At 35.7% G+C, this 72,089-nt stretch overlaps 3 protein-coding genes and 1 non-coding gene across 5 annotated transcripts; 2 read left to right on the forward strand and 2 right to left on the reverse strand.

Annotated features, from left to right (window-relative positions):
* Positions 1–2,894: 2,894 nt before the first annotated feature.
* LOC136812895 (potassium/sodium hyperpolarization-activated cyclic nucleotide-gated channel 1-like) lies at positions 2,895–15,780 on the reverse strand. The gene is made up of 9 exons (XM_067069420.1): positions 15,338–15,780; positions 10,753–10,989; positions 9,088–9,301; positions 8,729–8,878; positions 7,457–7,675; positions 6,764–6,913; positions 5,149–5,389; positions 4,647–4,819; positions 2,895–3,361 (listed from the first exon to the last, which is right to left on the reverse strand). The coding sequence occupies exons 1-9, from the start codon at positions 15,778–15,780 to the stop codon at positions 3,035–3,037; spliced, it is 2,154 nt and encodes a 717-aa protein (XP_066925521.1). The 3' UTR covers positions 2,895–3,034.
* Positions 15,781–16,134: 354 nt separating this feature from the next.
* Positions 16,135–30,303, forward strand: LOC136813065 (potassium/sodium hyperpolarization-activated cyclic nucleotide-gated channel 2-like). The gene is made up of 10 exons (XM_067069587.1): positions 16,135–17,613; positions 22,940–23,155; positions 24,201–24,405; positions 24,590–24,739; positions 25,249–25,467; positions 26,311–26,460; positions 28,012–28,103; positions 28,558–28,706; positions 29,203–29,378; positions 29,759–30,303. Exons 1-10 carry the CDS (start codon positions 16,274–16,276, stop codon positions 30,182–30,184), a joined length of 3,123 nt encoding a protein of 1,040 aa, XP_066925688.1. The 5' UTR covers positions 16,135–16,273; the 3' UTR covers positions 30,185–30,303.
* On the forward strand, positions 27,348–27,429 carry Trnas-uga (transfer RNA serine (anticodon UGA)). Its single transcript has one exon. It is a non-coding gene; the product is annotated as a tRNA-Ser (tRNA).
* A 3,495-nt stretch (positions 30,304–33,798) lies between the features above and the next one.
* On the reverse strand, positions 33,799–51,741 carry LOC136813066 (tyrosine-protein kinase CSK-like). 2 transcript variants are annotated; one of them, XM_067069588.1, is made up of 15 exons: positions 51,674–51,741; positions 50,763–50,822; positions 44,339–44,389; positions 43,527–43,630; positions 42,852–42,974; positions 41,972–42,080; positions 40,984–41,155; positions 40,427–40,529; positions 39,554–39,641; positions 38,999–39,072; positions 38,628–38,678; positions 36,968–37,031; positions 36,471–36,569; positions 35,901–35,987; positions 33,799–34,935 (listed from the first exon to the last, which is right to left on the reverse strand). In XM_067069588.1, the coding sequence occupies exons 1-15, from the start codon at positions 51,701–51,703 to the stop codon at positions 34,765–34,767; spliced, it is 1,386 nt and encodes a 461-aa protein (XP_066925689.1). In that variant the 5' UTR covers positions 51,704–51,741; the 3' UTR covers positions 33,799–34,764. The 2 variants fall into 2 exon arrangements, with proteins under 2 accessions (XP_066925689.1, XP_066925690.1); XM_067069589.1 differs by lacking the exons at positions 50,763–50,822; positions 51,674–51,741 and adding an exon at positions 45,168–45,253.
* Between the last annotated feature and the right edge of the window lie 20,348 nt (positions 51,742–72,089).

Consider the following 72,089-nt stretch of genomic DNA (forward strand, 5'->3'; position numbering starts at 1 on the left):
AATTTGGGCCCAGTATGAAAAATTGACCAGGAGTTAGTTTTGGGGACCGACCATTTCTTAAACTAGGATAGTTAAGGATTCCAAAAATATATAGTTTATCCTGTAGAATCTTGGGTTAAGCAAAAGTTCTTATTTAAGGAGATATAGGATTTGGCTCCCGGACTAATGCACGAGACAATTAATTCATGCAACACAGTTGAAAATCAATTCTTGTAATTCTTGATATGTGTAAGTCAAGATTTTTATCTCCTAACGAAAATCGTTACCAACTACTTTAGGCGTACAAACTTTCGCGAGCAGAAAAATTCGCGAGGACGAAAAATCGCGAAATTCACGACATTTACTTTCGCGAATTTAACGGAAAAATATTTTTCGCGAGCATAAACTTTCGCGAATCAAGACGTAAAATTGAGAATTTTCACATGAAAAAATGGCTTAGAGACACTTTGACTTATTAGTCTTTTAGCAGGCTAAAAAGTGCCATAATAGTTTCATTTTATTCAAAGTTTGAAGTTTTATAGATTTTCTATTTTGTCAAGAATTTTTCGCGAACATAAACTTTCGCGAATGGGCCTTCCTAGAATTTTTAAAGACATTTACTTTCGCGAAAAGGGCCAAAATTCGCGAAAATCGCGAAAGTTTCTGCTAGCGAAAGTTTCTACGCCTAAAGTAAATATGGCGAAAATAATAACGCAAAAGAGAGCCAAAAAAGATCTAATTTACCCTGTAATCCCGCATTAGTTCTCGTAAAAAATTAGAACGAAAACATAAGTAGTATTATTAGTTTTAGAAAAATTACAAATTTTACGGAATTTTTTGATGATATTCCCAAAAATTACTTCTCGCCAAAATTTATCACATAAATATTGAAAAAGAAAATTATATTTATTTTATACGGTTACTTTATTATATAAACTTTTAGTGAATTCCTTTTTTTTCTGTACAGTAGCTAGGAAAATAAAATGTACAGTCATGAAATGTATTTAGGTAATTTGAATAATTAGCAAAGTATTTTCTATATGATATTTTCTATAAAGATATGTAGATATAAATTTCTTAAAATGGACAAAAATTTTGTTTGCTTTTATTTTGATGATCCTGATTTGAGACGAGAAGAAGATTTTAAGCTCTTATTTGATTTGGTTGGTCGTTAACCAGTAATAAATCAATTTTGTTACTTTTTGGACCTACCCCGGTGGGGTAGAGGTCCTATAAATTAACCGATGTCGGTTCGTCCGTTCGTCTGTTCGTCCGTCTGTTACCAGCTTTTCTCAGGATTGGCTCATTAGTTTTTTCTAATTTTTGGCACAATGATGCAAAATGGCAATGCCCAAAATGTGACGAAGCCCGATTTTTGAAAAAAAAAATTTTCCGGCCGAAAATGCCGGAAATATGCCGGAAAAACTGTTTTTTTTAGGTTTTCTCGAGATTTTATCATTATTTTTTTTCTGATTTTTTGCTCAAAGATGCGTATTAACAATGCCCAAAACATGACTGAGTCCAATTTTTGAGAGAAATTTTTTGCCGGAAAACGCCGTTTTTCTGGATTTTCATTGGACTTTTTCCTTATAATTGATTGTTTTTTCATTAAAAAACATTATTAATAGCAATTCCCGCCATTAAGTATGTTTTAATTTTCAATAAAATTGATTTTTGAAGCCGGAACTATTTAAAAATCGCCGGAACAACCTAAATTCGCCGGAAAGACCGTATTTCTTGAATTTCTCGAGCTGTACTTTATATTTTTTTATGAAATTTTGCACACTGATGCAAAATGACAATACCTAAAATGTGACGGAGCCCGATTTTCGAAAAACATTTTTCCCGGCCGAAAATGCCGGAAATATGCCGGAAAAACCGTTTTTTGGCATTTTATCGAGATTTCATCATTAGTTTTTTCTGATTTTTTGCACAAAGATGCGTAATAGCAATGCCCAAAACATGGCCGAGTTCGATTTTTGAGTAAAATTCTTTTCTGGCCGAAAATGCCAAAAATATACCGGAGATCGCCGTTTTTGCAGATTTTCATTGGACTTTTTCCTGATATTTCTTTTTTTTTCACGCAAAATCATTATTGATATCAATGCCAACCATCAAGTATTGTTCAATTGTCAATAAAACTGATTTTTGATGCCCGGACTTTCTAAAAATCGCCGGAACAGACGAATATCGCCGGAAAAACGGTTTTTCTTGAATTTCTCGAGCTGTACTTTATATTTTTTCATGAAATTTTGCACACTGATGCAAAATGGCAATACCTAAAATGTGACGGAGCCTGATTTTTGAAGAAAAAGATTTCGGCCAAAAATGCCGATAATATGCCGTCAAAACCGGTTTGTTGTCATTTTGTCGAGATTTCATTAATCGTTTTTCTCGATTTTTGCTCAAAGATGTGTATCAGCAATGCCCTAAGTGTGGCCGTTCGGATTTTTGAGAATCATGTTTTTCCGGCTGAAAATACCGGAAGTATGCCGGAAATCGCCGTTTTTGCAGATTTGAATTGGACTTTTTCCATATATTTCTTTGTTTTTTTCACTTAAAAAGTTATTGATAACAATGCCACCATCAAGCATGATTCAATTGTCAATAAAACTTTTGCAATTTTGCAACCGGAACTTCGCTAACCGCTATATTTTCTTAATGATTGTTTTTCTCCTTATTGCTATCTAAGTTTCATCATCAGGTAGGTCCATTCAGCATGTTGCTTGTTCTAAATAAGGCGTCATTTTTATTACTTCAAATGACAAATTATTAAAGTATCTTATAAAAACCCCATCTCATCTGGCTGATTTACGACCAAGATAAAAGTTTGAACGATGACGATTTTACGACTGTATGCCTGGAACTAAACTATTGAAGCGTTCCATTTTGTAACCCTATGATATCTTGAAAAGTTTAGAAAAAAATTATCGAAAGTTTTGTGTTTCAAGTCAAATTTATGAAAAATATTTAAAAATAAATTTATTAAAGATAAAAAGGTATAAATTTAGAAAATGAAATAAACATTAACAACACTAGAAACCTATTCGTCCAATTACACAACAACGTGCGGATCCTTCTTGCTCGATTCCGTATTACTTAATTCTCCGGTTTCCTGCTTATCCGGAGTATCTTTGTTTACGGCAATATTCCCATTTGATCCGGATACATTAATCGTCGGTACGGCCGGGAAGTTATGTGGCGCCGGAGAGACTTGGTTATTTTTTGGGTTAGCAATGTTTGTTGTTGATTTTGAGATAATGTCTGTTGCTTCGTTAATAATGGTAGACATGTTACGTGTTGTGCATGATGAAGCAGACTCGAACCGAGGCTTCTTTTTTAAATCGACAGTCGCTGAATGTGTGTTGGTACACTCGGGTAGCTGCGATGAAAAGAGAGAAACAATTATGGTATTCAGGTGAAAATAAAAAAATGTGGTGTTTCCGGAAACCGGCCGGGTGAAAAAAAAAAAATTTCTGACCCGACCGCAAACTTTGGGCTCATTTATATGGTTCATCAATCGCTAATAAAGTTTTGTTCGTTAGTAGTTGATACATTAATATTCAGGGTTTACTTCATACTGTTTGTACATAAAAGTTATTTTTAAAGTTCTATTTCAATGATCTTAAAAGTTATCAAAAATAGCAGGCCGGCCGCATGAGAGCTTTTTTCCTTCAAACCACATTCCTGAAACACTAAATTCTTTTAATTTTCGCCTCATTATGCAATATTTTCCATGGAATCAGCCCGGTTTTTGCTAGAAGTGGCAAATTTAAAACCCTTTTTTCTCTAGCATAGATTTGCCACTTCTGGCAAAAACCGGGATGCTTATTTAGAAACATTACGTCATGAATTGATTAGAGTGTATATCGTTCAGTTTTTTAAGCATTGGCTAAATCTTAGGCGGCCGCCTGAGTTGGGATAGGCGACCGCCTATTCTAATTCAGGCGGCCGCCTAACTTGTTAAATCTTAGGCGGCCGCCTGAGTTGGCCGCCTACCTTCTGTTGCACATGTTAATAAAGTAAACAAAAATACCAAAATGGTGTATCAAGTTGCAGAGGAATTTCAAAACCAAGTAAAAGGAAAATGGCTACCATGTTTGTTGTTTGTTTTGAAATTTGAAATGATAAAACTGGCGGCCGCCTGAATTGAGATGATAAAAGTACAGACCAGAATAGATCAGCAAGATTGACTAATTAGACGGCCGCCTAAGTTAAGATAGGCGGCCACCCGAGTTAATCCATCGCTAAGTTAGGCGGCCGCCCGAAAAGATAGGCGGCCGCCTAACTTAAACCTCCGCCGGAAGATAGGCGCAGGGATGCCCATATCAGCCACGGTAATTGGCTCTTGAGGGTCTAATTGTGTAAGAAGTTTACCATAAAAAAAAATTAAAAGGAGCAAATAAACTTTATTTATATATATACAGTTGACTATCACTAATTCGAACTGGAACGGGGAATGATATTTGTTCGAAATACAGAGAGGTTCGAACTGTAGAAGGTATTTCAAGAGGGTTTCTCCTTGACGGGGACTGTGAATTAGTTCGAATTATATAAAGATACGAATAATAGAAGTTCGACTAAGCCAGAGTCTACTGTACCAGGGAATTTATAATCAATAGATAATACTGGCTTAAGAAGGTAACATAAAGCAAACTGAGAAATACCTTTTCGCGCAATCGCAATAATCGATTGAGTGCCACTTTTTCCATAACGGCTCGCATTTCAGGAAACTCCTCAAGTGTCTTGTTCAAATTATCGGCCGTTAAAATGAACAGATCGCAAACGGTAACGGCTGTAATGGTTGCTACGCGACGGGCACTTGTTAGCATTGTAATTTCTAAAATGGAAAATGTCACGAATATGATAGTTTTCAACAAACGCGATGTTAAGCATGAAGACGATGAAATGTAGTTGTTTTTAAGAGCCAGTAAAATTTTGTTTAGGTTCTTTTGTTCTTAATTGGTTTGGTATTTTGAGCCTCAAATTGTATTCTTATTAACTTCAAGTAGTAGAATCCAGGTATTTTAGATTCTTTCTCACTGATTTGACCCTTTATTTTTTCAAGATTTAGCAATTCCAGATTTAGAATTATTCTTAAATTATTCTTATTTTTTGGTATTTTGAGACTAAATTGTTCTCGTAAAAAAAGATAATTAGACTTTTTACCTCCGAAGTAATCTCCTTCTACCAACGTGGTGACGTATTGTCCGCTCGCGATGACGTCAACGCTTCCGTTACGTATGAAGAACATTTCGTCACCGAAAGTTCCTTCCTTAATAATGATGTCACCCGCCAAGTAAACATCAAACGTCAGACTATTTGTAACTTGAGTTATAAAATCAGGACCACCTTCCCGTAAGAATGGAACGCATTCGATCAGATCTCGACAATTATGGTTAACAATATCCTGTAGAGATAAAATTTAATATAATTATTATATAACTGTAGGTTAAAAACAGCCATTGCATAATACCTCGGCTTGGCCTCGTTGAATATTACATCACCTCGGGTTAAGGCTCGGAAAAATATTACGGAAAAATCTCTGAACTCGTAAAATATTGTATCGTATTGCACTCGAAGTCATATGATAACAAGTACATAACCAACTTTTACCTATTGAATATTTGCTTATGATTATATACCGCGCGTGAGTTTCACTACAGTGCAGTCTCAATAATTCGAATGACTCCTTAACTCTAGTTTTTTAGTCTCTTCAGTTAACAATCCCTTATAAACCTTACACCATAATTCGAAGATTCGAGTTATGGAGACTCGACTGTATTCTGATAAGATTAATTCCGGCGAAAATTGGCTGTACTTTTAAAGCCTTTTTTCAAGTCTGATTTCGGGCTCAGTTGCAAAATTAAATACATGCAAAGTATTTCAAAATGCTGGCTGGCGAAAATAAATAAACCCGATTAAAAAGTATAACAGAGTTTTCATGGTTCTGAGTGTAGGTTGAAATGATAGTAGTGAAATGATCCCAAACACCACACACGTATCCTTGTATGCATTGTGAAAGATTTGGACTATTGAAACATATTTAATCCAAAAAGTAGCCACCCACACTGAAGAGCTAAAAATGTTCGGATTTTCAAGGTTTGCATTCTATGAACGGGTTTAAAATTTCGTAAACTTTCCAACATTTTACAGATGTACGAGGGAGGGGACATAAAAATAGGTTTTTATAAGACTTTTCATGTTTAGTCATTCAGGGTCGGATACAGGAGGTAGGCTATCTTATTTATGGAGAGTAATTAGTTTCCATATAAGGTAATACGATAATAAAGTGCACTCTCCTCCATTGGTTATAGCCTCCCTATGTATCCGAGCCTGTCATTACCGCCATATGGTATCAAATCTTCCGTTTGTGCAAGGGATCGCCTCTGCAAATTAAAATGCTTTTTTGCATAATTAAAGAAACCAAAACGTCAACCCTATTTAATATCAAGATCTCAATCGGTGAGTGCCATTTCTTACATGGAATTACAAACGAGAATGAAAAAAATATCTATTTCTCAGTGGGGCTGAAATTTTAGTCAAATTTTCCAGTAGGTAGGGGGTCCCATTGGGTCTACTACACAGGAATTCCTTTACAGTCAAAAGTTTGGATGACACACAGGAAGAAATTGAAAACTTTGCAATAATTTGCAATGAAAAGTTGAAAAGTTTTAATAGATTTTTTACTGTGAATTCAGTACTCAAAAATTCCAGGGATATTTTATTTTCAATTTCTTCCAGTTAAAAATTCTCCCTATGAAAGATAAAGTTTATTACTTACGTCACGAAGAGGCTTGGAGACTTCGCTTAAGATTTCCAATTCGTTAAAAAGTCTCTTCTGACTGTATTTATGTTCATAATAATCTGTAATCTTTTCGCGCACGTTTTGCGGCAAATCACGGTATCGCATATATTCTTCAATTTGTTGAAACTATTGAGAAAGTAAGAAGAAAAATAATAACTTAAAGTTAAACTTAAGTGAAAACTGGATTCTTAGAGCTCACGGCTTGGATTTGACAGCAATTATTTACAACGAGGAATGCAAACATTAAAGTACCATTTTCATTTGAATTCTTTGCCACGGAAAGTCATGTGACATCTTTTTCAACCAATAAGATTTAATAATTTTGAGGGTAAAACAAACACTATGGTTTAACTCACTAAAAGATTATGTTTACTGAAAACACATAATTAATCTTTAGTAAGTGTTCTGTTGTACCCCAGTTCTGACGTCATGCCGTGGCAAAGAATAATATTGTTAACGAATTTTTAAGTGAAAACCTTTTTCTTTCCACCATCAAAAACAAACATCGGCAAAAAAACTAGACGGTAAAAAATTGTCACCAAGCGATCTTCCGTCGCTTTTTACTGATGATAATTTAGCAATAATTGAATAGTCATCAACTCGTGATTTATCTGTGTAAATGTCTTGAGAATTTCGAAAGTCTCGAAAGTTAAATAGAGAGGGAGTTACCTTTTCAGAATACAATCTTCGAGCTGAATCGCGTTGTTGAATATAAGCCATAGAATGGGCGATAAAAAGGGCGTAAAAGGTTGCTCCTGTCACCATACTGAATATTGTAATACATGCTTCGGATAAAAGGCGTGGTATAAAACGCCCATACCCAATACAAAGCATATGGGATAACGCCTTAAATAGCGCCCATCCGTATTGCTCAGTCCAATGTGCTTCCTAAAGATAGAGAAATAACTTGCATACATATAATTGGTAATACAAGAGCTTTTTTTGGTCGCCGAACAACGCGCACGCCTCGATTATTGCATTAATTGAATAAATTAAGCCTTCAAGGCTTGTCGTTTTGAACGGCGTGAGCTTTTTTGAATGTTGAAAAAATGGCAGTTTGGAAACCTTTTTGAAGGCATCTGAAAAATTCTGAATTTGTTTACTTTCGCGCCTCTGCATTGTTTCAATACTCATAGAAACGTTATATGGACCATAGCGGTCGCGAGTCAATCTCCGACCGGGGTCATACCAAAGACCCTGTACTGTGTAAGGCGAGACCAATTTAATTTGTTGTTCAACGGGCCCGACCGACCCTATTTTTGCTAAAGTAAAAAAAATATATATTGAATTTCCACTACAATATATTTTACACACTAGTTTTTTGTAAGAATCAAATTTGAATAAAGCTGAAAATTAATTCAAGAAATTGAAAAATTTAGAAAATCAAGCATTCCATACACTAAGATTTTATCATGATCTTCATAGAAGATAAAAAAAGTGAATTTTTGAACCAGATATATTTTGGAAAACATTTTCGGTACTTTACCAACCCTGATAAATGAAAAATTTATTCTTATTTTACCGACCGACCGACCCATATTTTGCTAACGAACAACAAATTAAATTGGTCTCGCCCGAATACAAAAATAATACCTCTCTGCTTGATGCTCAATAATTAAGAGAAGGATCAAAAGTAAGTGGAGTAATTCAGGGAGAAAAAGTGGCGTATCTGTTAGGGGAAAGTAGAGCCTTCGGATCAAGGGGCAAATCACTGAAATAAATCTCGTACACAATTTTGTAAATCAAAAATAAATCAAAAATAAATCAGAAATAAATCATAAATCAAAAATAAATCAAAAATAAATCATAAATCTCGTACACGATTTTTCGAGTGATTTGCCCCTCGCCTCCGAATGCTGTTGCAGACTTTCTTATTTATATGGACCCTATAGACGTTATAAGTACGTCAAAACGTATTACATTAAAATGGTCACCACCTACCTGTAAATTGTTCAATGCTACCCATGAATCAACTGGAAAATCTTGAAGCATGGGTACTAAGAAACCAAGGCAACCATTCCAGTGGGCAACCATTAACATCATACATACTAGCTTGATATAACGAATTACTGATGCTGTCAAATTGTAAAACTATAATAAAATGTTTTGAACAAGTTAAGAACATTTTAAGGCTTTGCGGGGTCACCCAATTTTGTAGAAAAAATGGCCAAAAATACTTACAGAATGGTGAAAATAGGCTTAAAATTCAAAAAGTTAAGAATATCCGAGGGCTCCTAAAATTTTGGATATTTTTATAAAAAAACGAATAGAGGACTGAGTACAAGTCAATGCATACTTACATCCTCATATTTTGAGACGTATCTCATTACTCTTGACAATCTCAATAATTTCAACAAACTCAAAAGTTTGACTAAGCGCAAAAATTTGAATCCACGAAATGCACTTTTAACGCCTAGACCATAACTATCCGTATTTCCTCCAGAGATCAAGAGAATGATATTGTCGAAGGGAAACGAACTAATTAAATCAATCAAAAACCACGATTTAAAATAGCTGAAACGAAAAGAAAACATGGTATTATTACAGTAACCCTCACTTGTTAAAGCTCAAACGGGGAAACGAATTACAGAGAGAGATATCCCAATTATATAAAGAGAGCTTGGATCAGTTCGAATAATAGAAGTTCAAATTACTGAGAGTCCAATGTAATTATCAGAGTAACGTTTTTCCCTTGAAATAGAATAGTCTTTTTCAGGTTGGCAGGTTTTTGCCCAAATTTGCCCGAAAATTTTTTTCCCGAAAATCTAGCTTCATCATTTTTTGGGTACTGTCTAAAAAAACAAATGGGCCCAGATGGACCAATCCCTGGTAAAAGACGAACGAACGAACGAACGAACGAACGAACGAACGAACGAACGAACGAACGAACGAACGAACGAACGAACGAACGAACGAACGAACGAACGAACGAACGAACGAACGAACGAACGAACGAACGAACGAACGAACGAACGAACGAACGAACGAACGAACGAACGATGAGGAAATCAGAGTACTAGAAAAAAAATACAAAGCTCTGAGAGGGAGTTAGACGAGGCTAAGAGACCATTCTCCATTAATATTTTTTTTCTCGAAAATGGCTAAAAGGTTTTAATAGAGAGGATCTTAGGGATAACAAAATCTGTCAATAAAATCGAAATAGAAAAATAATGGGAGCTAAATATCAAAAGGAGCTGAAAAAAGACAAGGAAATTTTTAAATGACATTGGTAAAGCAATGGTGGTCATCGAAGGAAGACAGAGTTGGAGTTTATTTATTTGAAAGTAAAAAGGTATAGGATCGAATAAGATTACAGGGAACACGACAAGATTTTGCGTCACTTATCGACCTACAATGTTGGCCGTAATTTTTGGGACAAAGTAAATTTTTCAGGAAAATTTTCCAAGCTGCAAGTAGTTGTTGACCGTGTGTTAACTCTAAGGTAGGAAATTAGAGTTTTAATTGAATTTAGCTTAGGGACTTAGGATTTGAAGATCCTAAAAGCTTGTGATTTGTCCGACTAGACTGTGAATATAGCCTGGAAGCCATTATACCCCTCCCGAATCGAGAAATCCAATTAAATAAAGTTGAAAGCCTGAAAATATCATACTTGCCTGTTTCTGCTAAACGCTAAAATACACGTTTTTTTTTTTAAGAAACTAGTTTTACCAAGCAGCCTCAATGTTTCTTAAGAAATCGGCCTTTTGAGCCTTAAATGTTTCTTACATGTTTCTAAATTTTTTGACATAATCAGCCTATTTTTCATGCAAAGATTAGAAGGTTCTAAAAAAACCGAGTTAAAAAATATTATTTTCTCATTCTCAGCCTCAGCATGTTTCTTAGATGTTTCTTAGTTTTTTGGCATTTTGAGCCTCATGTTTCTTAAAAGTGTGTTTCTTAAAAGAAAAAACGTGTACCCAAAAATATAAAAATGTTACTAAAGTGAAAATGAAAAAAAAACTTACTTTTTAGCAATTTTTTTCGGTTGCAATACAAAACTAATAAAATGTCCTGGTTCATCTTTTCTATAGCCTGTCCGAAAATTGAATACAATATCCAGCATGAAAACAATGTCCGAAAAAGTATGTACCACGATCCAAGTAACGAATGAGGTGTTACTTTCTGAGAAAAAAGCAACGTTGAGAGGTAGGACAAGCATGTTGAATAACAATACAAGCATGATGATCAAGTCCCAGTAATATCTGCAAAAAAAAAGTTAGAGAAATAAAGTTAGAAATAAATTTATTAAGTTACACGTTTTTCTTTATAAGAATGGTGTAAATCCATTTCATCATGGATATTCTTAACTTTCTTGGGAAAATCATCCTAAAATATTCTTACAGCATTCTTAGGTTAGGATCCTAATTTAGACTAGATTTAACATTTAGTACATATGTCTCAAGCATAAAATGGCACTTTTGTGAAAGGAGTGAGCCTTACTTGGGGATAATTGACAATCTATAATTGAAAATGCTTTTAAAAGGGCATTCTTAGCTTCATTAGCAAAATTCCATGATGGTGATATTCTTAACATATTCTTAACTTTTTGGCCATTTTCATCATGGACATTCTTATAAAGTGTATATTCTTATAAAGAAAAAAGCGTGTACACATACACACATAATGTTATATAGTACAGTGCAGTCAGTACGCATATAGTATGTATACACAAATGTTTTTGATTTAGAGAAAGGACATATTGATCATTACAAAAATAAAGCAAGTTATTTTTCCTTCAAAAATACAAAATCACTAAAACATAGAATTTTCCTTAAAAAATACATGGATGCTACCAGCACGTGTAAATACACACTCCATATCAAAAAGGCAAGATTATCAATTGAACTATATGAAATTTTCCTATGAAAATTTCCTGTTAGAAATTATGTGTAAACACAATTTCCTTTAAAACTACATTATCGGAAAACGATCAAAGTGCATTATCCTTAAAAACTTTTTTGTAATTTTAAAAATTGTGACATCACATTAAATTGATTTCTCTTTTTAAAAGTGTTTCTTTTCTTCAAATTTTTCAATTTCAGTTGATATGTAGCCATTAGTATCTTCACATCCCATCTTATCAAAAATATCTTGCAATCTTGAAATATCTTGAAAAAGAAAAAAAAGCTTCACGAAAAAAAAGTTCAACAAATCAAGAAAAGAGAAGATGAAAGGAAAAAGGTGCTGTATCATTTTTGACTGGAAGGACTATTTTTTTCGATGGAAAGAAAGCCGATGAACCAGCCAAGGATTACCTCAAAAGGGAACTGATTTTTTTGGGACTTATTTTCGCGTTTTTGGGTGTCTACCGCGAAAATTAGTTCGGCAAAATGCAATTTCTACTATAAATTCTCGAAAACTCCTCTAGGAAAATGTAAGCATCTCGACAAAAAGTAAGTGTCAACCGCGTACATTAGTTCCGTAAAAAATGCAAATTTCATACCCTCGCACTGCGAAAATTAGTTCCCTTAATGTAGGCTTTTTCAGAAAAAACTGTAGGAACTGTAGGAGGTGGAAGATAAATTTTCAAGCAGTATTGAAAAAAAAATTGTTCCCCATGTCCATGGGGTAATTTTGCATTGCTCAGAGGTAAAAATTACTGTCCAGGGAGCTAATTTTGTTGCTTGTCCAGGGGGGGGGGGTGAAAAATCTTGATGCCAGGGCGTAAAGCATTGAAAAAATAATATCCCCCGCCCAATGGACGATTGAATTGATTGGTTCGATGAAAGAAAGTTTGCGACCATTAGCTTTGGCAAACCAAAGGTTTTCTCTTTTTAATAGGACGCAATTCTTTCAAGTGGAAAAAGGCATAAGGTATAGCTATATACAGTATTCCGTGAAATTCTGCAAAATCTCATTAAAGAAAAACTATTTTCAAGATTTTGATTCAAAAATTGTGCAATATTGTTGTAACAATGTGTTCGATAATCTTATTGGAAATCAAAAGGAAAGAAATTTCGGGAAAAATATTTATGTTTTCAAAAATCCAAAAAAATATTCTAAAGGATAATCTTGTCAGGTAACAAAAGAATAACTGGAACATCGAACCAAAATATTCAAAAATAAAATTCACCAGTTTATAAGAGCTCAACAGGGATTTAAATTTTTATCAATATTTTTTCCCGACTTTTTTCCAGATTAACGGGACACATGAATAGGAAATGTATGTTGAAGAAAAGCCTTTTAAGGTAAAAATAGAAAATAAGCAGTATGGAGTTAGGTATGAAAGACTGTATCGCTTCCCCACGCAAAATATTTTTACCATTTTAAGGTTTAAAGTATCAAGATATATATGATATTTTTAGTGGACTATGCAGTAAAATTTCTCGAGTCTCAGAAATTTTTACGAGTTTTGATGTAATTTCTTGATAACTCATGTTGAAAAGGTAAAACTATTTTTTGATCAATATAATGGCTCAACTTTGAAGACTGAAAATCTAAAAGTATTTTGGGTATTTTTAGGAAAATTGTTACGTGGGCAACGTAGAATAGAAAAGCGCAAGCTTGCTGGCTGTAGTTACGTCTTATGCTAAGCTTGGATTTCAAAGATCGAATCAAAATAAGCAATGATTGCAAAATATATCTGGTCTTAAAGTGGCCTTGATGTGATATTTCAGTAACGAACGCGTTGATGTAGGAAATTTGGGATTGGAAAGAGAAATGTGGGATTGTATAATAGAAAAACCATCAAACGAAATCCTTTGGATTATGGTAAAGATGAAAAACATTGAGAAATTGATAATGTAGATCGTTAAGGCGATTTAGGGAATCGATAAAATTAAGAGAGGTAGAGATTACTGCATTTTAAAGTGTATCCGAAACATTTCAAGGCTCTTTAAAAGTTCATTTTACCAAATCTTCATCTTAAAGTTAACAATCGAGGATGTAGAGAAAAAGAAGTGATTTTTGTTAAGTTAAAGTACTTTTTTTATCTTTGGTAAGAAAGAAGAGAAAATGAGAAAAAGTATCAAGAAGTAAGTAAGAAAGAAGTCTTCGAATATGTGTGATTTTGGCAATTTAAATTTCAAATTCTGTTGTTTAGGTAGGATTTGGTAGCTAGAGTTGTAAAGATGTTAGGTTAACCTAGTCCAGGATGTCCATGCTAAAATTCCCCCTTCTTCCGAGAACATTTTAAATATTTTCAGAAGTTTTGAATTTTGGTGGAAAGTAAATAAGATATGTGCGTTGTAATAAAACTTGTACGAATTCTTTGCAAAAAAGAACTAAAAGGAGAAAATGGAGAAAAAATGAATCAAATTGTTGACTTTTACGAGAAAAAAACTTTGCTGAATCTTTGATTTAAATTCTTACTTGGCAGAAACTTTCGCTAAAAGAAGCCTGAATTGCGAAACTTACCCATGAAACTTCCTACCATTAAACAAAATTACTTCCCATGGGGAAACAAGTGATACTTTTATGGACCTACCTGGTTATGCCTTTAACAAATATAATTGATATCTACGTGAGCATCACCGTTAAACAATCATTCAGAACACAAATAGTGACGATCTACTAAAATTAGTCGTTTGTTTCTTATAAAAAAACGTTTAGAAACCAAAATTTCATGCTCTTGAAATAATCTTTCATATTCAAGACTTCGTGAGCAAAAAAAACATCTATCTCATTAAAAAATTGAGTAGTTTGGCTAAGAACATTGATGTATGCTTATTAATAGTGATTCTTATAAATAAAGATGCGTTTTTTGAGCTGAAAAATTATTTTTTTACAAAAAAATCTGCTTGAGCCATCTTTTACCTACTTTCACGTAAAAAATCTGAAAAAAACAATGATCCAATGTTTCACAAAGTCCAAAAAACCCTTTTTTTAGCCGTTTTTTGGCCCAAATTTGCCCAAAAACATTTTTTTTCGAAAATCGGGCTCCGTCACATTTGAGGGTTTAAAGTTATGCATCTTTTTGCAAAAAATCATAAAGAATGAAAGAGCCAATCTCGAGAAAAGCTAATACCTAAGAAATTGATAATGTGCTTATAAAAAAATATCGAATTTGGCTAGTTTGTCTAAACACACATACTCTCTAAAAGTAAGCCCTCATGAGCAAAAAAAACATCTATCTCATAAAAAAATTGAGTAATTTGACTACGAACATTGATGTACGCTTATTAATAGTGATTTTTATAGATAAACATGCGTTTTTTGAGCCATCTTTTACCTATGATGGTACCCTACTTTCATACAAAAATCAGAAAAAATTAATGATCCAATTTTTCACAAAGTCTAAAAAACCCGTTTTTTAGCCGTTTTTTGGACCAAATTTGCCCAAAAATTTTTTTTTTCGAAAATCGGGCTCCGTCACATTTTGGCCACCAACATTTTGCACCTTTGTACCAAAAATCAGAAGATTCCTATGATTCAATTCTGAGAAAAGTTAGTAACAGACGAACGAACGGACGGACGGACGGACGAACTAACACAGGTTAATTTATAGGACCTCCACCGGGGTAGGTCCAAAAAGCTTCGTAGGATGTAGAAGAGGGAAGAGGGTTACTTTTGTAGGGTTAAAATCAAAGTAAAATATGTGCAAGGTCTTACCTTAAGCTACTGTATGGATGGATAACCCAACCAGCCGCTTTTGATCGTTGCTGTTCGATCTGTACGGCGCGTTTGCCACCAAAGATTTTCACATTGGCCGATGTATTGGCGGGCGCTATCCATGATCTAACACGTCGTTGGATAGTGTTGCGTCGAGTTAAGTTACTTTGTAAGACATTGATACTCAGTCTTCGATGCTGGTTAAGATCGCGGGTTCCCAGGAATACTTTATTGATGTATTGGGACGGCGTTTGAGTGAAATTAGCAATGCTCAGTAATCCAGATGCGATGCTGTTATGAGCGGTTAGAATTGCCGGCGCCGAGTTACTTGCATCGGCTGAAATGGCGAATGATTTGTTTTTGGTGAATCGGGTGTTGATGGGGTTTAACGTAGTTGGCGGTTCGCTGGCGTCGTTTACATTGTAGCGGTTAGCGTTAGACATAATAAACAATCTTTAGAGGAATCATCCCTCTATCGTTCCAAAATGACGACCATTTAGGGCCAGTTTTTTTTCCCACCAAATAGAGTTGTGTGTTGTGTTGAGAGTTTTTTAATTTTTTTTCTGATGAGCCGTTTAAATTTTTCTTTTTTTTCATGATCGGTTTTTTTAATATTTGACGTCATGTTGTTTTTATGCATTTTGCTGTTGTTTTGACGACTTGACGTCAATTAATTCTCTTTGATCTTATTATTTCATTCGATGACAAAAAAAAAGATTAAAGTTTAGAGAAAGTCCCGTGTCATTTCATAGGCGTGACTATATATATGAACTTTTTTCTCTTCATATTATAGCGAAAAATCAAAGAATTTCCATCAATTTTTTAAAATCGACGAGACGATTTTTATTGAAAGAAGGAACTTTATTATCACGTCGAAACTGAAGAGCTTTGGTTTCTAGTTCCTTAAGTAAATTTTTGGGGATTCTAAAAACAATCATGCCCGAGGAACAAGATTTTACTCAAGTTTCATCCTACACGAATTGGATGAAAAAGATGTCCGATAAAATAAAGAAGAATAACGAATTGAAAAATACGCAAATGACAGCAACAATAAATAATGATATCAAGAAAAACGAAAACAGTAGTAAGATGAACAATGAAAAAAGAAGTAAAAGTGAGAGAAAGGGGAAAGAAGAGATTTATGAGAAGTCTTGGGCGGTATGCCAATGTCATATTGAGCGAGAAGAAGACTTTGCGGACGAAAAGAGAAGAAATATTACATCTTCTTTACAGGAAGATCGACAACAACGAACCAGAGGACATATAAATTCAACAACTTCAGTAGAAGAAACAGAGAGTATAGCAGACGATTTTTCTTCTTCTCCTTCGACTTCTTTATGTTGTAACATCTGCCTCAATTCTCCATCAAATTTAACTACAAAGACGACATCAACTTCAACTTCTTCTTCAAAAAAGCATAGAAAAAGAAAAGGAAGGAATGCTCACCGAGTTTTACTGAATAATCATCCATCTCAAAAGCAAGTGTACAGTAGTTATAACTCTGGTCAACAAAAAATCAACAAAAGGTCCTCGGCACCGGGAGATACAAGATTTAATGGTGGATCTAGGACCCATGAACGTATTATTGAGAATTCATTTGATAATGATGTTTTTGAAGATTGCTTTGTAGAAAATAAATTCGCTGTTAAGAAATCATTCAGTTACGATAACGCTATATTGAAAAATTCATTTGCTCGGGAAAAAGAAAATCTACGGAAAACATTAAGCGGCGAGAAACCGATACGTGACGGCGACGGGCCGTTTGTTATTGATAATTTCACAAACCTCAACCACCTACAAAAACGACAAGAAAAGAGAGATTTTATAGTTTATAAAAATGGGGCACAAAATGATAATCGAAACTCTTCAGTTCCTATAGACAGACGACCGCAATCAGAGTATGGAAGGCGTAAACATGTTACGTATGACGTAAAAACGCTATATCGCGTAAATAGTGACGCACCACCGCGAAGCTGGACGTTGGATATTAGTCGTAGCAGTGATTCAGACGATAATATGTTATTTCCGAAATTAAGAAAAAATTTCAAATTTGGGACTAAACCAAATAGTATGGCGGCGTCGGATGGATGTACGACGCAAGGGAGCCGGAAGGGCTCACAACGCCGTACAACATCCGCAGAATTCATACAGGAGTTCTTGGGGCCAGCTGATACGCCAGTGAACGCAAGACTTTTTGGCGGCAAGAAAGGGGTTCAGTATGAAATTGAAAGAGCAAAATCGTATGGTTATGTTATCCACCCTTGCAGTAAACTAAGGTAGGTGTAGTACACGTTTTTTATAAGAACAAACTATATAAGAACATAAGGCTTCGATGGCAAAAATACTAAGAACAAGTTAAGAACATTTTAAGGCTTCGCGGACTCTAAAACACCCGATTTCTTAGGAAATGGACAAGAATTACTAAAAAAACGGTGAAAATTAGAACATGTTAAAAACATTTTGAAGCTTAAAACATCCAAAGGCTTCAAAAATTTTGAATGTTCTTATAAAAAAACGTGTACAGCTTTTTCATACCCACTATTATTAGCTCCTTGTTAATTATTCATTGATATGAATGTAATGCGCTAAAAGTCCCGTCGCTTAGAGAAGAACCTAGCGAATCGTTTCGATCTGGCAGTGATATGATGGGGTTGAAAGACAGTTCTAACACACATGTTTATAGTTTATATCGTTTGATACCACTCCGAAAACATGTATTGTGCAGTGTGTCTCAAAACTTTAAATAAAAATTGTGTCCGCCTTTTTTGGGACACATTGTAAACGCCAGGTTCTTTTCCCTATTTTTCAATTTCACATTTTTCAAAGAATACGCTTATTCTGGAAAGTATAAAAAAAGCCGAAATCAAATCTGATAATGGTGGGTATCGGCTTGAGCTTTCTTTTCTCACTAAATTCTTCTTATAAAAAAAGGTGGACGAGCCAATTAAATTTTTACCAAGCATAAGCTTCCTATCCGAAGTGATTGTGATTTTGAGTATTCTTTTAGCCAATTCTGAAAATGAATCTTGGCGAGTACCGGCTTTCCAATTTGAGACCAAGTTATATAGTAAAGAAAGAAACACACTGGTTTAAGCTAGGGTTTTATTTTTCACTAGCCACAACTTTCCTTATGGTACAAAACTCTGGTTTAGTTACCTTTTGTTTCAAGGGATAAACAAAAAGTAAGAATAAATCAATAAAAAGTTGAGAACTAATTTTCAAAAAAGGGTAAAAAAATATTCAAAATCGAAACCTATTACAGCACGGATAGGAATAGCTTATGCTCAGTGTAAATCTAATCTGTTCTTTTTATAAGAACAATTATATTAGAAAAGGAGGACCTTCTAAGTCATTAAAATCATAAGAGATACTATTGAACATAAGGCTGCGATGACTGGAATGTTAAGAACATTTTCAGGCTTTTTCTTAAAAAAATAGCAAAAATACTCAAAAATGGTGAAAACAACATTTTAAAGCTTAAAACTCAAAAAGTCATGAAGCTCCGAAGGCTTCAAACTTTTTATGTTCTTATAAAAAACGCGTATAACCTAATCATAGTTAGGAACAAATTAAAAACTTCCAGATAACCAAAACCTTAATGATTCTTAATAAAAAAGCGTGCATTTGTAAAAAAACCGTATGGGGGGAGTAAAAAACCTTAAAAGTCAAGACAAAACACAGTCAGTAGAGGATGTCAAGAAAACGAAAAAAAAATATTTTTATTGACAAATTATACATGACACAAAAATTAGTATTTCAATAAAGAGAAAAAAAGGTTCTTGGATTTTATTTTAAAATAAAAAAAGCAAGAACCCCTTTTCTTACTTTCTTAAATATAGGGTGTGAATTTCTTGTGCCAAAATAGACTTTTCTTGGAAAGAAAGAGGCAAGAGACAACTCTGTAATTTTAAATACCCCAGAATTTAGTTCTTGAATTCTCATTTGGGAATATTTTTAGAATTATTTAGCCTGCACATCACAAAATATACGAATAATTGAGGCTAAGAAAGAGTTTACCTGTAAAATATACAGGCAAATTTCAATTTCTATAGAATGTTAAGTGGAGAAGGGGAAAGGACATGAAAAATGAATAGAATATTTTTTAGTAAAATTTTAGGCATAAAACTGCCTGAAATGAAAAATATAAAACTGAGCCTTGTCTGAAATTCACAATGTGTTTTTTGAATGGAATACTACCTCAAATCAAAATTTGAAAATTAAAAAAGTTTCATTTTTCGTTCGTAAAAAACTTCCCTTAAAAACTGAATATAATAGCGAACGCCATAGCTGCCATAAGTGCAATTTTTATGCGCTCTTTTTTCATTATGATGCGCTCTTTTCATTCGCTCTTTTCTTTCGGTTCGCTCTTTTACTCGCTCTTTCGGTTCGCTCATACGCTCTTTTCCTTCGCTCGTTCGCTCTTTTCATTCGCTCATTTGCTCTTTTCGTTCGCTTATGTGCTCTTTTGATTTTCCAATGTTTCCCCGATTTATTTTCTGAAAAATCGGGTAATTGTGTGAAACTCAAGGAAAATTTGCGTGAATGCGTGAATTTCGACAAAAAATTGCGTGATTGCGTGAATTGAGGGTAAGTTGGGGGGCCTCGTGAATTAATAAATAAATACATGGATCATTAGCTAATCATAGATCACTATAAACGACCCGCAGGAGCTAATATCAAAACGGATATTTCAATCTACTCACTTCTTTTCCTTTTAAGATTATTTAGTAGAGAAAACCTTTCTTGTGGTTTTTCAAGAAAAACGTCAAAAAAATGTCAATTTCTTCATGAAAATGTCTCCAGATTAAATTTCTCTGCTTTCGATCTTTTGGATATTTTTAGAAGAGTTCTACATATTTATTGCGAAATTTTAGGAAAAATTATTAGAAAATTTCATAACTTTTTCCCATCACGTTTCATAGGGGAGATTTTTTTAACTCATTTTAAATACATTAAAAAATGAGGGACCTTTCGACACCAACGAAATAATGTTGAAAAATATCAATGTTTTAACGCTCAGCTCAACTACATTCGATTCGCCATCTTGTAAATACCTATTTTTCACCCTGTTGAAATCAAACAAATATAGGAACAAATATATTCGAAATAAAATCTCTTGAAGGGAAAAACTTAATCGGGAAAAGGTTACGAGATTTTTGGAAAATCTTTCTGGTCGACTGCAAGGCCCGGGGGGCGCACTGGGTTTGCGGACTGACGGTATGTGCGGGCCAAAAATAGGCTTTTAAAATTGCACCCTTACAGTGCAGGAAAATAAGTGAAAATCGTACCCTTAGAGTGCATTTTCCCCCAAATTTTCGATCCCTTTCGTGCAAAAAATGGTCAAAATTCTAGCATTTTTGGTCAAAATATCTAGATTTTTCAAGAATTTTCTGAAATTTCTACCCTTACAGTGCATCTCTAGTTTTTCCGACCCTTACAGTGCATTTATAAACATATTGGAAAAGGTACCCTTAGGACCCGCACATACCCGTCGGTCCTTTTGCCCAGCTGCCCCCCGGGCTGCAAGGGTATGATGACAGAGATTTTAAAGTAACTTAAGCCTGTCAGGCGGTCAAGGCTAGACTGTATAGTGTATTGTCTACGCATTTGTACGCAGCAGAAAAATCTATTTTGCCGGTATAGACGGTAAAAAAAGCGGATAGATTCATGAAATACGAAAGAAATGCTTAGGCAACATTCGTTATGGGATGGGAAGTAAAGGCTGTAACCAATTATATAATTAAGCAATGAGGGACGTGTCCCTTTTGGACCAAATTTGAAGATTTTTCGTCCCCTTTAGGATATGACTTTTTCGTAAATTTTAGTAACTCCATCGGTCGCCAAGTTTATAATTTCCCAGTTTAAATGAAAGCTTTTTTTAGTGAATTAAGAAATTATTCAAAAGTAACCAGACGAAAAACTGTTATTTCATCGCCCTTAATCATAAATTATGATTGAAGTGATCCCCGTAAATATATTTGTCTCCAAAAACGATCAAAATTCTTGACCAAAAAAGGATTAGAATCGTTTTTTATGATTTCTGTTTAGTAAAAAAACCTGTTTTCCAGATAATTCCCTTGAAAAGCGAAAAAATAAAATTTTAAAATCCGACAAAGTCTGACAGAGGGTTTCTTATGCTTTATAAGCATTCTCTTTTTACAAGAAACTGTAAATTCTAACAAATACAATGGAGTCTTGAACTCTAACCTCTATAACTTAAAAATTTGAAATTAACTCGAATTTCCATATTTCGAACAAATTTGTGTACCCTGTGCATGTCCGGGTTATCGAGTTTCCACTATATTAAGGGCTCTGACCATAGTGAATTTTTCATAATTGCCGTGTTTAAAATGTGTTTTCTGACTGATGTAACCAACAAAACTATGGCATGTTATACATTTTCTGTTAGACAAACTATTCCAAATCTGAAAATCCAAAAATTGCATTGAAAAAGTTTGATGAAGAAGAAAATGAAGACTTTTGCGAGGAAGAGTATTTCAACTTTGAAGAGCTTAGTTTCGGCGAAGAAAAAACATTTTGAAAAAACTTTCGCAGTAGATGGTGTATCTTTTACCGAACAATAAAAATTTTTGCGGAAAATTTTTGTAAATGCTTCTTTGTCGCGAAATCTTCAAAATAGTGGTTTTTCATCAATTTTTCATCTGGATTTTGCTTTCAAAAACAGTCATAACTTTTGACACATCTTTTTAGAAAGATTTTCCGCAAAATTTAGAATAGTTCAATTCTTTGCGGACAGTTTGAAAAAAGTTCGAAACAAAAAGGTTAATTACCCATTAAAACTTAGCACTTTTTATAAAAGAAGGTGATGCAACATATTATTAACGTCTTTTTAAAGTTCATAACGTCATTTTTGCAATTAAATTCTTGATTACTCTTAAGGGATTTGATTAAAAAGCAATTTATAAAGGCAATTCTTTGTTAAAAGTGTTAAAGAATCTAAAACATAACTTTTATGTCCTGATACTAAAATCAATTTTCTGACTATGGTCAGAGCCCTTAACAGATCAATCAAATTAGTTGTACAAGTCTGAAGCGGATTTTCGCTGTAGTAGTCAAATACACGTTTTTTATAAGAAGAAGCTTTATAAGAACATAAAGGTTTGTTGGCCAAAATATTCAGAGCAAGTTAAGAACATTTTAAGGCTTTGCAGCCCGGGGGGGCACTGGGTTTGCGGACTGGCGGTATGTGCGGGCCAAAAATTGGCTTTTAAAATTGCACCCTTACAGTGCAGCAAAAATCAGTGAAAATCATACCCTTAGAGTGCATTTTCCCCCAAATTTTCGATCCCTTTCGTGCAAAAAATGGTCAAAATTCTAGCATTTTTGGTCAAAATATCTAGATTTTTCAAGAAATTTCTACCCTTACAGTGCATCTCTAGTTTTTCCGACCCTTACAGTGCATTTTAAACATATTGGAAAAGGTACCCTTAGGACCCGCACATACCCGTCGGTCCTTTTGCCCAGCTGCCCCCCCCCCGGGCTTTGCAGACACTAAAACACCTATTTTCTTAGGAAAATTGACAAAAATGTAGCCTGTTGAACAGGAAAAGTTTTTATTAGAAAGTTTTTTTTTAATTTCAGGCAGTACTGGGACCTACTTATAATGACAATGTTAGTTCTTAACATGATGGTACTCCCCTTGGATATCGCTTTCTTTGATGATAACTCATTGATCAGTTTTCACGTTATTTCGGACACTCTATGTATGGTTGATATCATATTGAATTTTCGGACAGGGTATCATTTGAGAAAAGAAAAACATGAATTTGAGTTAGGCCATAAGAAGATTGCAATACAGTAAGTTTTTTTTTTCAATTCTTATTTCTGTCAAAAATATCAAATTTTGAAATTCTTACTTAACCGTGAAACATGAGATTCAATATAGAGGCGAAACTTTAACCTTTCTCAGGCAAGAGAAATTGAAGCCACTTATTTCCCTTCCAAAACGCGCATAGAACGCGCCGTAATCATGGCAACAGATTGTATATAGTGGTTCCTTTGTTTTGGAGGACTACATTTTTTAAAATCTAACGATAGATTTTAGTTTCAATCCGGCGTTTGTGTAAGAACTACGCACCGCCTAGATGGGAAATAAGTGCTTTCATTTCCCATCCAGGAGTCTCGCCTCTAGCCCTTCGGGCTTGAAACTCAATGCGTGAAACACTTGAGAAATCGAAATATATTCTACAGCTATGTCATATGTTATACTAGAAAGGCCTTTTACATTATAGAAATTAAAAAAAGAGTGCGAAAAACCTTCCAGAGGTTTTCATTGAAAAATTGAGCTTATAAAAAGGCACAAATAGGGCAGAAAGTCGAATAATCGAGCGTCCTTTACGAAAGCTTTCTTGATTTTTTCGTAATACGGAATCTGTGTTTGTTATTTAGCATCCTTCACTGACACTGTCACTAAGTAACTAGAGTGTGCAATTAATTCTCTCAAGTGCAAACTATCTACAATCGGTGACAAAATACTTGGCACAAAAAGGAAATCCACCGGGGTGTTTTGAAACCACAATCGATTTGCAAGTGCTCTAAAGTAGGTTGGAAGGGTAGATTTTTAACGCTAGACTTAAGACGACCTTAGGATCTGAGGATCCAAAAGTTCAAAAATGGTCCAGTAGGGATTGAAATGTAGCCTAGAAACCAATAAATCCCTCCCAGATCGAAATAATCGTTGAAATCAAGTTGAAGGCCTGAAATTGACATTCTCGCTCGAACTTCAATTTTCGAAATATGGTAAATTAGCCAAAAGTGCCGATATGTTATGGCACCGATTGTAGTATTTTTACATGATATCTGTTGAGAGAAGTCACCAAATAGATTTCCTTTCTTTCTTTAGTTACTTAAAGACTTGGTTTACACTTGATTTAATAAGTTCATTGCCACTGCACTACATTTTATTAGCAGTATCAGGGCAGAATGTTACTCTTGGATTGAAAGGCGCCTCAAGAGCATTAAAGTTCTTGAAAGTCGCCAAACTACTCAACCTACTAAAATTGTTACGTTTATCGCGCATCATACGTGGCATTGCACAATACGAAGAGGTTTGTATTCGTTCAAATATCATACTTTTCATACAAAACTCTTATAATTTTGATTGGCTGATAGTGATAATTTCATTTTACGGCTTCACTATTAGAGACTCCCCTCTAGGCCCTTTTAAAATCTAGCTTTAAACTCAATGCCTTCTACTTTTAGACTGTATTCACCTTCTTTTTTGATTCACAGGTTTATTGTGTGACCACAGGCTTTATTCGTTATATCAAGCTTGTGTGTATGATGTTAATGGTTGCCCACTGGAATGGTTGCTTGCATTTCTTAGTACCCATGCTTCAAGATTTCCCAGAAAAATGCTGGGTCCAAGAATGTAAAATCGTGGTGAGTAAGTATTTTCGTGGCGATTGGGATGTTTATTTGTCCACCCTTGTCTCACAAACCCGGTGGAATTTTTTCCTACAGCGGGGATAAAAATTTCTGTCAAAATCCAAACGGTGATGGATCTGTTGCTCCAGGCTTCTTACATTAAATTGCGGATGTAGATGAAATCAAAATCAATTTACCAGTGGGGTGGGGCTGTAGGGTAGTGTATTTTTTTTCACCGGGAACGAAATTTTGATCGAATTTTCCAGTGGGTTGAGTAACCCACCGGGTCTGTAACACAGGGGTGTATTTTTCGTTGTAAATTTTTTGATTATTGATATTTTGACGTGCGAAAAGCATGGATTTTTAGCATCCGTGAAAGCTTTGTAAAATGCTTAACATGGTCAGGTATAATGTCATATTTTGGTCAAGTTCGATAGTTACTAATAACATACAGGTCGATAGTGAGAATTTTTAGGTCATAAAAATCCCCTGTCTCAATTTAAGTTTAGATTTTTATTCCTTAGAACGAACCATGGTACGTTCAATACGGTTGGGCGTTATTCAAGACATTATCACATATGCTTTGTATTGGGTACGGGCGTTATATTCCCGCCCTTCTAGATGAGGCGTTAATAACAATTTTCAGTATGGTGACAGGGGCAACATTCTACGCCCTTTTTATTGCTCATTCAATGGCGTTTATTATTCAAAGAGATTCTTCCAAATCTACTTACCAGGAAAAGGTATTTCTTTAAGCCATGACCAGCTGATAACTTCAGATAAAATAAGCCGAAAACAAGTTTTTGAGATTTAAACATTTTGTCTTTCTTTGAGTATCAAGGAGCCAAGATGTCGTTTTTCGGACTTGCTTTCGTCTTATGTATTGATTTAAATTGATAACTTTAATGGGATAGATTTTTGCGGGGATTAATTTTCGCGGTTGAGCTCATCCGCGAAATTTTAAGATTTCGGGGAGACTTGATTTCGCAGATGACATTAAGGAGACAATATTTTCATGATTTTGTGTCTTTTTACTGCCAAATTATACCGAAATACGCATTATTAGCGCTTCGTTGATGCCAGTTAACATTTCACAAGTAGTTATTCGACATTTTTTGAGTTTTGTTCAGAATGATTTCGCGAATGACACCCAAATCCGCGAAATTTAATCCCAGCGTAAATTTACCCAATTAAAGTTTATAGTGTTAAAAGCAAGTTATTCCTCTCAACCGAAAAAGGACTTTAAATTTAAAACAACAAATTAGGCAAAGTTGTTCAAATTTGATGGACTCAGTTCGTTTAATTATGAAATGGAAAAGAATCTTTCGCACCTCGCTGGATTTTAAACACAGTATCAGGACAGGATAATAGATATCTGTTGGGTAAAATTTGAATAAATCCAATTCAATTTTCACCTCCGAAAAATGACTTTAAAACAATAAACCAGGCAAGATTGTTCAAAATTTGGAGAATTTCGTAGAAGTTGGAGATGAAAAAGCCTCTTTTGGTACCTCGCTGAACTTTAAGATAATTGATCTATGTTGATTTAAATTTGAATAAATCCAATTCAATTTCCAACCTCTTAGATCAAACAAATAGAAGAATATATGCATCACCGAAATGTTCCTCCAGAAATAAAGAAAAGAATTTCAAATTATTTTGAACATAAGTATCATCAAGGAAGATTTTTCGACGAACAAGCAATCATGTCGGTCATTGGAAAGCCTTTGAGAGAAGTAAGTATAGGTGTGAAAGACTGGCCTAAAAACGGACGTTAATCTACAGAGGAAGGTTTCCCCGATTTCCCGATTAAGCAATCAAATTAGATTGATGTATCAATAAAACTTGAAACCCTCTAAAAATGATGAAAAGTTTCTCATAACTCTCATAATAACTCTCTATTACTTACTTAGAATATTAACTCTACTGAACTACTCTGACAAACTCAAGCCAAACAGTATACTGGCAGGGTAAATATTTGGCAAGAAACTCTAAAAAAACTCTCTTTCACTTCTCATACATGATTCTTCAAGTCCCTCTTTCGCTGAAACGAACTTTATTCCCTAAGATTTCTATATTTGAACCCAAATCTCTCTTTAGGTTTTGGATTATATCTAATGTAGTTTTGATATGGAATCCTTGCTTTTCATTCTTTAAAATATTTACATCAACAAATTTTCCTTTAAAAATACAAAAAATTTGTAAAAAACAAACTTTCCTTTGAAGTAACACAGTAACATATTTCCTTCAAAAATACAAAAAAACTTTAATTCAAAAATACAAAAAGACTTTCGTGCGAAAAAATAGCAAAAAAAGGATTTCCTTCAAAAATACAAAACAGACTTCTCAAAAATACAAAAAGAATTCTTTCAGGAAGGGAACATGAACTTCCAAAAAAGGTTTTATCTCCCCAAAGTAACACGATAACTTATTTCTAAATGTTATCGGTACTTTACGATGGGAAAAAAAAATAGCAAACAAGCTAGATCATAATCTCAAAGAGCTGTCAATCAAGTTTCTTGTATCAATCAACAAGCTGTAAAGAAATTCTTTGAAAGGCATTTGCACGGTTGCTATAGAGATATTCAATTATTTTTAAATCTAACTCTCCATATTAAAGCAAGCTGTGATGGCCGAGTGGTTAAGGCGTTAGACTTGAAATCTAATGGGTTCTACCCGCGCAGGTTCGAACCCTGCTCGCAGCGATCTAATCTTAATTTTCCTAGGGATAAAATTTCCATCTTGTTTTATTATTTTAAGAAAAGTTCTTAACTTTGGAATCGGTCTGTCACATTCAGGCTCAAACTTTCACTTACCATCGTCCCGATTTTGCTGAAAACTGATAATATTATTTTTCTTCAAATACTTGTCGGCTATCACGGCTATACAAGTCACAAGTCACGGTTTTGATTAAAAAGACAATACAAAAAAACACATTCTTTATAAGACTAAACTATACGTATTATCAAGAACAAGTTAAGAACATTTAAAGAATTTATGGCCTCTAAAAGACCTAAAACAGCCAATGTCTTAGAAAAATTACTATCAAAATGGTGAGATTAAGAATATTTTAAGAACATTTTCAGCATTTTTTAAGATTAAAAGCCAAAAAGTTAAGAAAGCTTCCAAACATTTTGAGAGTTCTTGTAAAAATAAAACGTTTATGTACTATTTCCTACAAACCCTTTTAAAAGTGTAAAAGAGGACACTTTTTAACACTCCAATGGTGCCCACAAATAACAAGTTGCACTGGATATTTACACTTTTGAACAAATTTCTCTCTACAGGAAATCGTGCACCACACCTGCAAAGACTTGGTTGAAAGTGTCCCGTTCTTAAAAGCTGCATCACCACATTTTGTCACTGCTGTGCTCGACAGGTAAAGCCTCTACACTTTTCTTTTATAAAAAAACAATTTTATAAGAACAATGAGGGCTCAAAATCCCTAAAAAATAAGAACAATTTAAGAACAATGCTGAGCCTTAAATTATTCAATTTCAAGCAATTTTGGGGTCAACGTAGTAAATTGGGTATAAATCCTAAAATACTTCAATTTGAGGCTCATAATGCCAAACAAAATAAAAACAGCCTCAACAAAAATGTACTGGTTCTTATAAAAAATGAGTGTAGTTGTTTCTAAACGAATAACGTTATGTTATGAACCTAACATGGACCTTAAAATAACATTGACCACCAAAAAAAGTACGAAGACAATTTTCCATTTTCTTCAATTAAGAATATGATAAGAACAATTGAAAAAAAACGAAAAAATCTTGTGTTAGAGTTGAGACTTAAAACTGTATCTACATTTTCACTTAATTCAATCTTTCTAGGTTAACATTTGACGTTTACCTGAGTGGAGATGCAGTAATCAAAGAGGGAACAACAGGCGATGAGATGTTTTTCGTGCGCAAAGGATGTTTAGATGTTTCAGTGAAGGGAAGATTGATTTATCAACTTAAAGGAGGCGAATATTTCGGAGGCAAGAAGTTATTTTATGCGTCTGGTCCTTAATTCCTAAAAAAAATGCCATTTTGAAATTACCGTGAGTTCACAGTGTACACGTTTTTTTTATAAGAGCATCCACAATTTTTGAAACCTTCGGATGTTCTTAATTTTTGAGTTTTAAGCCTAAAATGTTCTTAACATGTTCCTTTTTTCGAGTTTTTTGTTCATTTTTCTAAGAAATAAGGCATTTTAGAGTCCACAGAGCCTGAAAATGTTCTTAACTTGTTCTTAATATTTTAGCCATCGAAGCCTTGTGTTCTTATATAGTTTGTTCTTATGAAAATAAGTGTGTAGCGGTGTAATGCATTAAGAGTGGAAAGTTTTAACGTTGCAATGGATTCTTTGGTTTGCAGGTACCACTTTCATAAAATAATTCGATCAAAGATGGCGGATAGGATATAGCTTAGTCCAGGACTTGTAAAAGTCAGAGGGCAGTCACTGTAATGCTTCTTTTTTTAATCTTTTCACAGATATTTGTATGTTAACAGATGATACAAAACACATCATAACAGTTGAAGCCCGAACAACATGTGATTTATTCTCACTTTCCTACAAGACTTTAGCAACATTATTGATACAGTACCCTGAAGTGAGACCCATACTTGAACAAGCTGCTTTAAACCAATTGATGAATATCACACAAACGGTATGTTTGTTCAGTTGAGGGTATCCTGCAATAAGAATGTACACTCATTGAGAGTCTTGGTTATCCTGCAATCGCGGTATAAAACGAATAAAAATGTACACTCATTGACAGTTAAGGGTATCCTGCAATTGCGATATAAAACAAACAAAATGTACATTTTACAGTAAATTTTTTACGAGACTCGACGATTTGAGCCTAAAATTTTCTTATTATGTTCTTATTATTAGGGCAAAACTAGGGTATTTTAGGCTTTATACACGTTTTTAAGGCTTTGGAGCCTCCAATACCAATTATCTAAGAAATTGCACAGATTCACCCATACACTTTTAATTTACCTCAATTAACTTGAGGTATGATTTTCCATATAACATTTCCCATAGATTGAATTACTGAACGCTGCACGAGAGAAGCAGAAAGAAAAGAACGGGTCGAACGGACCGTACGGAAGTAACAATAATAGTCCAGTTGTTAAAAAGCGGTCAACATTATCTCGACAGAGCTCATTGAACCAACTCAAGGAGCTGATCAACGGGACGGTTGAAACACTTGCTGCTAAAATAAAAACATTCAAAGAAGAAAACGACGTCATTGCTGAACGATTCGAAGACTCGATGACGTCACAGGAAATGATGCCGTCACAGGACAACACGCCTTGCAAACAGAAGAAAGATGAAAGTGCGATTATTGTTGAAAATGAGCTTGAAGAAGGAACGCACAAAAATAAAGACAGTGACCCTACTACTGGCTCTGACCATGGACTCGACGACCCGACCAAAGACGATTTTCATGTGTCGACCTCGTTTTAAAAAGGTTACCAAGGTCACCAATGAGAACCTATTGCAAAATACGATTCGGAGATTAGTATTATCTAACCAGTCACGGGACACCTGTTCCTCTATATAGCCATAGTCCTTATAAAAAACACTATGGTTTTAACTTTTTGTTAGCTTTTTCCTTTGTTATTATCAAAGGACAAAAATCGATTTGCTCAGCTTTTGATCACGTTACCAAGTACTTCAAGAACTATCTTGGGATTGGTTTAAAATTCAATCACATAATCAAAAGGTGAGCAAACAACTGATTTCTCAACGCAAGTTCAAGTGAGAAACAATGGAATGAAACAAAAGGCTTCCAGACCGGGTTTTTTTATACGGACTATGATATAGCGGAATTATAAAAAAGGAAATCCTTCGGTGATTGCAGATTGAGTTTTTATTGCGCTGTATTTTATTAGTTAGCATCTAGGGTATAGTGAACAATCAAAGCAGTTTGTCTCTAGATAGCACTATAATGCCACTGGGGAGAAGAAAAAACAGGGTTAAATCTTTAAACGGAGACAAAGCAAAAAATCTACTAGAGATCTCAATTGGGATATAAATTCTAAAGAAATCGTAAGTCGAAAAATCCAGTGAGGATGGTTTTGGTGTGCATTTTTCCATTGAATTTGAAATGAGGATGAAATCAAAACCAATTCAACAATATTTTGGCGACACTTTCCAGTGGGGCCATAGTTTCCTCCCCCCTTTCTGTTAGGGGGAGAGATTTTCCGAAGGTGGGGGGGGGGGGGCAAAAGAAAAAGTAGAAATCGAGAATTGCATTGCTTTTTTATCAGGGGGAGGGTTGGCAACTGGGCAGTTTAACATTTCTGGGGGACTGACCTAGGAGGAAACTATGTATGGGGCAGTACCAGTCTGTGAAACGGGGCTGTTATATCATCTTTCAATGAAGAAGCATGAAGTAATTCTACTTGACTATGAAGGAAGGGGTGGTGTACTGTAGAATGTGTCATCGTCAAATTTATAGCATGAAAACAAGACGGATTGGTTGATATATAATGTAAATATAAATTTTACCCAACATTTTATTTCATTGTTCTTCCATTGTTATTTATTTGATTACTGAGAAGTTTTCCAGATTGTGAAATTTATTAGAAAAGACTTGTTGTAATGATGATGTAGACAATAGTAAAGAATGGACTCAAAATTTAATAACAAGAATTCTAGTGATTGCTACTATTCAAAATGGGCCATTCCATTTTATATCCATACAAGGGGGACAAACATATCCAGGGGGTAATCCGGGAAGTATTTCCAGGGGGTGTAAAGGAATATATTTTTTTCCATTTTTCCAGGGGATCAAAAGTTATTCTAAAATTTTAAGGGGTGAAAGACTGATTTTAGTTCGTCCACACTCACTTTAAGATGTCAAAAAAAATGTTCCACTGGTTCTCCAGCAAATTTTGCCATTTTCCAGGGGATATCCACACATTTCCAAGAATCTTTTTTTGACTCGAATCCATTGGGAGGAGGGTGTGGGAAAAGAACTTAACCCTATTCAAACTAGGCTTTTAGGGGCGGTTCAGAACTAGGGGGGGCTTTTCCTGTACCACCCCTTAACTTTTAATCTAGTGGGTCTTTTTGGATGAAATTTGGCACACAAGATCCTTGTCACGTAAGGTAACTTTTGACAAAAATTTTTTTTTATGACGTCACTCATCATGCCCAAAGTGAGCAAAAACCGAAATTTTCCATTGTTCTTATAAATAGCTATTGTATTCTAACAAAGGCTTTAGAAAAAAGTTGCGTGAGTTTAAAATGCTTATTTTATCCTAAATATTCAATAAATTACGGTTTAAACGATATATTTGACATTAAAAATAAATTTGTATTGGAAAAGTGTCAATTTTTGTGACACCTTACTGTCAAAAATGTCATCATGCTCAAGGTGTGAAAATATTTAGGTGTCAAATTTTTTTTTATTTTGAAGCAAAATAAAAGTTAGGAATGTACAGAAAATTTCACGGCAAAAGCTCTATTATTTCAGGAGCTATTACCAATAGTTTGACTTCCGAACAGAAAGAGCCCCCCCCCTAGTACGAATAGGGTTAAGACAACTCAGTAACAACACAACTTTGAAATAAATTGAAATTAACAATATTATCTTTTAATAATAATTCTTCCACAACCATCAATCTATTGGACAAAATACAATTTTTTGGACAGATAGATGAAAAACATGTACCAGAGGGATGCTATTATAAAAAATAAAGTACTGCGCAAGTATTACACCTATCAACTCTTAACTGAGCGGACGGCTTTAAAGGGGTCTAGTAATGAATTTACGAAGAAATGACGTCAAAATCTCGACCATGTTCGCACGTGACAATTCCGTTCCGCTCCGAAATGAAATAAAGCCATTCTATTGGTTAGAAGTGACGTAACACTTGAATGTAACAAATAGAATGGCTTCATTTCGTTTCGGAGCGGAACGGAATTGTAACGTCTGAACATGATCTTCGTTGTCTTTGAGAATGTGAATGCAACGACTTCAGACACTTTGACGTGATCCTTCCTGGTGGCAAAATTAGCAAAAGAAGCTTTTTACCTCCTGGAAGGAAAAATTAAAAAAATACTCATTTAGACCTTCTGGAAATTCTTCTCCGGTTACCCCCTGGAAATGTTCGTTCACCCCTGCATGGATATAAAATGGAATGACCCATCTGGTACAAGTAAAAGCTTTCCATCCCGGTGAAAGACACGTCCTTCGATGTATACAATTTACTATCAATAAAAAAATGTGTACAAATGAAGATAGCCTTTTAAGCGCGATCTAATTTATTAGAAAAATACAAAAAAAAATATCCCATGATGGCAGATAAAAGCTAACAATGATAAAGCAAGATTTCATCGACAACCAAAAGAATCGAATCATTTCGATTTTTCGAACAAAAAAAAGAGCAGCTTTGCAATGGAATAAGTCTGGGCTCGAAAAAGAATTTAAGAATTGAAAGAGTTTGCTTTCCATCAGAAATTACTAAACACGATGCTTCGAGGTTGACATCGAGTTTTATAGAGATGCGCTTTAAAGGAAAATTCTTCCCTTCTTACTACAAAAATATTCCATACTAAAAAAATTACAAAATGCCTTCTTTATCCTGAATAGTAATAAGTATATTTAAAAAAAGCACCTATCTGATTTTTTTAACCGTTACTTTGAAATTCTGTAAAAAATAAACCAAAAAAAAAGCAAAAAAGCGTCAAAAAATTAAATTTCAAAATAGAAAAGAAAAAAGGGGTATAAAATCGATGTCTTAAATTTGCAATTTTAATATTTTCCATGTAACCCTTTAAAAATTCTTGGTAAACAGGGGGGGGCTTTAATAGCAAGTTTACGTATTAACCCTTTTAAGGACGGCGAAGTGACTGAATCGAATGAAAACTGACCTAAACAATCGAGGAGGATAATTAGTTGATACAGTCGCTGATCCGAACTCGAACGGGGAATCTTATTTGTTCAGAATACAGTGAAATTCGAATTATAGAATTGATGGGGACTGAGAATTGCTTCGAATACAAGTTCGAATAACCGAAAGTCTACTAGTGTACAAAGCTCGCGAATATCAGTCCGGATGAAAAGTTAAAAAAATGATTATTGGCCGCAGAGCGCTTATAAGATATCCGACTCAATCACACTTCTATTTGTTTTAATCGAACCTTTAACTAAAGATTGGGGCCATTCATATAGTACGTACGCAGTGAAGGGGCAGGGGGGTTTAACAAAAGCGTACGTCTATGGTTTAATTATTGAAGGTATTTCTATTATTTTCTGCGTGGCAAATAAAATCTGAGAAACTTATGCATACGTACTATGTGAATGACCACATAGTCCATTTCACAGTACAGTCGCAAAGCGTAATGGGTAATCAGGACAACTGCACACTAATAAGGACCTACTATTGTCCAAAGTTTTGAATAGTTTTGAAGTTTTTTGCGTCTAGCCAACATAAAGACGTTATGGAGGCGCAATCAGTCCTGATTACCCATGATTCATTTCGACTGTAAAATGGCATATTCTAAACAGGAAAGGATTCGAAAATAAAGAGAGAAAAAAGGGAAAACAGAACAAGAGGGGTAGACAATAATATTATTCCGTCTATGATCAAAATTCCAATGTTATTGTTCATATACCATATCAAGCCAATCATATCAAAAAGGCGTGCGTGGGCATTATCATTTTATTGTACATTTGATAAAAGACTGTAATCATAAATTATGGAGAATTTGGCGCGTCATCACGGACAAACCAATTGTGAATTGAACGAGGGACATTTTTAGTAAGGCTCATCATAATCAATAAAGAAAATATCGACGATGTATAAATCAAGGATTTGGGTCGATTTAAATAGAAGCAGCATGGTGAATTGTTCAGAAAATAACAAAATTCTCAATGTTTTCGATACACCAGACCCAATTATTATCAATAATCCAATTTCAATTTTTTCAAAGTTTGTGAATTTGATATCTGTGCGGGACTCCTTCCAGTTCCAAAACGAAGGTGGGTATCCAAAAATATATCCACCGCCCAAAAAAATGATATAGCCCTTTAGTTATAGATTTGTCTCTCTGTATAATTTGGGTGACATTTCGCGGAACGATGGGCGTTTGTCGGGTTCGGTGCACCAACATTTTAACATGATTTGGTAAATGTGTGGCGGACAGGCGTCCGGCTTCTCCATACGGTATCCACTTAACACCTTATCCAATACGTTGTCCAGTGACTATTATTTTTATTGGTAAAAAAAAGAAAAATGACGTCTTTAGAAAGACGGTTTTAGTAGGGGCGGGAGGGCGTTGTTGTTGTTGCTTTTTTCTAGAGTTAATCAAAGACTTTCTCTATTTATTCGGAGCTGTTCGTTTCGAAGATCTGATTTATCGAGTATTTTTGAAAGTCTTCTTTAACAATAAAAATCATTTCGTTCGAATCAATATTACTTTGGGGAATTTTTATCAGTACTTTATGCAGCACATTTCCCAAAGACTGTTATTATTTTTATTGGTGAAAAGAAAAGAGACGTCTTTAGAAAGACGGTTTGACAGAAGGCTTTTTGGTCTCTACTATCGTAAGAGCTGTATTTTTAAAGAGATAATCAGATTGTTTGAGGTGTTTTGCATGTGGTTTACTTCTAGTGTCTTGAGGAAAACCTCAAAATACTTTTGCCTAACTATTTTCCAAAGTCGGGTTATACAAGTTACAAGTAATCAACAATAGAATTTAAACGTAAGAACCACGCGAGAAACAATTTTTCGGTATTTGAAATGTGATATCTCGACTTTAGGAAATAGCTGGATAACCATATTTTTAGGCTTTACTCAGGACCATAGAAGGTTTCTACAGACAAAATATTTCAAAGCCATCTCATTAACCCTTTAAAAAAGACTGGTTAAAGAAATTAAATTTCACAAAAAATGAATGGGCTCATTCCAGAGAAAATTCGTTCGTGTGGGGTGGAGGATGTATTATTTTTCCAATGATCTACCCCCTGACATTTTTCACCCCCTGGACACGTGTATTACTCCTAGACAAGCATCAAATATCGACCCCCTGGGCATTGCAAATTCACCCTATGGACATGGTAGTTTTCAGGATTTTCTCTATGCCCCTGGAAAATATATCTTCCAACCCCTATGAACGGTTTTTTTTCTGGAAGAGCCAATCTAAGAAAACGATAGAAGAGTAACTTACAACTCGTGGGTATGGATTACGTCCGAAAGAGAAAATTTCCCATAGTAAAATGCCAAAACTCCAAACGTCTGACTTCGATGAGAATTTCTATATAAAAGATGAAAGTAATGACCATGAGATCAGCCTCGTATTCCATCAAACGAAAATGATGATTTCGGGGCAGTTACAATCTTTTACAAATAATAGAGAAATAGAAAAGGAGGCTTGGCTCGAGTTAACCCTTTGACGTCGTTGGACTTATGCTGATTTTAAAACTAATTCCGTTGCGGCGTTCTTTGGGGTAAATTTGTGTATGGGATCACTCAGAAAGTACGTACACTTCAAATATAGGCAAAATCTGACCCCTCCATGTACGTACGCTTTTCCGATTACACCCTCTTTGTTAAGAAATGTTTTTGAAACTCTAGCAGTTCGGTCTTGATTATCAAATAAAAGAGGAGACTTTTAAGTACATATGAAGCAAGTTTTAATTTTTCAAATAGAAGGTTTCAAAAAAAATTGAAAAGCGGACGTACACTTTCTTGATCGACACCCTTCCCCACGTACGCTTTTCGAAGGACCGAAACTTACTTTTTCTCGTATTGCTTCGGGCGCTGTCCATTTGACTGGGAATTTTTCAGCGTCTTTTTGTTGTATTTGCTGATCTTTGGCTAAACCAAAATCCGATACCTAAAATGTTTTAAGGTATAAGAAAAATGAGCAAATGCGACTAGAAAATAACAAGCACATACTTCAATAGAGTCTCTTTGACTCAAATCTCAAAAACTCGAATGTCTCCCTAGCTCGAACAAGTTTTTCTCATCCCTTCGGTTAACATTTGCCTTATATATATCTTGCGCCATGACTCGGAATTTCCTTAACTCGAACGGATTTGTGTTCCCCGTGCGGGTTCAAGTTTTAGAGACTCGATCGTATTGGATGATTAAGGATTGACACTTTTATAATCCCAATGTTTATTAATATAATAAACCATTGTCATCCTTTAAAGTGACTTGCTACTAGTCTAGGCCGGAAGAAGTGTCATATAAATCGGAGACAGTAAATAATTTCAGAGAGAATTTAGTTACTTTTGCTAGCAAGCAACTTGATCCAGGATTATCAGTTAGCAGAACGTTCCTTGCTGCGAGATCTCTATAAAATTAAAACAATAAGTTTAAAACAAATTGAACAGAGGGTTGAGCAGCTCATATACCTTAAACATCAGTAACATCTGCTTTCAAAAACCAAATTTTTGATTACAGTATAAAGTAACTGCTTTTCAGCCACATATTTCTGTAAAGCCCGACGGGCTACATAGTGCTTTGGCTGAGAAGTACACCGTGGTTATAAAAAGGAAATTCACGTGACATTACAATAAAATCTCAATGCTTGACCAATCAGAAGCTTCGCGGATTTTCGAAAACAATAGCAATATTTTTTGCGTAATAACTTTTATAGACATCTTCTAGGGAAATAAATTGGACCTAAATGATAGCGAGTTTATATTTCTGTCTTTTTTCTGCAACGGAGACGGTTAGGGAAACGGAACGAAGAAACATTAAAAGTAAGAATCCTAGAGTACCTGTTGTCTGTACACAAACCCAATATCTACGGTTAATTTCAAAATTCATTGCCGTAGACAGTGGCGTGGTGGCAGGGGGGCCAGGCCCCCCAGCAGAGCCCTTTTGAGAAGGGGCGCCCAAAAATAAGGGACGCCAAGAAGGATTATTCAGGCGCCCATATCGAAAGATTGACAAATGAAAAAACAAAAATGGCGCGCCTCATCACCTCAAAAACTCAAAATTTTCTGGCTCGCTTCGCTCGCACACTCCCTTTTTTGTGTTCATAATGAGCGTATAGAGAGGGGCGCCAAAAACAAAAAAAATCTTTAAAAAGGGCGCCATATTTGCCTTGGCCACCCCAGAGAAGTTTTCCCACCACGCCACTGGCCGTAGAGGGTCTGTTGTCATTGTCTTTTCTGGTTTGAGATTTTTCAAACCAACCGCTACAATGGAGTGCTGTTGGAGTTTGGCGAGAAATCGGAGGCGATAAGACAAAATGGCCGTCAGAGTTGTCAGACAGTCGAAAAAAAGTGTTTTCATAACAAAACTGACTTCTTTATTTTTTAATAATTGGAATAAAAGAAAGCTCTAAATGAAGACATTCTATTGCAAAATAACTCTTTTTGCACAAATCGAATGTTTTTTGTTTACATTTTGGATCTTTGAGTTCACGAACATGAGAGAGAAGTTGTTTGATTGGAATCTTGTTTTTTTTTACTTCAGTTCTTTGCAAAAGAATATACTCAGAGTATCTCTGCATGTTTTTATCTTCAAATTCAGTATTACTTTTACGGCATTCGATCTATGTAGAGTGGCTATAGTTTGTTTTGTTGGCATAACTTTTGTAATCAAAATGTTTGCATTTTTCTTTGGCGGACTACATGGAAAAAAAGGGTAATTGGAAATTAATGTTCTGTTAGACAATTTTGAATATGTCTTCGTTACTTTTCAGCCTTTAGTTTGGCTCAAAAACATTAAAAAAGCAGCCAAAACATGCTTAGAAAGTGACCCTCAATGGACCCCATCCCTTGTTTACAATTGTCGTACTTTGGCGGCCATTTTATTTCAAAATTATACTTCATCGCAGAGGTCTCCGTACAGAAAAACTTTTATCAAAAAGACAATGCGCACAGAGTGAACTACGCTACGATAATCGTGAGATACACTCTGGTACAGAGTAGAGTACCTGTGGATCATATGTTTTTCTTCTAAATATTCCATGCCAGTACAAACATCTCTATGGGAAAGAAGTCAAAATTTATATTCTTTAGGTGCTACACATTGAGGGCTAAGGGGCAATGATAGAAGGAATTAACATCACCTTCGAAAAATCTTTTGTTACTAAAAAGAATTTTAAACTTTGAAAAATGGTTTCAAATTATAACAAAAAGAAGGAGTTATGCCACATATTTCCTGTAGATCGCTCTTTTTACGTATTTTAAACAGCGGTCAACTGCTAAATGTTTGGAAAACTTACTGTTTGGAGATAATATCTCGATAATAGGGTGATCCACCAGTAAAAAAAATAATTAAAATTTTTTCAACTAAATTTCTTACCTGGCGAAGCTCAATTGTTCTTCCTGTTTAATCACAGCGCGACCGCGTGAACGTAAATAATTGACAAGTGAGCCCTAAAAAAAGTCACGTAAATTAGTTTAACACTTGTCGGTATCATTGATTTCAATGGCTGGATCCGAAACTCCTGGATAGGAAAAGAAGCCACTTATTTCCAATCCAAAACAAGCGACCAGTGTGTTTTTCAAACAAAATTTATAAATGCGGGGCAAAATTAAGGCTTCACTTTTTCATGCTTGCATAAAGTTGAAGATTCCTCTGTAGTCCCTTCAAAACTCGGTACACTACTAGGCTAATCTAAAATTTTTATGTTTGACTGAATAATGTTTGATTCATGCTGATTAAATATCTCGTCAGCTAACAAGCCGTGATATGCTAATGGGAATGATTTAGTTCACCAACGCCCTTCATTTTAAAAGGGAATCTCAGCTTTCTGATAAGCTTTGAACGAGCTTGCGAATCCTTTTAGTTTCGGATATAGAATCGTTTCAAATTAGAAAAACTTACAACTTACACTAAACTTATTTTCATACATACCTTGGAGCAGTGCTCAGTCAAAATGAGAATGTCTTGACCGCGAAAACTGATACCGATCAGTACGACCAAGTTTTGATGCTGCAACGTCCTAAGAGATGAAAAGATTTCAGATTTCATGCGATTAATGACGCCCCAGCGGAGTCTCCGATCACACCAAAAGAAAAATTTTTATCACATCATTTCGTGAAAATATTCTCTCATCAGGCCATTAAAGCGAAAAAGTAATGTGTCACGCTTTTCGTACTCATAGACGCCATCACGTCGAATAAAGGTCAGATCACACCATCCCACAATCCCACAATCCGCTTGCTACCTCAATAGCATACCGCAGTGAATCTAAAAATAGACATTGATTTTTCTGTTTGACCGAAATTCAATCCCATCACCCTTCGCGTTAACTACGCCTGCATGCAAATTACACTCAACTACAAAGAAAAAGTAATGACTTTCACGACTTTTTAATTAAGACGAAAAGGATTGTGGGATTGATTTTCGGTCAAGTGTTAAAAGTAATAATTATGACGTTTGCATAACGGTGTGCTATTGATTAAAAATAAAACCTAAGTGCAAAATTTTACTTTTAATCCTGACAATTCATTATGGCCCTTGAACAAACTAACGTAATAACAAGCTATAATACAGATAGATGTATTACGCTCAGAACTTCGGTTCTTAGAGCACTCTATAGACTCTGTTGAGGAGCAAGCTCTGCTTCTCCGTTCACCACAAGCGATTATGCGAAGCTCAACACGTAGTGTTTTGAGCACTCTGTTGGCAGTCTATGCTCAATTACCCGAGCCGCACTGGTGAGTCCTGGGAAGGACGAAACACGTGTCTGCGGATAGATGTAATAACAAGCTACGTAATTCTTACGTCATAACGGACGCTTCTCGTAAGAAAGATTGGGCGGCGTGAGTATCGTCTTTTAATTGTTTGATAGCCACTGCTCGACCTTGATAATCTCCTTTGAAGACCTCTGAAGAAAAGTAAAGAAAAAAATTGAAATTCTAAGGTTTGACTCAAACCCAATTTTTGATATTCAAAGTTTTAAAGTTTAAAAACTCCGGTTAAGGAGTTTCTTAAAATCAGTGTTTTTCATTTGTGATTGTGCGTACGCCCGATCAGTCGCAATAGTCGGGTTCTATTTCCCGATCTTTCCGATGTGATTTCCCATTTGGTTTGTGCTCGCGCTTACTAGGGTATACTCTTTTAAATTTTATGTTCGATATATTAAGAAAGGCTGACCAAAATAAAGATGTTTGAATAGTAGATTGCTATTAAAAAATGACAATTACCAGAGTTTGCAACCGTCATTACGGCTGTTTTATTTTTTTTATGGGAACTTTCGCGTTTTTTTCCTTCTACCACAAAAGGTAGTTGTGTTCTACCATACAAATTTTATTGTTCTTCTGTAAAAAAACAAAACTTACCTCCGAATTCTCCGGTGCCGATCTTCTCTTTGAATGTGATGTCCTCAGTAGCGACGGACCATCCTTCTTTTTGGAAACTTTCTTTGAAAGCTGTTGACGAGATTGCATTGTCTTCTTTTTTCAAAGATTTAACTAATGTCGTACAGAGTCCGTCTGCGTCTTTTTTATAATGCTGAAAAGAAAAAGACAAGAGATAAAATGAAAAAGAGGCGATACATTTCGGTCAAGTAAGCGCAAAATGTTGTTTAAACATTCATACAGGCCTATGTACAGGCCACTTTTCACAACAAACCACGAAAGCTTGTGTGCAACAGTGGTCAAAGCAGGGTTTCGCGCCTGAGAAGGAAAATGAGTTTTACACAGCAAATTAGCACACATCAATCAAATTTTGATGAATAATGAAAATTTTAAGACGGAAAAGTCTCCTTCAATACATACTGCGCTGGGCCAGAAATCCGTCTGAGATGGAAAGACCTTTTCTTTTAACACTGACAGAGGGAGGAAGTTCTGACTTACAACGCGTTCCATGCGTATTATCGACTATTTGATGATTATACTGACAGCGCCCGATAATTATTTTCTGACATCGATCAGTGACGCAAATACCTGTCAGAGGTGGAAGGGAGTGTTGGCTTACCTGTACCAGACGACCAAGGAGGGATAAAAAAACCGTGTGTTGGGATAGAGATTTGTCTGTACACAGATCCAGAATCTACGGTTTCTTTCAAAATTCATTGCCGCAGAGGGTCTGTTGTCATTGTCTTTTCTCATTTGAGATTTTTCAAACCGACCGCTGTGATGGAGTGTTGGCGAGAGAGGGTAGACGACGAGAGAAGTCTTGCTATTTATAAATCATACTTCATCGCAGAGGTCTCCGTATGGGAATTTTTTATCAAAAAGACAATGCGCACATAGTGTACTACGAAGCGATAAACGTGCGATACACTCTGGTACAGAGTAGAAAGAGATAGGTTAAGTTCTGACTTACTTTAACGAGTTCGCTGAGAGTTGAGAAGTAAGTTTCGTCGTCTACTGAATATTTGTTGTTATCTTTCGATGTGATGCGATAATGTTCCACTTTCATTTGGCTCGATGGACTGTAGTTTAAGAGCGAAAGAAATATTCATATAGTTCACACTCTAATTCGACATTTTAACCTTTTTAACAAAGTCAATAAAGTAGCATAGTCGGGTAACTTAACCAAAGCATATCAATTTATATATTGATATTTTATATCATCATCAGTGGTAATCATTTAGTTCTTATTCACTAATTCTTAATAGAGTGAATTTTTTATCTGTCTGTTATTTAACCTTTTTAAGGTTGAATTTCTTTTGTAAAACCTACAATTCGAATTGATACATTTCATACTCACGAAAGATATACCCTAAGCCTGAGTGGAAAAGAAGCTACTATACTACTAAGCTACTAAGCTACTATAACATACAAATGATATCCATTCGACATTTTACTATACGACAGCTATCTACCCGAAGGTAGGGGAGGGCGCCACTCTTTCTCCCTGGATTGCTCGACAATCCAATGCCCCTTACAAACCGAATAAAAGTGTGGAATGTAATATGCACCACCGCAATGACTTACGGAGGTGCACATTATCCTGAATAGGCGACTTTAGAAATATGCGCTGGATGAGTGTCCAAAGTAGTAGAATAAAAGTTGTTTTTTTGACAGATGAAAACCCTTTAATATGCAAAAATTAGTTTGAATTTTCATTTTGAATGGCCTCAAAATATTTCTTACTTTATGAATAATGGCAGTTATTTATTCAGTTTTGTTATGGGTTGGATAAAATGTTCTTGTCTCATTTGGGAATATATCAGCAGAACACAAAAAACTGTTAAACATACCTGACCACGCACAGCGTGTAGTCACCCGGGTAATTCGTGCTCTCACGCACTAAGAAAAGACCAACGGTTCGTGGCTTCAATAACTTCTCTGCTTCATCCCGTGAAATTTTGCCAAAAAACCAGCTAAAAGAGAAAAACCAAATAAAGAGCAAGCTTGAAAAAAATTATTTTATAAAGATAGATAGACTAGATGGATAAATTGGAGTCGATATTTTACCTGGATAGTATTACGCCCAGTAATCTAGGACTTTTAGACAGTCTTTCGATTGTTTTCATGGGGTCTACGGCCAGCCGGCTCAGCTATCTATGAACTGAACGGAACATTGGAAGGAGCGAGGATTCGAACCGTAAATCCCTGGTTAGAGACGCTGACCCCTTTGACCACTTGGCCATCGCTCCTTCTATATGATATATAGCAGGGGGAAACCCTTTTCGGACCCGTGACATCTTTTATGCGACGCAACCAAACCTGGTCCATTCCAAAGAGTGAAGTATTTCGAGAGTTTTTCGCGAAAGGAAGTTTTCTGCTAAGGCCAAGGAAACTTTTTTAGGACTCAAAACTGACGTCACAGGTAAAACACCTTGACCCTAAAAATTTGACGAAATTACTAAGTAACCCAAAGCACTTACACCAAATTTTTGGGCTCAAGAGATGTGAAGAATTATAAAACTTACGGCATTTCATGTATATGCAGACCACGCCTCTGTTGAACGTAGTTGATGGGTATGATTCCCGTTTTGCCGTCCGATACGCGCCGTGCATCGTACCAATTAGGATCCTAAGAGATAAGTAGTAGTGAATTTTTTATAAGAACCAACTATATGAGAACATAAAGCATCGATGACCAAATCTTAAGTACAAACTGAGCACATTTTATGGCTTCGCAGACTCGTAAACACTCTGAAATCCCACAAAACATTAATAAAAAATGGTGAAAGTAAGAGCAGATTTAAGATAAGCAGATTTAGTAAGAGAATATTTTTAGGTTTAAAACTAATGAAGTTAGGAGGATCCAAGGGCTTCAAGAATTTTGGTAATCTCATAAAAACATCTGGTGCAAACGATATAAGGTTTTCTTGTTACTTTAAAAATAAGTAAAGATCTAGCAGAAGTTTTTGTCATCCGATGTGGTTGCAAGGGTAGATGTGAAACGAACAGGTGCACTTGTCGCAAAGCTGGTTTGAAATGTACCTATCTTTGTAAGGAATGTTGTGGTATTTCATGTGCCAATAGTGAACCTTATTTAAGTGAACCTGAAAATGAAACTACCATGATCTATGTTTGATAAAAGATCACTTGATCAAACCAGTAAAACTGTAAAGCCTTTGCTAGCTCTGTTCTTATTTTCAAAGTAACAAGAAAGAAACTGATCTCAATCTTAATAATGACAAATGCAATGCAAGACAAATAATTCATAACCAGAATTACCCAGCAAATCGAAGCCACCAGGAAAGTAACAAGATAAAGCGAAAAAGATTCCACATACCTGTGTCGCCCTTTTAATTTCGATCAGATCTCCTTTCCGAAACGGAAGATCCTAAAAAACAAAGTTACATAAAGATGAAAATAAAAAGGGCCACTGAAGAGAACAGAAAAGTACAAAAGAGTATAAAGTTCGTCTATATTACACCCTAGAAAATATAAATTTTTTCCAGATAAGAAAGACTATGGGGTCTAGAAATATTGAAAGGACCAGATATCCAGGGAGTTAGCCAAAATAAGATCATTTTTGTAGTTCCAAGGAGTCACTTGTCCTAATGTCTTAGGGGACATAAAATCCTAAATATCAAAAATGAAGATTATTTTCAAATAACCATTAATCAATTTTGATAATGAAGCGAACAAAACTCCATAGATAAACCTGTCAAATCTAGAAATTGGCCGTAACTTGATACCCTTTACTGGAATGTATAAGCTTCTGCTCATCCTCTAGCGAAAAGAGTTTTTTATAAGGCTTTTCCATTAAATTTCCATACAGGGGGGTGGACGCAGATTTTCAAAAATGTGGTGATACTCCCTGAAAATGGCAAAATTTACAAAAGAAGTCCTGGAAAAATTATTTCCATACTTTAAAAGTAAGGGTGGACGAACACAAATGAGCCTATTACCCCCTGGAACTTCTTCTCCGATTACCCCCTGGAAATGTTAGCCCACCCCCTGTATGGATAGAAATGGAATGGCCCATAGATTCTTACAGTATATATTAAGACAGATATAGAGATATAAGAAATGTATCTATATAGAGAGGTCTGCAATTCAGACTACAAGTGTTTGTAAAAAGACCAATCTAGCTCACTCGATAATACTGTACGTACAGCAAAAGGTTCCAACACTACTCCTGAAATTTTACGGCAACGTTCTTTAGCCTCTGGACGCATATCTTTTTTTTTTCTAAAAACTTTTTTTTAAATTATAGCTGTACTAGATTAATAAAAAGGACTTTGTTCGTTCGTGTACCGCGATCAAAGCATGAAAACAATCAAGAGAACTTAAAAATGTTTGTGTGCGGGTACGACTTTAACAAACAAATTTTGAAAACACTTGAAAATGTGACATAAACATTACATGTGTACAAAGTAGCTTATTAATAAGATAAACATGTTTTATTAACCAGTATCAATCAACATGCTATTTAGAGAATTAATTGAAATGGTTATCATTATTTTTAATGTGACTTAATTGAATACTCGTGATCATAACAATGAAACATATCCATACGGCTCCGTATGGCTTTGAAAAAACTCCGGGAGGAGGGTAGGATTCTGGCACCCGCTAATGGGTTTGTGCTCCCCTTTTGTTTGTGCTTCGATAGCAAAAATGTTAAGAACGAGTTAAGAACATTTTAAGGCATTTAAAATGGTCAAAAAATGGTAAAAAATGGTAAAAATAATACATGTTGAGAACATTTTTAGGCCTAAAACTCAAAGAGTTAAGAACATCCGAAGGCTTAAAAAATTTTGGATCTTCTTATAAAAAACGTGTACAGGCAGTTTTTGTGGAAGTCTGCAATTCATAACTAGGAGGTGTTTTACTACCCATGCCATGACTAATAGCGGAGTATAATTTTTGGACCTCTTTTTATCTAAGTACCTCGCCCCCTTTTTCCAGTATCAAACCTTCCAAGAGGTTGGTATAAAGGTGGAAAAAACACCCAAACACCCAGCCCACCCCACCCCCAACGAATAAAAAAGAAGATCACACAAGTAAGCTGATTATGAAACATGAGAAAATGGCTAATTTTCTTTTAATCTTCAAACAAAATATTGCTATGTTTCAAAAAGAATTGCAACAGCCGCCACAAACCATACAAAGAAAGTGATATTATAGAAAACTAACAAACATGGATAGGAATGGTTTGTGTTTTTTCAAACAGGATATAATGTATGTTCGATCGAGGAAGATGTAATTATAAACTACGCACTTCCACTTTATCAATTGTCAAACATTGTTTAAAAATGATCAAATTATAGGAATAGCACTGATATCTCATTCGTGTTGGTTTGAAAGATGTGTGGACTCGAAGAAAGAGACTGGATGGCTACGCTCTTTTACTTTCTCTGACACGATCTTTAATTTGCATGGACACGCTTTTTTTTATAAGAACATTCAAAATTTTTGAAGCCTTCGGATGTCTTAACTTTTTGGGTTTTAAGCCTACAAATGTTTTAACATGTTCTTATTTTGACCATTTTGTGAATATTTCTACCAATTTTCCTAAATAATTGGCCATTTAAGAGTCTGCAAAGCCTTATGTTCTTAACTTGTTCTTAACATTTTGGCCAGCGAAGCCTCATGTCCTTATATATTTTGTTCTTAAAAAGAAAAAAACGTGTAAGTGAGATTAAAAGATGGTAAAATTTGCGAACAGAACAGAACAGTGAAAGTGTATCAAAACAAACTACCAAAAAGGTAAAAGTCGTTAGATTCATCATACCACCATGATTTTCGAGAATAAATTTGGAAAGTGAAAAAAATTCGAAGGGTGACTTCATTCAGAAATTTTGACAGAAATAATAATAAAGGATCAAATATTAATAGGCTAAAGTCATAAACATTCATGTCATCAAACAGTATAAACAACTTGAAATGAAATGTCATTTTCAGATCGTATTCTCCAAAAATAAAATCAATTGATTATATTCAAGTAACTTAAATTCCGATTAAAGTTAAATTCAATCGATTTTAAAGCTGAATTCAATCGAGTTTCTAATTCTAAGGATTTCCAAAAAAAAACCCAATTAGGATACACTTTCTCGATTTTTTGACACAATTATTTTAACAAGAAACAGAATTGAACTTGTATAATATAACGTTCATGAATAATGACGACTGAAGGAGTTTCGTTTTAATACTTTAGTAATAATAGAGTATTCATAACTCCAACCTCTATAAATCGAATTTCCCTTTTTTAACTCGAGTATCTTTAACATGTTTTATGGTCCCTACAGGACCCCCCCCCAGTGGTTTGCATGAATGCGTGAAAATTGAAAAAACAAATGCGTGAATTGGAATACTTTGGGTGAGCTCAACTGTAACTCTATCAGCCATTTGGTTTTAAACCTACAGTTTCATCACTGAAAACAAAAAAGACAAACACTCTGCAAAACTAGCTAAATTCGCATCTTCATTATAACTTGTAGCACACGCTTCATTTACTCATAGTGGCAAATAAACATTTCTAAATGTTCATATGTCTATGAGTTACTTGATTATGATTGAACCATAGTGCAAATCAAAAGTCAAAGAAACCCGACATAAATTAAGCCTTGGAAAAATTCTAGTATGTATCTGTACCAAGACACACAGAAATCAATTAAAATGGATTAAATTTTAAAAGAGATTGAATGGGAAATCTGTTTTCTTTTTCCTTGGTGGACATTTTCGAAATGATTTCCGTCGAAAGGGTAATTATTAAACAAACTTATTACCCGATCAATTTTTTTACTAATATTTTTCCACAGTTTCCTGAAGGAAGAATCAAATCTCACTTCAACCCCACGTGGTATTGGGTGTCCCAGAAGTGAAGTGAAGTGAATTTTCTCGAGTTCTATGGACTGTTAATCAATCCTTAATTGCATTGAAAAGAGGAAGGATAAACTTAAATGGGGTCATTTGTTAAAAATGTGGTCAATTAGATCAAAAGTTATCGCCTAAATGCTAAAACATTACTTTTCAAAAGAGTCGAAAAAAGGCGAAAAATGAGGGTAAAAATTTGTTGTATGACAAGATACAAATATTTTTTATTCATCAGGAAATGCATTTCCATTTTTACCAAACCACTTATTTACACGATTAACCATTCCTGCAAAGGCGCTTCGAATTATTTGAGTTGCTCCCATATTTGTTGTTTCATGTTAAATACCCCACAAAAAGAAATCACACACTGTGAGATCAAGCAATCTTAGGGGTCACATCTCCTTTATTGTTGAACACCTTTCTTGGAAACTGGCCACGCAGAGACGTTGATCATTAATAAATTGATAAAAGAAGTGTTTTCTTTATGATAATCTAATACCCTCGTTTTTTCGCCTTTTTTAACTTTTTTGAAAAATGATGTTTTAGCATTTTATGCCGTAACTTTTTCTCTGTTTCTAGTTGACCAAATTTAACAAATGACCCCTCAAAATTTAAGTTTATCCTTTCTCTTTCAAATGCAAAAGGATTGATTCTACCTCTCAGCTTGATGTTCGTCAATGTTTTGAATTTCAATGCGTTTGAATTAATCAAATTGAGTTTTCTTATATTTAAAAAAAAAAGTTGAATAGTTCAAAAATTACTTCCTAGTAACATAATGTGAGCTGTTTTTGAAAAATGTAATTACTGACTATTTAAGGTGAATTTTCTAAGAAAGATACCATTTCATAATGATCATGAAAATTAAGATTCAATTTCCTTTTATCAAAACAAAAATAAAACCAAGAAACTGACTCAGCATTTTATTTATAGTAAATCAGCTTTAGAAACCATGCAATAAATGAGAAACATCTTTTTAAATGGTTGCTGATTGAATAGGCCTTTTCATAAATTACGTCACGAACATCACTTGCCTCGTTTTGAAATTACTGCCATGGTGATTAACTCCCAGCGGATTTTATTGAAACTACTTTCTATTCACAGAAAAATCATTTAATGTCTCAAGGGACATTTGTTGAAAAATGTTTCCAGTGAGACTGGATATCCCTTTATGTTCAGATTTCACCAGTGACAGCCTGGTATAGCCCTATCGGAATAAAAGTACCCCCTATTGTCACAATACACACCAATGTCACACCAATTATTGTATTCAACCCTACATACATGAACCAAAGTAAAATTTGGATTTTTTTTGATAAAAAACTTTACTAAACCTAAAATCTTACTGTTGAAGAAAGTTATAGTGACTTATGGTTTTGGTATTTGAACCAATATTCAAGATTTTCACAAATATTTACCCTTTTTAAAAACTCTAATAGAAAACATGATGGTCACATGAAATTACTAAAAAAAAACAATTCTAAGAAAGTCCACTTTTTGCATTATAATGCATTTTCATATTATTTTTCTCATGAGAAAATCCCCTTCCCGTAGGGGGTTTTATAACTTCCATTCTTAATACCAACACTACATTCTAATTTTGTGTTTATGATCATGATGTAAAATCATATGTATAGAATACTTTTTCTATGAGATAAGTTTCCAACCTGCAGGGCAATATTTGTTTTTCTTGTGATAGGTGCTCTAATTTTACCAATAAATTTCCATATATTTTATCGATTCAAAAAAAGATTGTAAAAATATGCCAAAGCTTGGAGGATAACTTGAGCGACGTTAAGACAAGGTAGGTTAATAGGAGTGGATAAAGTGAAAGATGTTTACCCAAGTTGTAGGAAAAAGTTCTTAATAGCTTTTCCAACCTTTGAGGGGTCTGAAAAGAAACCCCTTACCGGTAAGGGGTTTTCTACCCGAATTTGAAGCATAATAGATAAAAATACAACATAGCTTTCAAACTTTTGTCTAAAAATAAGATGTCTTATGTATAACATAAAAGTTTCAGAGCTAGGACTTTTATGGGCAGTTTTCTGAAAAACTTTTGAACTTATTTTCAAGTTTGGAATTCTCAGCTGTGTACTGTACCTTGTTGAAATTAGCTGGAATATAGCCAATCATTCTTTTGCTAAGGTAACTTTACTTTATGGACTAGCGCAACACACAAAAATTAAAAGCATAGGTGTAAAGGTCTATAAGAAGAGTATATGCATTCATAAAATAAGGGAAAAAACATCTTCCAGTGGGTGTTTTTCTGTACGAATTATCATTAAGATTTTCAGTTACTATACCACAATGACCCATCCCTAGCTGAACAAGAACAAGCGATACTTTTATGGACCTTACCTGTTTATAAAACGAATAATAAAAGTTTAATGAAGGCAATGTAGAAACAAAAACTAAATAATCTTAAATTTTGCAAGTTGGTACCATAATTTTTTTTCTCGAAAAATGAACTTTTTCATATTTAGTACAAGTCTTTGTATGCAATCTCAGGAAAAACTAATGAACAGATTTTTAACAGTCTCCCCACTTTTAAAGTCCAAAAAACCAATATTTGGGCATTTTTGGCCCAAAAACTTTTTTTTCGAAAAATGAGCCTTTCATTATCTAGCACACTGTAATTCTACGTCTTTGTACAAAAAATTAAGAAACACTAGAGAACAGAATTTTCACAGAGTTCAAAAAAACCCTATTTTGGGCATTTTTTGGGCCCAAATTGGCCCAAAAATTATTTTTTTCCAGAATCGGGCTCCGTCAAATTTGTACCGAACATCACAAAATTCCTATAATTCAATCCCGAGAAAAGTTGGTTACAGACAAACGGACAAACACAGGTTAATTTATAGGACCTCCAGGTAGGTCCAAAAATAAAAGTCTCATACCGCTTGGGAGTTTCCTTTAAAGTCATATTTTGCAACACATTCAGTGCCAGGTTCAAATTTCTGAAAAAAGAATTGATAAAAAGCAATAGAGGTTTTTCATGTTTAGTTAAATTACGTAAAACTTCACCCATTATGGAAGTAAAAGCTTTGATTTATGCAAGAGATCACCTGCTACAGATTCCACTTTTGTATTCATTAGTGGAAATCAGTGCCGTAGCCACCGAAAAATTTTCCAGATCATGGTGTTTTTTTGAAAAAGGTGTAATTATATCAATATGCACCCGATTTCTTCTTGCCTTTTGCTGAAAATTGACTTTCGGAGAGGCAGTTTTAGCCAATCTGGAGGGTATATAGTCTGAAAGTTTTCCTGGTCCGTCGGCCCCAACCATGGTGGGGTCTCCTTGATACTAAACATATAGGGCCCCCCTAAACTATAATTTGTGTTTACGGCATTGGAAATGGTTTAGCTTAACCAACCGTGAAAAACCTCTATAGTAATGCAATAGTGAAAGTTCCATTTGGCTGAATATTTAGCAGTACTAAGATACAAGTAGGTGGCATACTAGAGACAAATTTTAATTAAAATACCAAAATTGGCAATTTTCTTTTTTGGAACTAATTTTCTCGAAATCTAAAAATTTTAAAAGAACCATTCCAATTTCATTGGAAAGAAGAAAGATACACTTAAATTTTGATGGGTCATTTAATAAATTCGATTCATTAGATCAAAAGTTATGCTAAATTAAATAAAGTTACTTTCAGAAAGTGCTCAAAAACGTTATAAAAATCGACCCATCAAAGTAGTATCGGAATAATTGTTCGATATTCCATTTGGAAAACATTGCCAAGAAAATTTCAATATGCTTTTGTTTAAAATCCTTTAAAACTTTATTACAAATTCTTTGACTTACCCTGGCTGAGTTGCCAGCAATACTTGACATTTCAGCTTGTTTTTATTAATATGTACATTATCTAAAAAGAAAGAAGAAAATAGCGTGCATTATGAAAAAGACAAGTGTTGATTCCTATTTGTATATTATTATCACCATCGTTTTAGAATTTATTCCCAGGTTGTTTAAAACCATTTTTCCAAAAATGGAAAGCTATGTGATCATTCTAGTTAAAACAAGTAAGATTTTAAAAACAAGAAAATTTTCAGTACTAATAATTTTGTGCATTTTCTTTGGATCAAAAGTTAAATGATAAATAAAATGAATAAACAAGCACAATGCATGTTGGACCTACCTAATAATAAACATATTATATAGAATGGAAATAGAAAAGAAAGTAAAATAAGAAACGTATAGGGACAAAAATACAAGTAGCATTTAGCAATTCTTGAGACTTTTCAGGGAAGGGTAGGCAATATCCAAACAAAGATTAACGAAAGAAATGTATGACATTTTGACTTGCAATGATCCGGTGATTTCTGGCAAAAATGAGTTGGAGGAATGGATTTTCAAACTTGTACCAATCGAAAATTGAAAACAGTCATCCTTGTCGAACCAGCCAACGCCTTCAACTACATTAACTGAGAAGCTTTAAAAATCCACAATATCAATTATATCTGTCCTGAAATTGCAACATATGAGCTGTTAAACTAACCCAGCTAGATTTTTCGTTGTTGGAGGTCTAAAAATCAAATCCCAAGAAGGAACCACTCAAGGAGAGCCATTTGGTATGGCTATCTACGCTCTGGGTGTTACACAGATGATTAACATCCTCCTCTTCGGTATAGGCAACAATCACAACCGAATGGTCGCCTTCGCCAATGATATCACAGCAGCTGGATCCTTGGACGCACCTGAAGAAATGGTGGGATCATCTCCTAGAGATTGGGCCATCCTATGTTTACTATCCACAACCAACGAAATCTTGGCTGATTGTTAAACCCGACCAACTCGAACAAGCACAGGAAAAGTTTGCTGGCACCAGCAAGATCAAAATAAGATCCGATGGTGAACTGCATCTTGGGGCGGTGATTGGTATGGATGAAAACAAAGTCAGTACAGTACAGTACATCAACCAAAGGATTGACAAATGGACCCCGGAGATTAATCTTCTTGCTGAAATCGCAGCAACCTATCCACAAGCAGCCTACTCAGTCTACGTCAGCAGCTACCAACATAAGCTGACGTACTTCCTATGCACCATCCCAACGATCAGTGGCGAGTTGAAAAGAGTTGACAAAGCTGTGGGGCACCAACTGATTCCACCACTAACCGGTGGACACATCAGCAACAACCATTAAAAAATATATATAATGCTTTCCTTACCTCCACGTCTCCGCGGAATGGGACTGAAAGTTTCCGCCGAAGAATTGTGCCACGATTACCGTGGCACTGCAGAATCAAATCCTTCAAACAAATGATGGTGTATCCGAAGCGAAATCCAAGTCTCGTCTTCCCAACGAATGACAGCAGCAAAACCAGGAAAAGCTCTGAGCTTTATTGGAGACAGCCGACATCAACATCAAACAAACAAAGAGACACTCAATCAAAAAGGTGTTTCAAATTGGCTGACATCCATCCCATCGAAGGAACAAAGTTTCGTTTCTTGTTTTTGCAGCAATGAGACCTGAATGTACGTTATTTCACAAGCGTCTAGCTGAAATGATAGCAGACCTGAAACTTTTTCAAAAGTTACTAACAGCATTAGAACTATCATATGCTTCTCCCTTGTTCGATCTACAGTGACATGCATCTGTGGATCGAGAGGGTAGAGTACGACTCCTTCAAAATGAAGTTTAATTTTTTTTCTTTTTTTACATAATTCTAGAATATAATTTAAATCCAAAAGATCCATGCTGGGACAGGCTGACAGTATACTAGTAAATTTTTATATTTCTTATTTTTAAATACCAACTTGTGTGTAATTTCTGTAGTATATTATGTCCAGAAAAAGCTTGAACGCTAAAAAAAAGCACAGACGGATTTAATCCAAATTTAAGCTTAAATTGAAAACAGCCTTGTAGACAGTAAACGCGGTCCTTGGATTTCAGGATACAGCTCCTCATTTTTTCAAATGTGGTATCTCTGTTTTTATGACTAGGGAGATAATGACACATTCCCACAAACTCATAAGAAAGGGTTAGATATTATCTCTGTTATTTTTTGAAGTAAAGATAGCGGGTGAATTGAAGAATAAAATGGATGGAATTGGATAAAAATCTGACAATTTTGCGACTTCTGACTCAAAGGATTCGATCAAGTAAGAAAGATTATCAGTCGGTCGGACAACGCGAACACAAGTTCATTTTCTCAATCATTTCAATGTTTGGAAGTGTCCGTAATCGATCAAAACATTACAGCAGACCAGAGCAGTACTCCTAGGGGCAAAATTAAAAAAAATGTCTTCTCTCAGCATAGCCTGGGAATCCAAGCATTAAACTTTATTCACAGTCTAGTTTATGATACTTTTGCTGCTTGTTTAACACTTGGTGCTGGTAACTAGCCTGCAGGGAGATTTTTCCCTGCAATGCAGGTTCGGCCTGATTGGCCAGCTTTTGACGAATAACTTAGCAGTACTTTCACGTGCATTTTGATAATTTCGATGCGCGCACATAATTTATGGAAAAAGCTGACTCTGCAGAAAGAAGGAAAACAATTGAAAAGGAAAAAGTAGATTGATTTAGAAACAAAATAGCTATTGACTGGAAGTCCAAATACATGTGGCTGTTGTTTTGATTTGGTTTTTAGTAGTTTTGGAAGTCTTTAGAGCTTGTGAAAGAGTTCTTTTGGCAAGTTGATTATGTGTGTTTGCCTGGGTTTCCAAAGTTCAGAAAGTCTGTCAACAAGGGTTCACCCATACCTGCCCATAGACTGTTTACAACATTCTGTGTCAGACTAATCTACCTGCATCAAGCTCTATAATCATAGAACTTTGTGAGATGAGGTATATTTTGTTTTTTTCTAAAATTATAAGCTTGGATTCCCAGGCTACTCTCAGCAGTGATGAAGATGATCAATCAGGATCAATCCCTTGTTAAAGGGAGAGCATTTGAACAATACTGTACCAGAGAGAAGCAAAAGGCTTTGCCTTTGAAAGAGAAGAAAAATATCCCTTTTGCTCCCTTCTTATAATCCACTCTCCAGTGTTTCCTCTAGTTGGTTTTTCATCATCTGAATCGACAAGCTCGTTGAGCAACACCACCATTACTGCAGTTCTTTTCTTGGTCGCCATTTTGTTTTGAAGGTATGGATGAAAAATTATTGCAGGGATCCCACGCCTGAATATCTTAATTTTAGTACAAATTTTAGGAGGATTTCGGTTAAATTTTGGGAGAATTTTAGGAGAATTAACAACTTTTTAGGAGGATTTTAGGAAATTTTAAGAAATAAATTTCTAAAATCGACCTGAAGTCAGCCATTAGAAAGATGTTCTACCGAAAAAAAAATCACACACAGGAAGACTGAAATAAAATTACTTTACGTATCAGATAATACGTTCTAACAAACCCTATGTATGCCATAGTGTGCAGAGGGGTCCAGCCCCCAGCATTTTTTAGGGGGAAGGCTAAGGAAAAAACCCCTGGATAAATTCTTAAAACTTAGCCTTCACTTTCACAAAACAAAATATAGAAATTTTGTATGCAAATTCTTAATAAATTTATTGCGCCACAGGCAAAAGTTTTTTGTTAAGAGGGGTCAAAACCTTCCCCACAGCATAGATTTTTAGCATAATTTAAAATATTTGTAACCTATCAGCTCTGCCCCCAGTTCTATTACTTTAACACTCAACCCCCTAGCAAGCTAGCCCCAGTATTTTTTCAAGCAAAAAAATGGTTTAGTCCCCCTAAGTTCAGGGGGTGCATTCTAGGTACCGTGGTATAGTGGTAGTCAGCCTTGGCTTCTGTGCAGGGGGCCAGGGTTCGATTCCCACTCACGGCAGTTCACTTGGCAAGTGAACGTTCCTTCGCCCGGGTCAACCCATGCCATGTGAGGGTAATTGGTTAGTCAGTTCAAGGTGCTGACGGGACGCTCATCAGTAAGCATCTATAGTTGCGAGAATAGGCCTCTAAAGCCTCCTGCAACTCAACTAAATAGAAATATGCTGAAGTAAAAAATTCACAGATGAGGGCGCTAGCCACCAAACCTTGCTCTTAAACATTTGAGCCCTCTTTGTTGAATAAAGTCTGCACTCTTTCAATAAACATAGGCTTTTGTTTCAAATATTTCAGTGCAAAAATATATTTTAAACATGTTGTTTCAAGGTCAGGTAGCTTACTCCCATTTTGTTTGACTTTACTGAGAAAAAAATCTTAGTTTCTTGTCTGATTATACAATATACAAACATAATCAGCTACATGCTTGATAAAATTTTCAGATTTTAGGAATTTAGGAGAATTTGTTGAATTTTAGGAGGATTTTAGGAGTTTTGACTTATTTTAGGATTTTTAAGAATTTTAGGAGGAGTGGGATCCCTGTATTGTTTGAATGGCTTTTTAAAGAAGTCCCACAAACCTGAAATTTCGCTTCATCAAACACGAGATTTTCCATCCAACATTTCATCCAACATTGGAAAATCATGTTGGATGAAATGCTGGATGAAATGTTGGACTGGTTTGCCCCGGCCTTAAAGAATTAAAAAAGTGAAAAAAACTACATGAAAATGAAAGAACTAGAATAAGCGAATGTGAATTTCTTGCCCTTTTTCATAGTTCGGAAGGGGGTCACTACCCCCCCTACCCTAGAGCTACCCCCCCTACCCTAGGTTCTTCCCCCTTTTAAAATTTGATGCTACCCCCCTCAAAATTTTAAAATCCTACCATAATTCTACCGGTGAAAAAGCAAGAACATTCAGTGTAAATAAGCAAATAATTGCATTGTAAATTAAACGTTACATTAGACGTTGCATTGTAAATTAAAAATAAAACTTCTAATTTGGGAAAACACAAAAAAAACATACCACTGACATCTTACCCCCCCCTTTCTAGATGAACCCCCCCCTTTCTGAAAACTTCCCCCTTTCTAGAAAAAATTCTCTTACCCCCCCCTTTCTGAGATTTTCTGAACATCGCTACCCCCCCCCCTTCATAAAGGGGGGGGTGCGAACTATGTTTTTCTGATTAAAATATGAAGTTTCGACCTTCAACTGTTTACCTCCATTTCCAGAAACATTTGTTCATTGTCTAGCCCATGTCCACAGTGTGGTACACCGCTGGAAAGCTAAGATCACAATTAACTCTTTTTCAGATTAAATGGGACTTTTTCATTTTAATTGGAACTTCAATAGTGGATTATAGCAAAAAAACCCTAACCTTAGGGAATTCTGTCTCAACCAATCAGAATACAGAATTAAATGGAGGGAAAACGCTATCGATAGTGTTGTTTAAATCCTTTTATTGCTTTTTTATTAATCATTGTGAGGGAAATTCTTTCTTCTCATTGGTTAAAAAAGCATTGCACTATCGATAGTGGCAAGTTTGGTTAGCGTTTTTTTGTTGCTATAATCCACATGGAAGTTCCAATTAAAATGAAAAAGTCCCATTTAATCTGAAAAAGAGTTAATAGTTTTCTTTTAGTAAAAACTGGATTGTATGACTTCTGCAGGGCTCGAAATAACGGTCGGACATTGAACATTGTCCGACCGAATAATGATAATTTTCAAGCTAAAGCAACCTTGATCGGACATTTTGTCCGACCAACTTGAATTGGTTATTTCGAGCCTTGTTCTGGAGTCGCTACTATAGTATTATCATTATCCCTTTAATTTCATTTCTTGAACTTTTGCAAAAAAGTAGAAATACAAAAGTTGTATTTATTACTGCTCTCTTGAAATACTTAATTTTCTTGAAAGATCTTCTATCTACAGTACCTGGTTCTTTTTGAAAAGTTCAAAAAACTGATTCTTGTCCTACACTTTTCCAGACGGTGTCAATCGAACAACTTTGAACAAAAATCACAATTGAACCAATTGAACGTAATTGAACGCGATCAAATAATTGCAATTCCATCATTGTCAAACGTAATCGAATCTCAATCGAACAGCCAATTGCGTTCGACAGTCGAATTGTAATTATTCGATTGTGTTCAATTGCATTCAATTGATTCGGCGTTTGAGTCGTTCAATTGACACCGTCTGGACTTTAAGGGACTTCCAAATTCAGACTTGCCGCAGAAACAATGCAACAAAACTTTCACCAGAAAAATCAATTTTAGAGAAGTTCATTCCAAACCAAATGTTACTTCGCCATGTTTGTTTTTGATCGCTTTGGCTGATTCGAAAGCCATAACAAGCAATCCAATGTTTATGCCTCGGTTTTTTCTGTCACTTTATATCATGGAGATAAAAAATTCTGGGATTATTAGTGAAAAAGTTTAGAAATTATATTTTAGTTACTTTTTAATAAAATGTAAACTATATCATGCAAGCCAAAGCAAAAATAAAGATGGCTGACGCACGAAACAACGATGGAATATTTAAAGCGAGAGGGAGAAAGGTTGAATATTTTGAGATCAAGTTTGATTACCACGGCTAACGTTATAGATCTTTTTTTAAAGAGGCAGCCATGTTGAATGATTATGTACTCCAGCATAAAAACAATGATGATACAGCCATGCATAATTACTGTATCATGCATATTTTAAAAATTATGCATGGCTGTATCATTGTTTTTTGCTGGAGTACATAATTATTCAACATGGATGCCTCTTTAACCCTTTACGTGCCGTTACCTTGTTTTTGTACCCCAATCCATTTGCCGAGGGGTAATTTTTTTTAGTAACCTGATTTGCCGATGTCGTATATATACGACATGCAAATTTTAACTCGTGTTGCCGCATGTCGTATATATACGACAAGGATATTTTATTCCTATTTGCCAATGTTTGACATTTGTATTTGACATTTATTTTATATATATTTTATGATAGACTAAAATAAACCTGAAATAAATCTTTTGAGCACTTAATATATACTTTCACTACTACTATGGATTTTTTTATGTCGGATATATACGACATTGGCAAATAAGAAAACCATTTTCCTAAAAGCTGATTTCTCGGCAATAGAGCTCACTCTTTTTTAAAGGCCTCGGCAAATTTAGGTAAAAAAACTTGATGTAGGATATATCCGACATTGGCAAGTAGAGTGAAAATTTGCATGTCGGATATATACGACATCGGCACGGAAAGGGTTAAAAAAAAGGTCTATTTGAAGGGGGGGTAGGGGTTTGAAATCAAAACGTCCATCAGGGGACCCGTCCATATTCATTTGACAACGCAAAACGTCAAATTGACGTTATCCTCTGAACCCCCCACCCCCACAGATAACGTCAAGCGATGTACTGATGTATACCGAAAGTCGTAGGTCAATTTCTTAAGAAATTACATCAAAATGCTCACAAAATGCTGAAAATAAGAACATTTTAAGAACATTTTTGGGCTTCAAATCCAAAAAACTAAGAACATCCGAAGGCTTCGAAAATTTTTGACGTTCTTATAAAAAAAAACGTGTAACGTCAAACCTAACTTTTGAAGACCCCCCACCCCCTCATAAGGTCAATTTGACGTTTTGCGTTGTCAAATGAATATGGACGGCTCCCCTTATAATAAAGACGTTTTCCATGGCAAGTCTGAGTTTGGAAGGCAGGCGGCTGCTCCCCTTAGCTTATAAGTGCTCGTAGTACAGCATTGGGTACAGAGTCCAAATAATGTGTTTCTTGTGTAAATTTAATATATGTAGTAGAGTTAGGGCTATACTGTTAAATTCATTTACCAAGTGATGTTAGCCGCTGAAAGTTGGAATCAAACCAGTACCGTAAGTTGGTCTAATGTCGACATATCCGTCTCTTATAATCTCGACACCCATCTTTTATTAGAGGATAGGAACAATAGAAACTGAGGAAGGTCGGATCGGAATCGCTGATTGGGAAAGTGATATATACTATCCGTAGATCTAACCTTTTTTTTTCCTATCCGTAATTCCGTTTTCAGGGGGTATTGGGTCATTAACAGTTAGGTAGGGTCAGGGTTGCTAGTAACGGCTTGTCACTGTGCCGGGTGCATACTCGGCGCCTTGGGCCCCGCAGGCAGTTAGGAACATTTGGCGAGTTCCTGTACGCGGCCGCAATCAAAAAAATCATAACGTCACTCAATAAAAAATGGCGTTTGTGTCTTTTCGCACTTTTTTTAGCCTAGACGATGTAGCAAACATAGTAAGTATAAGCACACTGTGCTTTTAATTGGGTGACAATTTCTTTTGCGTCGGAAAAACTTATTCAAACTTTCAGTGATGATTGATCAAACTGTTACAATGAAAATTATCCAGCGCATTTTTTATCTTCTTACCTTCTTCATCTTTAATGAAGCACTCAAAGTTTACTGAAAGTAAGCACATAAGATGTTCTTATAATTAATGATATTCATTTAAACACGCTTCGTTATGCGCTGCGGTGGAGTGCGTGACGTAACTCGCGCGGCAACTAACTGGCCTTCTGTTGGAAGATCATATTGGGCGTTTTGGCGTTACCACCCTCGACGCAGCGAGCGCCTTTGTCTTTCCGCAACTCTTTCCACCATTTTAAATGGCCTTAACAATAGATCCAAAAGGGCGCCATAATCTTGGAAGATAATTTGTTTTGGTCTCCGGCTTTGGGAAGTAGCATTGTTTTTGGTTGTTTTCGATGAAAAATGGTAAGAAACTTAAGTTTACAAGTGTCATTTAGTTTTTGCTGGCTTATAGAATGGCAGGATCCTGGATGGTTTCCCTAACTGGCAGGGTTGCTAGTAACGGCTCGAATTTCAGTCAGGTTAAAAAAGGGGTACTTTTACCCATATTATAATAACATTACCCCCGTCCTTTTTGTCATTCTATAAGTATTTCCAAATTTTGTGTTCTGCTGTGCGAGTGTGGCTCAACGGATAGCGTGTTGGCTTCAGAATCCGAAGGTCTTTCTTTAGTGGTGGTTCGAATCCGACCCGGTGCGATGATTTGATTGGTCGAAAAATGATTGACAGGTATCAAAACTCAGTCAGAAATGAGAAACTAAGTCTCAAACAGTCAGTAGAAGCAAAGATACAGAAGAAAGATAAGAAAGGAAAAGGAGTAGAAGGAGTGTTAGATATACGGATAGTAGTTATCACCTGATTGACTTTGATTAGTGCAATGAGAGGAAAAAATCGTTAGTCTATCAGTGATTTCGACCTTCTTATTATTCTAATCTATAATAAAGAAGGATGTCGAAATTAGAAGATGGATGTCGACATTAGACCAACTTACGGTAGCTCTGTGGGTCACTAAAAGTCAGTAAGTCACCTGTGCAGCAACCAAGCCAAAGGTCAATTACCACTATCCCTTTGCTTATAGGAGCTTATTGTCTATAACAGGTTTTGATTTGCATAAAAGCAAGTTACGAAAAGGGAAGGGAAAGGAAAGCAAAGGAAAATAGAGACGGACACTTTTCTGAATAGTGAATAATAAAATTGATGAAATCAATAAGGGACAGAGCTTTCAGTTCAATTCTACCATGATGTTGCTTAGAGGAAAAAATGAAAAATAATACCATAATATGCCATAAACCCTTTAAACATTCGATTGTCCAGAAAAACAAAAACACATCAGAAATTTCAGTTTCGTTTGCTGAGGAATTTTACGCTGTACGCAGATCCGCCTACCATTTTTGTATTTTGTAGGGGAGGGTAAATTAGCCTCTGATCGCTGTGCGCCCGCCGCCCACCGCCTGCCTTGGTCCCGCCCATTGAGTTTCAAGCCGAAGGCTAGAGGTCAATCTCCTTGGTAGGATTTGAAGCCAACAAATCCTACCAAAGTTGCGCGGCCTTGAGCGACCCGCCTGGTTTTTACACAAATGACAGATTGAAGCTAAAATTTACCGCTTAATTTCGAAAAATATATCACTCGAAAACAAAGGAATTGCTAGATTCAATCCGTCATCAAAAATACGGCGCATATTTTAAGGCTTCAATTTTTCTTGCCTGAGAAAGGTTAGAGATTGACCTCTAGCCCTTCGGGCTTGAAACTCAATGGTCCCGCCTGCCTCCTACTGGGGAGAGGAGGACACACCCCCCAAATCTCAAAGTATTCTCACCCCCGGGGGGGGGGGCACTTAGGCAAAAATGGATGATCGGTATGTGCGGGGTTCTACTCTAGGAAAACTGCCCCCGAGAAAATTGCCCCCCGGAAAACTGCCCCCGGAAAATTGCCCCCTAGAAAATTGCCCCCTAGGAAAATTGCCCCCTAGGAAAATTGCCCCCCAGAAAATTGCCCCCTAGAAAATTGCCCCCTAGGAAAATTGCCCCCCGGAAAATTGCCCCCCCCCCGCCATCTTTTTTTCCACTTTTTTATAAAATCCAATGAAACTTCAAATGGCCATTGTAGCTGTAAAATTAAGTAGTTTTGAATTACTCTTAGGGTACCTAGTAAACGGGGGTCAGCGGGGGTGGATTGGAAAAAAGGCTAAAACAGCATAATCCGTACAAAAAAGAAGTTTCAGATTCCGAAAAATTGATAAGCGGAGGAGGGGTTGGATCAACAATGTCCTGGGTAGAAAATTTTCGAAAAATGGATTATTTTGGTGGGAACTTTTTTTGGGGAATACTGTAATTAATTTTTTAACTGTGGTTGGAATCATGTTGGAATTAATTTTAGCGAATGACAGCGCAAATCCACAGTGATCTTTCATTGGAACTTTTGCAAAATCGGGATTATTTTGGCTAATATCCCTTGTATCTCCTTAGGTAGTGCTCATAAGGGGATGAAATTTGGTATATAAAGTATCCTTATAGCAATGTAAAAGTAGGAAAAAAAGTTTTTTGATATATAAAAATGTTCACCAATTCACCACATTGTTCCTTATAAAAAGCGTCAACTTAATGAAAATTACGGCTGCAACCTGCAACCGTTGGACCAAAATATAGCCCCAAAATATTCTAGATCTCTTAATCCGTTAAGACGCGTAAAATTTTTTTTTTTAATGCTTGCCATAGATTTTTTTTTTTTTTTTGACAAATATATAACGATAATTATTTTAACTAAACACAAAAGAAGATATATACAATTAAATTTTCCTGGGTAATACTTTTATATATATTGCACTATTTAAAAAAAAACAAACCCAAAAAGTGGGCCACACACACAAAAAACAACCTGAAAAGACCAGAACGACAAGAAACTGAAAAGACTCGAAAGATAAAAAGTAAAATAATAATCTATAAAATGTTTTCTGGGGTGAATATTTTTCCCCGTGATCCACGTAAACACCTTACGGTTGAACGTAAAAGTGAAAAGCAAATCAATGTTCTCAATTTATTCGTCACGATTGACTGGGGAACCTTTCGCTTGTCGGCCAACAACTCGGATAGTCGTTGATAGAAACGAATGCATTCCACGCCCATTGCACCATTAGCCGCAAAAACGATTGGTGTGAATGTTCCATTTTCGGATTGTCGAACGCGTTCTCCGTACATACGCTTCTTCTCGTTTTCGTTCGTCTTCAAGCAGTTCTCAACTTTGGAATTGATGTGTCGCTGAGCAAAAAGGTTAAAAACCCTTACGTCAAAGAATGCTCGTTGACCATTCGTCCAAAAGTTAAGTGCGCTAATATCAAGTCTTGCTTCTCTGCTTTTGTTAGCTTGATTCGGGAGATCTTCATTACCGATGGGAAGCAAGATAGGTTCTTTTCGTACGTCGACGCAAACTTCGTTTAGCAGCTTTGCTGTGATGTCACGAATCTCGTTGTGACGCAAAGTTATGAAGCCACCCTTCTTACACGAAAGGGCATGAGCAACATCGAATTTCGCTCCACACGGACAGTGTGTTGGGATTCTATCTAGGGGCCAATCGTATCGAATACGTATAGCGTCCCAGAACTCTTGTTTTGATAGTTCGTAACCTTCGTCTTTGATCGGAAGCACCGTCAGCCAGTTTGAAACCCCCTTTTGGTTGAGGGTTTCCATCTTTCGTTTGGTTGATTCATCGGATTCGTTCAGAAGTTGTTGAAGTTTGCCTTGATCTCGTAGATCTCGTTCTTTGCGAAGCTGACTTCTGGTCTTTTGATTCTCGTCATTCGAACCCAGAATCTGATTTTGAAGAGTTGTTGTGGCGTTCATCGAGTCTTGAAAGTTGCTTTCAGCTTCTTCTTCGAAGATCTTTAGTCCCAAACCACCAAGACGTGGTGGTAAGGACAACATGATGCGTTCTTTATCGTTGATGATGTGACCACCAACCAGAGCAGGAATCAGCCGATGTCTGACCACTTCGTCAACTTGCTTGATTTCTTCGGATATACCCGGGATCGTTCTCAGGAAATACGTCAGCTTGTGTTGATAGCTTGTAACGTAAGCAGCATATGCCGATTGAGGATATGTGGCGGCTATGTCAGCAAGGAGGATGATTTCATCCTTCCACTTGCTGATCTTTTCGTTGATGTAGTTTCGTTTGTTTTCGTCTGTCCCAATGACCGCGCCTAGATGACGTTCACCTTCAGTGGAGATCTGAATCTGTGTACCTGCGAATACTTCGGTTGCTTCGGTGAGCTTGGTTTCTTTTACTATCAGCCAAGATTTCGATGGTTGCGGGAAGTATCCGTATGCAGGGCCAATTTCAAGGAGATGGTCCCACCATTGTTTGAGTGACTGGATGTCTCCTGCTGCGGTGATATCGTCTGCAAAACCCACCATCTTGTTGTGTTTGTCGGCAATCGCCATCAGCATGATATTCATCATGGGGGTTATTCCCAAAGCGTAGATGGCCATACCAAGAGGATCGCCTTGAGTTGTGCCTTCTCTGGATTTGAGTTCCAACCCTCCGATGACAAACAATCTTGCAGGATTGGTGTAGCAGTTGGTGGTGTATGTAGCGATCTCAGGGCAGATGTACTTGATGTTATGTAATAACACACCTCTATTAAGATTGTTGAACGCGTTTGCTGCGTCCACCAGAATTACTGCATCTGTATTTTCGTTGGAATACATCTTCCGCATTGCGTGTATTGCAGCTTCACTTCCTGATTGACGCCCGCACATCTGCGCTTTGTTGGTTGCTTTGACGACGTCTTTGGAGAAAGCTGACATGACAACCTTCCCCATAATTCGCCTCAGGACCTCTCCGACTCCAATTGGTCGTAGGCCCGGATTTTTGTCAAGCGGGACTAGTCTTGATGCCATCAATGGTGACAATGATGTGTCGTCGACTTCTTTGATGCAAATCGTCTTGATCAGCTCAGCAATCGCTTTTCTAAGATCGGAGCCAGCATCTCCATAGTCACGAGACATTAGGATTGGTCTCCACCCATCAGCATCCATTCCAGATGGACCCGAACCACCACGTGTGATCTTCGCTGCTTCATACACCATCTTTTCGTCGATGACGTCAAATATTATGTTTTCGACCGTTGGAAGTGGACCTTGCATTAGAACGTCTTCACGCACTTCTCGTCCGATGGGATGTTTTGTCTTTAAAAGATCGATGGTGTTGGCGTTCAAAGGCAGCACACCCCCACTCATATTGTTTGTTAGAAGCTTTATCGCCGAGTTCACGTTCCCCTTGCTCATCCGTTCGCGAAACTTTCTTGAAATCACATTGATGTTTTTCTTACGTTCAGTTTTCGGCAGTCGATTTTGTAGAGCTTGGGCCTCTCGTAGAAGCTGATCGAATTGCCCATTCTTCCAATGTGCCAATCTTCTTGTTAGCGCGTTGACATGGTCTTTGCTTTTAGATGTTCTCGATGGTTTCTGGAGCAGCAAAGCTGGCATAACATGAACGGCGTACATTGCACAAGTCTTGATAGGACTCTCAGCAACCCATTCGTTTATCAGTCTAGTCATTTCCCGAATATACTCTTTCCCTGATGCACCCTTGGGAAGCATAAACAGATTCTTCCGCCAGAAAACAATCTTTTCGTAGCAGTTTTTCAGGTAGACTATCGCCTCTTCCCCTGAAGTCGGGCCCCAAAAGAATTGTTGAGCAGGAACATCTGGAGTGTCTTGTTGCTGTCGGATTTCATTTTGTAGCAGTGGTGGTATCGGAGCAACTGGGGGTTGCGGTGCAGCTGGAGGTTGTCTGACATCGTTTGGTCGTTGAACCACGCCATTGCAGAATCGTAGATGTTGAAGTACACCCCTGTTTGATCGATAGCTCTTACCACATCGTCCACATCTTGCCTCCTCGACAGGCTCGTTTTGCCGGTTTCCAATGTTTGGTTGGACGGAATTGTCGTTTGTCCCTTCCATTTTAGCAAACAATCATTAAATCTTCTCAGAAACATTCACTTCTCTGCAAGTTTCTTCGCTAGAATGTTTCTTTAAACAATTTATCGTTCAGTTTACTTTTTCCGAAGCGGAGCATGACCGTCCGCCATTTTGCTTAACCGTCGATTATTATTATATACGCGTAAAATTGCGTAATCCAAAATCTCCCAAATGTTGAAAATTGAGTTAGATTTAGTTTCGAAAAATGGAAAAATAGGGGGCAATTTTCCGGGGGGCAATTTTCCTAGGGGGCAATTTTCTAGGGGGCAATTTTCTGGGGGGCAATTTTCCTGGGGGGCAATTTTCTGGGGGGCCGTTTTCCGGGGGGCAATTTTCCGGGGGGCAGTTTTCCGGGGGGCAGTTTTCTCGGGGGCAATTTTCCTGACACCATGTGCGGACGGTAAGGGTCGTTTTTTTTACCTTTCAAAGTCTTTCTAAGGGTCGGAAAAATCAAAAAGTTTTAAATTAGTTTCTCTAAGGGTCTGAAAATTCAGGATTTTAAGAAAACTTTTTGATTTTCAGAGAAAAAATCGTAATAAAGTCTCTCTAAGGGTATGAATTTCTTTCAAAAATTGAAAAAAAAAATTGAAAAAGTCTCTCTAAGGGTCACCTTTTTCAGCAAAAATCCACCCTCGCGAGCCAGGGCCGATAAACGATTCTGCGACTTAAAAAGGCCAGTACCGTATAATTGGAGGAATCGTTTAGGGCCCTGGTACTTTAGAAGAGAAAATATCAAGAATCTTGATATTTTTCGACCTTTGGACTCTGGCAGCTTGAGTGTGGGCAAGATGTTGCGAAGACAAGTACAGCCGAGCTGCGAGCACACTTACTAAAATAATTTATATAAAAATGCTGTAAATAGTTTTTCTCCGTATGACCATTTGGCATGGGAAAAGAAAATAATGTTGATTTGGACATTTGGAAGGGAAATGCAAGTAGAAAATGACTGTGTAGACTGTTGTTTGGAATACAGAATGGCTTTCCTCTGTCTTTTAATGGTTTTTTACTGGCTCAAAATAAATCAGTAGCCTTGCAATAAGTCTCAACTTCCAATTATTGTTTTTTAAATTTGGCTCTCTGATATGGATATTTTTTTGTGGTGTAGTTTTAGGGTTGGTGCAGAAAACTGCTGTGAACGAACTGGTCTTAAACAGTTAAAGCTATAAATTAACTGGCTTTAAACACACTCAGCAAATTTAAAGAAATTTCAACCTTGAAATTATTGCTTTCTTTCTCACTTTTAGATTATGTGAAAAATAAATAAAACATTTTCATCAGCTCTTTAATGCTTTGCTGCTGACTCTGCTGATGCTGCTCCTCATCCAAAGTAGCCGATAGAATTTTTAAATCCAGCCTCAAGAACGTAAACTCCAATTGTCCACCCATATCATGTCACCACAGCTGGGAACGATGAACGACAGTGACAGTAGCAGTAGAATGAATTCAATCATCTTTGCATCTTGCTTTTGTGACTAATTGGCTGATTGGAATAAGCATGAGCTATATAGACTCTGAGAGATTGCACTATTTGTTAGCCCTGGTTTTCCAGGATGCTAAATAACTAAATGCATTGCTCAGTCATCAGTGTCAGTTGAAGTTAATTTTAAACATTTGGCCACTGTTATGATGTTTAACTGGTTTAAATAATAAGAAAGCAAAGATTGATGGACACTTTATGGACTGTGTAACAATTAAGAGTAAAAATGCTTGATCTTTTGTTACTTTCACTTCACTGAAAAATTATTTAACGAAAAGGGACAATTGGAGATAAAATGGTGAAATCAGCAAGAGGCAAAAATTGCAAAAAAATAAGAATTTGGGGAATACAATTACTTTGGAGAGAACTTATTTTGGCAAGGAGCTAAATAAAATAGAATTTTTTATAAATGTGGTTTTGAAGAGAAATGCAATTTTTAATTTTGGCAAAAACTAATTTGGGCAAATAGCACAGTATATAAAGTGGTTCTTTTATGCTAAAAAATTAGTGTTTCAAATAGAACTTTGGGGTTACTTAGGGGCCGTCCACATAGTACGTTCCCACTAAAATATCAAAATTTGAGTATATATATACGCCTCCCCCTATATAGGCAAGCAGATGCAAATAGCTATACCCCCTGGTGAGTACGTACTTTTTTCATTCACACCCCCCCCCCCTGGCTGAAAAAAAAAATCAAATTCAAAAGGCTTGGAGAGAAACAGCTGATATTTTGTAAGGAACAAGCGAATAATAATTCTCTTTTTATTCTCTTTCAACCAATTTTACAAGCAAAAAAAGGGCGGTGAATTTTTTTTTCTGCGTACTTACTTTTTCTTTCGACCCCTCCCCTTCCCATATGCTTTTGAGAAGACACCCCCTCTCCCCCTTAGTGCGTACGTACTATGTGGACGGCCCTTTAGGAAAATCACTGGAAATTTTAATTCTGGCAAGAACTTATCAGGGGCCCTTATTATGGTGAGGCAGGGTGAGGAAGCAATTCTTTCAATTTTGGCGAAAACTAATTTTGGTGAATTTTGTTCTGTTACTATATCATCATTCATTAAGAATTTATTTATTTATTTAGAGAACACATTGAATTATGTAAAATACCCATTTGAAATTTTATGAAAATTTTAATGCTAGCTATGAATCATTGTATAGAGTTTGGAATTAAATTCTAATTAATAAGAGTTTTCTGACTAGTAAAATGAATTTGATATTCTTGTGTGAATCTTTATACGTGCCATTTTTAAGATTTTTCTTGTGAATCTTTAAACGATTTTCAACTCAGGGTTTTGATAATTAAAACATGGCGTAATAAGTTTTTTAGAGATTTGGTAGAGATCAAAAGAAATCTGCAGGAATACATTTTACATGAAACTTTAATAAACTTGGAACATTTCGTTTTATTCAATTAACAAAAAAAGTTAGAAATATTTACTGGTCCTATGGAAAATGTTCATGGGCAAGGCTTGAAAATAATATTAGATTTTGTTGAATTTCAATATTAAAAAGAGGTCGATTGTAATCAAGGACTACCTTAAAAGAATAAATTATGACGGAAATAAAATTTGAGTGTATGGCGAAATCCCTGGTAAATCCGCCAAATTAAATTCCCGCCAAATTTAATTTATCTCGTGTATTCTCCAAATTTGTGCTATTTCAGGCCTTAAAAACAGGTTTTTGCTTATTCGATAACAATTTTTGGCCAAAAATTTCCTTCAACCGCCAAATTAAATTCTCGCCTAATTTCTTTTTTCTAGCAATCCGCCAAATTAAATTCCTCTGAAAAAACTTTTTCAACCACCCGCCAAATTAAATTCCTGCCAAAATTTCTTCCTTCAAGGTATTATTATCAATTTTGTCAAGTCTCGAGAACAGTGAAGGTAAAGTACAATAATTCCAAATTTTATTTTTGCCTTTAATGGTTCCTAATTTTGGATTGAAAAAAGTTCCAAAAATTAATCTTGTTTTATCAGTCCTTTCAGCTTCAAGGTATCAGATGCTTTAAAATGAAACAGCTTTGCTCCAAAGAAAATGTGACATTTACAAAAAAAAGCAGAGATATGTATTCAATTTTTTGTAGTAAATTTCTCAATCATTTTGTATCAAAATAACAGAACTTGAACTGAAAAGACATATATAATCTTGAAGTTCTATTCTGGAATTTTGACCAAAATGTAGTTGATTGTTATCTTTTGAAACAATGTCCAGAAATATTCATCTATAAAATAATAAAATTTGACACTTAATACAGCTTATGAAAAAAAATCTGTCAATGCTACTTTAGATGACTGTACTCCTATTTGATTTTATCCTCAAAATAGGTTAAAAACTGAAGACTCTATGGAAAACTTTCCAAAAATTTTGTTATGTAGCAAATCAGAACATGATGACGACAGTGAAACATAATCTTTAGGTCAGAATAAATTCAACTGATTTCAATCTAAAAAAGTCTAACATATGTCATACACGCTTTTTTTTTTATAAGAATGGTGTAAATCCATTTCATCATGGATATTCTTAACTTTTTTGGGAAAACCATCCTAAAATATTCTTACAGCATTCTTATTACTTGGGGGTAATTGGCAATTTATAATTTAAAATGCTCTAAAAATGACATTCTTTGCTTGAATAGCAAAATTGCATGATGGTGATATTCCTAGCATATTCTTAATTTTTAGGCCATTTTCATCATGGACATTCTTATAAAGTGTATTCTTATAAAAAAAAAAGCGTGTAATTGATAATCTAGATGACAGATTTGTTATATGTTTGCATAAATTTTATCCCGATAAAAAAACTACTTCCAGCTTCAACATTTTTTGTCAAATTTAGTCCAATATACACAATGTACCATACTAGTTTGTATACTTTTTTACATTTACGGTCAATATAAATAAATTTTCAGTCTGGTAATAGGATATGTTTAAAGAATTTTTTCATGGTAAACATTGAAGAGACAGATTTATTTCTTTTTCAATACTTGAAGTTTCTTGCTTTTACACATTCATCAGTTGATTAGAATTGTTCACATAATTGCCAAGCTTTTAATTGTATAAACCATAACCAGAGCATTTTTGCAGTGAGTTTGTATTGTACGTAGTCTCAAGTTTTTCTGAAAAAGCTTCTTCACCGATCAGTTCATTTTGACTACCAGTCAAGCAATCACTGGAGATGTATGCTTTTTTCTTTTTCATACTCCTGATGCCCATGGTCATGGACAAGATAGATGTCAAAATGTATAAACATCAGTCAGTCATTCATCACGAGTGATCAGATTATAAAGAAACATGCAAGATTGCTGTTGGAAATCAGTTCAAGCAAAACAATTATATGTGGACAGCAGAGGGTCTTTTCGAGTGAATCTTTAAACTATTTTCCATTTGTCTTTCTGTAAAAAATCGTTTTACAAGCAGTTCCAGTTCGCTCAGTGCAGGGATAGACTGCTTATCAAGGTCTCGTAGTATCTTTCTCTGCCAATCAAGTTTCATTTAAATGACATTTTGCAATTTTGTCAATTGATTGGTTTGCCAAGATTTCTTCATACTTCAACTTCTTCATGTTGAGAATCTGTCTTTGACTTTTAAATTTACTATTTACATCAGCCATTACATTACATTGTTTTGATTTTTTCAAATTCTCGGAATTTGTAAAATGGCGGGATTATGCTAATCGACATACGTTTCGCGTACATGCCTAAAAATACTTTCGTTTTTAAAGTGCACCAGGGCTTATATCCCCCGTCAACGCGTCCATCAGAATCATCAATAGCGTAAGGGGGTTAGATAAGCCATGGAGTCGAGGGTGGCAAAAATCAGATTCTTTAAGGGTCGGTTTTCGGAGGTCCCGTCCGCACATACCCCTCATTCGCCAACCCTAGTACCCCCCCCCCCCCCCGGGTTGTCACCCTTTCGTCATCAACAACTAAACCCTCAGCATTTTAATAATTGTTTCGCCAGAATATTTTCATGATTTCAGATTGAGTAAGTCTAAGTGGATTAATCGACGTATTGGGCTGGGTGGAAATTTTTAAAAGTTCTCAGAAGACTCTCCAGTGAGTGGTGCATATCATGAATCATTAGGGAGGTTAAGTATCAAAGATGAATCAACGCGACACGAACGGACGAGTTTTGACCCGAAACCTGCAGTAAACATGTGGACCTGCATTTTCTAGAATCCAGGCTAAAACAGCTCAAGAACGAAAAACAGTGAAAATCTTCGTTGTTGAACAAAGAAGATATAACATCTACAATCATGGTCGTAATATTTGAGAAAAAAGGGAAATCCACCGGGAAGTTTTGAGACCACAATCCAATAGCGAGATTATGTATCGGAGATATTCTACGGCTACGATTGCGGGGCTGCCCGTACGGGTCGTCACCAAAGGCGACATGTCGTTGTCTACTTTGCTTTGTACGGGAAAAACACCAAAACACCGTAGTAGAAACAAAGTCGACATAATGCCGTACGTCAAATATCGAACTTGCTTTCACTCGCCATTACTTACCTTACTCACCATTACCCTCGCCATTTCAACCGTAGCCGTAGAGAATTCCAGATACATAATCTCGCTAATACTAGGGTACTGGCGCTGCTATCCGATCCGCTATCAATAAGCATAAAAAAGCTGATAATAGTTCG

This window comes from Clytia hemisphaerica, unplaced genomic scaffold, assembly GCF_902728285.1.
Source record: "Clytia hemisphaerica strain Z4C2 unplaced genomic scaffold, Clytia hemisphaerica genome assembly, whole genome shotgun sequence".
NCBI lineage: Eukaryota > Metazoa > Cnidaria > Hydrozoa > Leptothecata > Clytiidae > Clytia > Clytia hemisphaerica.

What these genes read in the sequence shown, in the direction of transcription:
- LOC136813066 (XM_067069588.1), bottom strand. Translation starts at nt 51,703, where the DNA reads ATGTCAAGTATTGCTGGCAACTCAGCCAGG. An exon ending in CAAGTTGCTTGCTAGCAAAA is followed by an intron (nt 36,570 to 36,967) that starts GTAACTAAATTC and finishes AAAACATTTTAG; the next exon opens with GTATCGGATTTTGGTTTAGC. An exon ending in CCGAAGCAATACGAGAAAAA is followed by an intron (nt 35,988 to 36,470) that starts GTAAGTTTCGGT and finishes TCTTTTATATAG; the next exon opens with AAATTCTCATCGAAGTCAGA.
- LOC136813065 (XM_067069587.1), top strand. Translation starts at nt 16,274, where the DNA reads ATGCCCGAGGAACAAGATTTTACTCAAGTTTCATCCTACACGAATTGG. An exon ending in TCCAAGAATGTAAAATCGTG is followed by an intron (nt 24,740 to 25,248) that starts GTGAGTAAGTAT and finishes TTTATTCCTTAG; the next exon opens with AACGAACCATGGTACGTTCA. An exon ending in AATCTACTTACCAGGAAAAG is followed by an intron (nt 25,468 to 26,310) that starts GTATTTCTTTAA and finishes CCAACCTCTTAG; the next exon opens with ATCAAACAAATAGAAGAATA.
- LOC136812895 (XM_067069420.1), bottom strand. Translation starts at nt 15,780, where the DNA reads ATGTCTAACGCTAACCGCTACAATGTAAACGACGCCAGCGAACCGCCA. An exon ending in GAAGATTGTATTCTGAAAAG is followed by an intron (nt 6,914 to 7,456) that starts GTAACTCCCTCT and finishes CTTTCTCAATAG; the next exon opens with TTTCAACAAATTGAAGAATA. An exon ending in TATTGCGATTGCGCGAAAAG is followed by an intron (nt 3,362 to 4,646) that starts GTATTTCTCAGT and finishes TTTTCATCGCAG; the next exon opens with CTACCCGAGTGTACCAACAC.